At 39.9% G+C, this 72,089-nt stretch overlaps 1 protein-coding gene across 1 annotated transcript; it reads right to left on the bottom strand.

Moving 5' to 3' along the window:
• Positions 1 to 11,687: 11,687 nt before the first annotated feature.
• Positions 11,688 to 70,717, bottom strand: RXFP2 (relaxin family peptide receptor 2). Its single transcript, XM_047074690.1, has 19 exons — positions 70,641 to 70,717; positions 69,606 to 69,742; positions 51,444 to 51,590; positions 48,895 to 48,972; positions 45,953 to 46,058; positions 45,042 to 45,113; positions 37,459 to 37,530; positions 36,807 to 36,878; positions 35,164 to 35,235; positions 34,051 to 34,122; positions 30,342 to 30,413; positions 28,820 to 28,891; positions 25,681 to 25,752; positions 25,498 to 25,569; positions 23,525 to 23,596; positions 20,679 to 20,908; positions 19,639 to 20,049; positions 16,411 to 16,629; positions 11,688 to 11,947 (listed from the first exon to the last, which is right to left on the bottom strand). Exons 1-19 carry the CDS (start codon positions 70,715 to 70,717, stop codon positions 11,688 to 11,690), a joined length of 2,385 nt encoding a protein of 794 aa, XP_046930646.1.
• Positions 70,718 to 72,089: the final 1,372 nt, after the last annotated feature.

Below are 72,089 nucleotides of genomic sequence, written 5' to 3'. Positions count from 1 at the left end.
GTTTACTTTTATTAATTTCACCGCGTAAACCAGTATTTCACTTTTGTGTTAAGTTGCATTTAGCTGATTAATAATGTAAGTTTATATTTGTTTGTTTGTTTTTCATATTTGTTGACCACTTGGTTTTCTTCTTCTGTGAATTGTTGATTCAAATCCTTGGTCCATTAAAAATTTTTTTGGTCTGTTTATCTTATTCCTATTAATTTCCAAATAATATATATTTATAATTTACATGATTTACAAAGACGTTCTCCAGGTCTATAAACTCATTTTTTTATTATTATCTTTTTAGGGGTGCCTGGGTGGCTCAGTCAGTTGAGCGTCTGAGTTCAGGTCAGGTCATGATCTCGCGGTCTGTGAGTTCGAGCCCCGGGTTGGTCTCTGTGCTGACAGCTCAGAGCCTGGAGCCTGCTTCTGATTCTGTGTCTCCTTCTCTCTCTGCCCCTCCCCCGCTCATGCTCTGTCTCTCTCTCTCTCTCTCTCTCTGTCTCTGTCTCTGTCAAAAATAAATAAACATTAAAAAATTATTATCTTTTTAGATTAAGTCTTTATTTATTTTTAGAACAGTTTAGGGTCCATAGGAAAGTTGAATGGAAATTACACAGGTTTCTCATATACTTCCTGATCCCACATATGAATTGTCCCCCCAGTAACATCCCCCCAGAGTAGTACATTTATTATAGTTGATGAACCTACAGTGACATATCATGATCACCCAATGTTCACAGAATACATTATGGCTCACTCTTGGTGCTGTATATTCTATGAGTTTAGACAAATGAATAATGACATATATTTATCAATGCAATATTATACAGAGTATTTTTACTGCTGTAAAAATCCTCTGGACTCCACCTATTCATCTCTCTTGCTCCCTGCCCCTGTACCCCTGATCTTTTCACTACCTTCATGGTTTTGTCTTTTCCAGAATGTCAAATAGTTGAAATCCTACTGTGTGTAACTTTTTCACATTGGCTTCTTTCACCTAGCGATATGCATTTAAGTTTCCTCCATGTCTTTTCACGGCTCTATAGCTCATTTCTCTTTAGTGCTGAACAATATTCCATTGTCTGGATGTACTACAGTTTATTTATCCTTTCACCTACAAAAGGACATTTTAGTTGCTCCCAAGCTCTGGCAATTATGAATAAATCTGCTGTAGACATCCATGTGGATGTGTGGGTGTATGTTTTCAGTTTCTTTGGGTAAATACCAAGGAGCACAATGGCTGGATCATGTGGAAAGAGTATGTTTGGTTTTGTAAGAAATCACTGAACCATCTTCCAAAGTGGCTGTACCATTCTGCATTCCCATCAGTAATGAATGGGGGTTCCTGTTGCTCACATCGTTGCCTGCATTTGATGTTGTCAGTAGTCCAGATTTGGGCCATCCTAACAGGCGTGTATTGATATTTCATTGTTGCTTTAATTTCATTTCCCTGATGATATATGATGCGGAGCATCTTTGCATATGTTGTTTGCTATCTGAGCCATCATCTGTTGGAACAGTGCTTCTTTTCCATCCTTCCTGTTCTTTCTAGCTGGGACTCCTTTATTTTATTTAAAAATTTTTCCTCCAGGTTTATTGAGGTATAATTTACAAATAAAATAGTATGTTTTAAAAAATATATGATGTGGTGATTTTCTATTGCTTACATTGTAAAATGATCACTGCAATCAAATTAATGAACACATCCATCACCTCACTTAGTTACTTTTTTACAGTTATTTGGGTGGTGAAAACACTTAAGATCTAGTCTCTTAACAAATTTCATGTTATAGAGTACAGTATTAAGTAGAATGACCATGCTGTACATTAGATCCCCAGAACCTGGGACTCCTTTTTAACTTTTTTTTTTTTTTTGAGAGAGAATGAGAGCACATGAACTGGAGAGAGGGGCAGAGGGAGAGAGAGAGACAATCTTAAGCAGACCCTATGCTCAGCATGGAGCCTGATGCAAGGCTTGATCCCATCACCCTGCGATCATGACCTGAGCTGAAATCAAAAGTTGGATGCTTAGCCAACTGAGCCACCCAGGCACCCCTCTGGGACTCCTTTTAAATGTGCATTTGACCTTCTTATACTATCCTCTGTAACTCCTAAATCTTGATCATAATTTACACATTTTTAAAATCTCTCTCCAATTTCTGCACTTTCCTCAGTCCTAACTTCTAGTTCAATAGTTTTCTCTTCAGCTGTACAGAATCTGATCTTGAAACTATCCATGGACATTTAGGCTCTTTCCATAATTTGGCTATTGTTGAAAGTGCTGCTTATAAACATTGGGGTACAAATGCCCCTATGCATCAGCACTCCTGTATCCCTTGGGTAAATTCCTAGCAGTGCTACTGCTGGGTCATAGGGTAGATCTATTTTTAGTTTTTGAGGAACCTCCACACTGTTTTCCATCACCTGACGAATGGATAAAGAAATTGTGGTTTATATACACAATGGAATACTACGTGGCAATGAGAAAGAATGAAATATGGCCTTTTGAGGCAACGTGGATGGAACTGGAGAGTGTTATGCTAAGTGAAATAAGTCATACGGAGAAAGACAGATACCATATGGTTTCACTCTTAGGTGGATCCTGAGAAACTTGACAGAAGACCATGGGGGAGGGGAAGGGGGAAAAAAAGAGAGAGGGAGGGAGGCAAACCATAAGAGAGTCTTAAAAACTGAGAACAAACTGAGGGTTGGTGGGAGGTGGGGGGGGAGGGGGGGTGATGGGTATTGAGGAGGGCACCTGTTGGGATGAGCACTGGGTGTTGTCTGGAAACCAATTTGACAATAAATTTCATATTTTAAAAATAAATAAATAAATAAAGCAGATAGATAAAAGAAAAAAAAATAAACTCTCCATGGAGTTTCTAATTTTAATGCATACATTTTAATTCAAAAAGTTCTGTTTTTAAAGGTACCTTTCAGGGGTGCCTGGGTGACTCAGTCAATTGAGTGTCCAGCACTTGATTTCTACTCAGGTCATGATCCAAGGGTTGTGGGATCAAGCCCTACATCAGGCTCCACCTTGAGCATGGAGCCTGCTTAAGGTTCTCTCTCTCTCTCTCTCTCTCTCTCTCTCTCTGTCTCTCTCCCCTTCTTTCTCTCCCTCTGTCCATCTCCCCTGCTAGCACTCTTTCTCTCTCTAAAAAAATTTAAAATTAAAAAAGATACTTTTCATAGGGTCTTACACATTTTATAGTGTCAATTTCTTTACTTCTTGAATAATTTTTAAAAATGTGCTTTATAGATTTTGTCATATAATTCTATTACCTGAAATTTTGTTGTTGTTTAGTTTTGTGGCTTCGTTGGTTCCCCATTTCTGGTGTATTGTTTCCTTGTGGTTTATTAATTTGGGATTATGAGCTCACCATTTATGAGACGTTACCTGTAGAACTTCTATAAAGGCTTGTATGAGAATCTGCCATTTTGGAGATGTTTGTGAGGACTGAGTTAGGATAGGTGTTTTAGAGAAGTTTATTTTTGGCACTTCCTGTTATCTCAGGGTTATTTATTATCCTCTTAGAATTAATTTTTGGCTAAATTTATTGGCTTTGGGGTTCATAGATCTTAGGAAGTCTAAATTTGTAATGGAAATCCACATGAATATCCAAGACACGCACATACACACACTCATACACACCCATATATACATACACGTATATACATACATACAATCTTCTCTGAGTTTAGAAATAAGAAAATATATCCTGCTAAAATTATATGTGAATTATAGGAAAATGTATTCTGAACATATAAAGCTCTCCGAGATGAGTGAAATTTTGAGAGTAAGATGAATCTACTGCTTGTTGAGTAATTAACACATTTCAGGCTATGTGCTAGAATATGTATCTGTTCATTTAAAGCTTTCAGTAATTTTGTGAGATAGTCATTATTTTTCCTATTTTAAAGATAAGTAAACTGAGGAGAAATAGTGGCAGGCTATTTTACTCAAATGTCACCTTTTATGAGGACTTTCATTGCCATTTTCTCTCCTCTGGCAATAAGTTATCCACTTCCCTTATTTATTCATTTTTCCTGCAGAATTTCTCACCCTCTAGCACACTATAGATTCTGCTCATTTTCCTCTATTAGTGTTTCTCCTGCCAACCCCCAAGAATGTAAGCTCCATTAAGACGGGCACAACTTTCTGGTCCATGTGTTCACTGCTGACTTCTGTTACCTAGAATTGCCTGGCATAATGGCACCCAATTTATATTTGTGAATGAATGAACAACTCAAATGAGATGCTGGGTGCTTTTGCCTATGCCCCATTCTACTTTTGTGCTTTAATTTATGAATCTGTAGCAACTGTTTTATCTTGGGTTTCTTAAAGGCCTTTAAAAATTAATGGGTTTATTCTTTTAACTTAGTTGTTCCAAGGAGGTGAGGTTGTCAAATGAATTAATTCCAACATAACAAGGTGTTTATGTGTATGTACATGTCTGCAAAAGCATGCACTTATGAATAAATAATGCTTGACCTCTAACAAAGCCTATCTGAAAGCATTTGGCAGTCTGAAAAGAACTGTTCAGTTATGTTTCTAGTATGATTTGTTGCTGTAGGATCGTGGCCAGATGATTAGACCTCCTACCATTGACTTAGGGTACTTACAGCTGGCTGAGAGCATAAAAGTGAACTTAGTCTGCTTCCTGATGTGCTCAACAGAAGAGCCCATCTCACTTTGGGCCTCACTCTGGCCTTATATCCCCTCTCCAAATACTGCCTACCCCAGGAGAGAGAGAGAGAAAGACAGACAGACATAAAGCCAGGAATATTAAGAGTAAGGATGGAAATGAGGAGGCAAAGAAGCAGATTTTGAGAGAGGTAAGGAGGGATGTGTGTGTGTGGGTGTAGTGAGTGAGAGAGCAAGAGAAAAAGAACAATGAATGTCAGCAAAAAGTTTGACAGAGGAAAAAAGGAAGAGAAGTAGAAAGAAAAAGATATTGTGGTAAAAAGGAGTGTCCTGTGGATAAAAGTGATAAGACCGATGCATCCATGGGACTTAATCTCTGACAACTCTAAAGCAGTCCCCCGGTTGTCTGGCCAAGCATATTTTATTGGAATGTGAATTACCTGTTCTTGAAGATGACCTTGTCAGACAGCATTGTGGCAGCTTCAGGTAGCTGCACAAGGCCTATTTGCTGACTGAATAAATGAATGGCAATAGAAATTTAGATGTATATTTCCTAAAGTGATTCACTTCCTTAAAAAAACTATTATTTTAGAAGCATACATTATGTCCAACTGTTTTCTTATTAGCTGACAAAGAGCATGGCAGGACTCCAAAGATGGCCATGATCCACAGTGAACGAGCAAAGGGCAGGGCTAATGGCTGGAGAGACATGGTTGTGAATCTAAATCAAACTCCGTGCATGGTGGGTTTAGACTTAGTCCCTATGCAGGACAAAAGTTTGAGGCTTTTCTTTATTTTAAACAATAATATAAAAAGAGGTGGAAATGAAAAATTCAAATCAAGGGAGGAATGAAGCATTTTTTTAAAATTTCATTTTTAAGTAATCTCTACACCCAATGTGGGGCTCAAACCTACAACCCCAAGATCAAGAGTTACACACTCTACCAACTGAGCCATCTAGGTGCCCCAGGAACCAAGCATTTTTAAGGGAAAATATAAACCACTGAAGAGTGGAAAACTAAGACAAAAAGGATTTGCTGTTTACAAAGCAGCAAAAGGATACAACCCTTGATCTCTAAGGCTACTGCCAGCTACATAAAAACAGGAAAGGTAAATCAATTAATATCACTGGTTCAGTCTCTATGATGGTTATCCTGTGATCTGAGGTTTCCACCCTACCCCATCCAATGCCTCTTCAGTGATGTGCATAAAACTTTTCCTTAAGATCCCTTTCTCGATTCCATACTTTCAGTGGACATGTCTGCACATTCTGATCCTGTCCAATAAAAATAAAGAAAAAGAAAGAAGTTTATGTAAGCATAGGTCCTGGACTGAAAATAGAGGAATTGAGCAGAAATTTATATAGGGAGCCACTAGAATCGTCCTCTCCCCTCTCTAGCCTGGGCCACTTATGGAGTTTAAGTTTATGGGATTTTCTCTTAAAAATCTTCCAAACAAATGATTTTGGTGGGTTTCAAACCCATTTGCTAAACGTGTAAAAATGCATCACTTTTGGATGAGCCTGAGAGAATAGCTGATTCTCATTAGGGAGGTTAGAAATTTCAACAAAAGTTGTATGGTGGAGAAGATTAAAAAGTGTCAAGATATGATAAGAACTATCAAAATAAGCCCCTTCTATATTTAGTTATTTATGTATTTAGATTTGTTTTTATATTTTATTTTTTTAGAGAGAGCGCGAGCAGGGGAAGCGTAGGGGGTGGGGGCAGAGGATCTGAAGTGGGCTCTGACAGCACAGAGCCCGATGCGGGGCTCAAACTCACGAACCGTGAGATGATGACCTGAGCCAAACTTGGATGGTCAACCTGCTGAACCACCCAGGCACCCCTCTTTATGTTTATTTTTACGTGAGCTTTAAAAATTAATTTATTTATCTATGACAGCCATGGAGAGATTGAAGCCTGGGAGGGATTTAAGGAGGACAAAGAACAGGAAGCCAAGAATAAACCCCCAGAAACTTATTTATAAGTTTATGGGGGCAGGTGGAGGAAGAGGAAACTCATAAAGATGTGAGAAGGGGGGCGCCTGGGTGGCGCAGTTGGTTAAGCGTCCGACTTCAGCCAGGTCACGATCTCGCGGTCCGTGAGTTCGAGCCCCGCGTCGGGCTCTGGGCTGATGGCTCAGAGCCTGGAGCCTGTTTCCGATTCTGTGTCTCCCTCTCTCTCTGCCCCTCCCCCGTTCATGCTCTGTCTCTCTCTGTCCCAAAAATAAATAAAAATTTTTAAAAAATATAAAAAAAAAAAAAAAAAAAAAAAAAAAAAAAAAAAAGATGTGAGAAGGGAGAGCCAGCGGAGTAGTGTAGAATAGGAAAGAATGATGTCCTTCCTTCTAAGAAAGGAATTTGGAGGAGGAAGTGGTTGTCAGTGACAAATTCTTCAGAGAGATGAAATAGTTAAAGAAAGGAAACTGTCCATTGGGCTGTTATCATTAAGACCTCAAGGAGCAGTGCCTTCACGGTGTGGTGAGGGTAGAGGCATTCTGTTGTTGAGAAGTCAAAGCACCGGTGACAAAGAGTTTACCATCCTTTCTAAATGTTTAGTCATAAAGAGAAGGCAAAAACAGACAGATGCTAGTGTCGGTCTTAGATATGAGAAATTGGAGCATTGTGAGCTGAACAGAAAGGGCCAGTGGAGAAGAGAGGTTGATGATAAAGGGAGGGAGTTCAAGGCTGATGGTGCACGGTTTGAGGCAGAGATCAATCCTGGGTCAAGAACCACGTGTTGTATTTTGGTTCTGTGGGGAAATTGGGTATGTTGTTATGTCTTTACCCTAACAACACTTTACCCCCAGTATATGGGGTAAAATCCCAGTCATAAGTGCTTGACATACCTGTGCATTTATGTGTTTTCCAGAATAATGTAGGGGATAGTAGACCCATTTATACACTTACATGAAGAGACCAGCTTATGACTTGTAGTCAATTAAAATGGTTACTTGTTAATTACATCACTGTCTGCATTCCTAGATTTTTCTAGCATTAGGTCACCTAATTTTTAAGTTGTACTCACTGCTACACTGTTGTACTCTTCCACGTCTTAGGAAAGAGTCACTGTCTGAGGCTTTGCCTCAGTGTTCTTTCCATAAGAGAATGGGGGCCCTGTAAGCTTTCGCCAGAAGAGGATTTCTGAACATCGCACTGACCCACGCATTGATTCTTTCTGAGACCTTGTAATATCCCAGGGAAACTGAGAATTGGATAATCCTTGAGTTTTATGTAAACTTTTGGATTTTTAATCCACATGGACCTTCAGGAAGAGGTTTAATCCACATTATAGATCTTCCCCAAAATGGGATAGGCCATCAGTTTGTGTGATGGTCCTAAGGAAGCCCAGTTATAGAGAATGGAAGAGATTTAAAGGCATTTGTCTGAGAACTTATAAGTAGTTGATGACTGAATTGGAACTATGGCACCAGCTTTCTGGTTTTGACTCTGTATTTCTTTGTCCTAAATATATACTGTCTGTAGCAGGAAAGTATATAATAGCTTCCATTGCAAATCGTTACTGAATCAAATACTCTAACGTCATGAATTCAGAAAATCAGGAAACAGGTGAAAGTTTTATGGGGTCCCAGGCAGTCCAGAAATAATTTCTTTTTGTATCCAAACTAGTTGTGAGTTTATGACTCAAAACAGTTATGCTTTTTTCAGGTCCTAGCGATAAGCAGTGTCACCATGGACTGGGGCCAGACCGTTGAGATGGCATGAGATACCCATCCCTGGATCCGCAATTTTGTCAGGTGGCCTTATTGTTTTTTATTTATTTGTAATTGATTTCTTCCATATGTGTCACGTGGAGAGTATCCTGAAGACTATTCTAAATGAAATACATTTCGTATAGGTTTCAATCAGCTTATAGGGCTTTAGGAAGTGTACCTCAAGGACTTTAAGGTCTCCTACTGAAAAACCATTTAAAAGAATACTCAAAACAACAACAACAACAACAACAATAGCAACAACAACAACAAAGAATATTCTGATTACATTTTATGTTTCTGGTTCAGAAATAAACATTATCTTTATTAGAAATGCGACATATAAACAGATTAATATAAGGAGAAATCTTTACAATCACTCTTTCTTTTTCTTTTTCAGGAAATAAGAAAATACAAATATTTATCTTCCATGCTTTGTTTCTTGAGTAAAGTTACCTAAGGCTATTTATTAAATAGAACCATACGCCCATTTATGCTACATTGAAAAAACTAAAAAGAAATATGTCTTACGTGTATCCCTTGTTACTTTTGGAAGATCCATTTACTTCAGACCTCCCTTGGGGGCATATGTAAAATTATAGGGAGCATATGATTGGTGACACTTCACCAGTTTTCATTTCTGTCATGTACATTCTCTGGATCTTTGCATTGCTTGCCAACTCGAGAATGGTAAAGCAGAGTGAAGAATCATATTGGGTGAGATAAATTCTTGAAGATGTAGCATGAGTATCTGCATAGCAAGTTACCAAATACTCATTTGATCTGGCACTGAGGTCACCCTTAAGAGAAAAACATTGGGGTGATGGCTCTGCTTTTGTGGCTCTCTGATGCTGTACAGACCAGGCCGGATGGAGCTGAGGATTTGAGGCACATGGTGAGGTGTGAAACTACTACCTGTGAGCTAAAGCTCAGCTATGTGTAACCCCACTTAGAGCTCCTGGTCACCAGGGTCTATTTCAGCAACCGCAGTGGGCATAAACTATTTTAATTTTGATTACAAATAAACCTTAAGAATGAAACAAAGTGATGTAAGTAAGCTTAGCTATGTCTAACGCAGATAAACCACGTACCCCCTTTTGGTACGCTCATCTGAGGTTCCATATTCATTTCTTAGAATATATTTTTTTTAAGTTTCAATACCAGATGTCAGTAATACACAGGCACGATGGAGATGGGGATTGGGTAATTTGCCCTCATTCTCTCTTACTCAAAGATGGCACAGTCTATGGCCTCTTATGTTCTCAAGTCATGTTTATTTGCTGTTTATGTTGTCATGGGAAGCGGTTAAAGAACAGAAGTAGTATTTCCATATCCACACAGAAGCATCGGGTTTAGAAAACAAGTCTAACAACGCCAAAGACCTCACTCAATCCAGATAAAAGACTGTTATTTGCTAAAATTAAACATTTCTTACAGGTTTCTATTTATGTAGCAGTGCAGAATAAGGCCGTAAATCACTAAGCTATTAGAATTCAATTCTATACTATCCATTAGCATGCTGCTAACCAATATATAGCTTCCATTTTTTCTGTGAAAACTTCCCTGATGCACCTGACCTTGTGTTTCTCATGTGTACTACTTAACAGTAAGAGCTCATTCACAAACACAGTTCCCAGATGCTTGGTTCATGGCCCACCCCTCATGCTTTTCAAGAGAGGGAGACACATATTTGTGCTAAGATTGCAATACCCTGGGCTCAGGGTCTAGTCCTTATCTATGTTCCTGATGTTGGGAAATGTATTAGGAAATAAATCATCTGATGATCAAGGACTGGCAGAGGGCGTTTAATAAAATGTCAGCAAATTCAGGAAACATGTCAGGAAGTAACTCATCATACTGAGGAGACAAGATGGAGAAAAGTTTGAAACCATAAGGAAAAGGGCAGCCTACTTAATGGGGAGGAACATTATCTGCAGAATCCTCAGAAAGATTTCACTGATGCAAAAGATATTTCACTTGGTTGAAACGATGGTTTTAGTCACTATTAAGCAATAACAAGTAAATTACCAGAACTTCCGTGACACATGAACTCTGGGATTCTTTCCTGGATGCTATTAGATGATAGGAGGTAATCTGGAGTTCTTGGTCAGCTGCTTAGATTCTGCTCATTAAAGGAACTCAGAATGAAGAGAGCAGTAAAGACATTCAGTTATTGCCTCATGCTTTGGAAAAAGGGGTAAGAGAAAAACGTAAGATGTGCTTGTTGACTGAGGTGCTGTGTTTCCTGGCTATACTCTCTCTCAGGAGAAACATGGTAATAGTCAATAAACAGGCTCTGTAGTCTCTTTCAAACATAAAATAAACTATGGACAAATGCAAAATATAACTTTATTTACCTGATTGTTTTTCACATATGAGCTTTCATGGTAACGACACATCCAGGCCTTCACAAGTAAGTACTTTACATTTTCAAAACTCAAGTCCAAACTTACTGGCCTTTTTGAGTGAAATCTCTGAGTAAGCAAACGGACCCAATCAAACCACTATTCTTAAACCCCTTTAACACGTCTCATCTGTGTGTTTTATGAAGACAGAACTTCCTAGCCGTAGGGATGCTACTTTAAAGAAATTACCCATGAAAGAGATTAAAATGTAGTTTTGGCCGCTGGGGTGTCCAATTTTTCTTCGTGGCCTGGGCAATCTCGAGAAAAATAATCTTGTTTGCGATCTCAACTCTGCTGACACTAAATAGCAGCCAAGAGGGTGAATGGTACTAGGCTTAGTCTCTGTCTCTCCGCCGTTTTGTTGGCTGCAACAACCTCGTGTAAAGATGTGCTTTCTAAGTTTCTAGGCCACCGGCGTAGAGGGCGAGGCTGGAGGCGGGCGAACATCTCAGAAATCCCTTGCCCTCAGTTCAGCAGGACGCCGATGATTTCCTTTGACGTGGAAAAAGCAAAGAGAGAGATGTGAGGTTTACGTGACGATGGCCACCCTGGAATGAGGTGTCATGAATGTTTTCATTTTATGGACGGTGCAATTCAACTCAGAAGCAGACATGCAGTGCCAGCGTGCGGGGCGTTCCCTTGCAGGGGGGTAGTGTCGACCAGCTGCGGATCAACGGCCCATCAGCCTACTATGTGTGGTTTCGCTAGTGCATTTCCGAAATGCCGAGAGCGAGCAGAACCCACAGGTACAGTTCTTCGCACGGCTAAGTAGAACAACTGCCATCGGAACGCAGTGCCAGAAGTCACTCTGCTGTGCTCTCTGTGCAGAAAGGTTTGCTGTTGGGAGAGATGAAAAGCACTGCAGGTGGCATGTTCCGAACGCTGTCCTTTTCTTACAGGTAGTCCCCTGGAAGTCCGGGGGTCCAAAACCATTGCTAGGAAATTGGCTTCACTATACCATCCCCGAGGGTTATCTTGTTCAAAACGCCAAGTTTAAGTGCGGAGGAGTCATCCGTCCACACAATGGATGTCGAGAGACTTTCTTTCTTCGTTTTGAAAATGGATTTCCTCCGATGTTTGTGCAGCAGCTGTTTCAGCTTGTCTTTGAAAAAGCTGGTTGTGAGAGTGTAGAGGATGGGGTTCAAGGCACTGTTTACTGGAAGGAAGAAAATGACTATCCAGGAGGTGATTGTGCCTGGAGAGGGAAAGGAAATGTGGGAAATGTCATGAAGCGGAAATTTTAAACAGACGCAAATAGCACATAACGGTTTGTAGTCAATGTTCCTTTGGGGAGGGCTTCCTATGACAGTTTTCTTTCACCGTATTGAGATCCTCTCTGCTGGAGGAGCAGAGGACCTATGAATTCAAGGTCCTACCATTCAGAAATTTTTGAATTTCAGTAACTACTTGGTAGGTTGTTGGGAGGCCAACTGAGAGGAAATATATTAAAAAAAAAAACACTTCATAGATGTAAGTGTATATATGTGTGTGTGTGTATATATATATATATATGATGTATTTTTCTTGTCGTTATTGCTTTTCTTTATAGATATGTAAGAAAATGACAAAATACTTCTTAATCAATAGATCAGTGTTCAGGAAATATCTGGTCCGGTCTCAGATGGGACCTCGGTCTTAACTTCGCTCCTCAAGGCCTAACTGTCCCGCCCTCGTATTCCAACCATCCTTTTCAGAGTGGAGGCTGAAGATGTGACGAGCAAAGGAGAATACATCTTCCAACTCAATCAGTCCTTCTGTGTGAAGCCTTACAGACGCTCATTAGAATACGGAGGGAAAGACGCCACAAAACTTCCTTGTGAGTAGACGTTTGTGATGATTGTGCCCTTTCCGAATACATCACGCACTTGGTGAGGATGAAGTGTGTTTTCCCCCTTGCACACAGCCTGCTCTCAGGGTCATTGAGCTACGGGACCGTGGGCAAATCACCTAAGCTCCCTGGACCTCAACTACCCTACCTGTGAAAGGGGCTGATGATAACTTACTTGATCGAAGTCGGGGGCTGGGTGGGCCATGGTCGGCAGCTCTGCTGACGACCCTCTTCAGCACTAACACCTGCAATTCTGCGACCCCACCACACTAGGCTGCCTCCTCGTACACCTTCAAAAGTGTAAAGAACTCCCAGCTCGGGTGAAGAGCCGAGGGTAAGGCCAAGGATACATTCCCTGTCACTCTCCCTTGTCTCCTTCTCTTCCCTCCCCATCTCACAATTTTCTTATCCTTTAGACATTGTTCTTTGTTCTTCTTTGCCCTGCTTTGTCCCTTCCATCCTTTCTGTCCTTCTTCTCTTTCTTTTCCATTTCTTCTGACTGCTTATCTGACCTCCCCTCCTGTTTTTCCTGCTTTCCTGTTATCTCCTCCCTTCTCTTTTTTTTTCTGTATTTGCCTTCCTCTTTTCCTATCCCATCTTCTCTTTCTTGTCCTTATTTATTTTTTTGAACTGGAAAGAATATGGAAGAAAAATAGCTATATTTAGCATAACTCGGATTTATTAAGGTTTCATAATACTACATTACGTGTCTTGAATTTTTTAAAATTAGATAGTATGGACAGTGCATGATTGAAATCAAAACAAAACCAAAAAAAAAAAAACAAAACAAGTGGCTTTTTGTCTGTTGTGTTCCCAGAGGAAATTGTGACCAGGAATGAGACTTCCCATTCAGTCTCAGGGTGACTCACTAATGTAAGGTCAGCAGGTGACTTCTGAGAAAGGAGGGCTAAAACTGGCTTATCTTTTGGGCTGACCGCATGTACTGTCAGTGACATGCCATGGTGGGGCACACCCCAGAGTTCTTGGAGGAAGAGGACAGGATGGGTTTAAGTCAATGAGTCCAGCATTTCCTACAACACTTGGGGAGTCACACAAGCAAGAAGGGGCTTAGTCAAATGCGGTCAAGACTACTCTGTTAGGTCCAACCAGGTGTTCAAGACAGACCTCAAAGGATTGAGCTATAAATGTAGAGAAAGACTGATGTGTGGGCAAATAAGTTTGTCACAAAACATTTTTTTTTCCCATTCTAGTTTCCTATCATGATCTGGAATGTTGTAGGCTCTCCAAGGATGATGGCTACTCCTGTAGCTCTCAGATACCAAAGCATCTTGATCACCAGACCTCCCCTGACTCTAAATCAGACAGTGTTATGGGCTGAATTGTGTGCTCCAAAATTCATGTATTGGACCTCAGAATGTGACTGCATTTGGAGACGGCCTTCTAAAGTTGCCATTAAGTTAAAATAATTTAGATTGGTCCTCATTCCAATCTAACAGATGTTCCTAGAAGAGGGAAACTTTCATACACATAGAGATACTATGGGTGCATGCACAGAGGAAAGACCACATGAGGATAGGGTGAGAAGGCAGGAGGGCCAAGGAGGGAGGCTGCAGCGGAAATCTGCTGACACTTTATTCTGGACTTCCAGCTCTCCAGAACTGTGAAAAAATAAATTTCTATTGCTTAAGCCACCCAGTTTGTGTTACTCTGTTATGGCAGTCCAAGCAGAGTAATACAGAGGAAAAGCCTCAAGGAGTTGACAGGCTCACAGAATATGAAAACTGGAAAGAATTTGAGAGGCCATATGAAAACAATCTCGGTGAGGTGAGGTGATCTGCCGCCAGTTCCTCAACTGGTCAGCGGCGGGATCAGGACAGAAACCCAGGACTCCTGCCCCACTTGGTCCTTCTATCACCACACAAGGCTGCCTCCTCCCACATCAAAAACAAGCAAGTGCCTGGGGTGGGCGAGGGCATCAAAAGGCGTGGAAAGAGAAGTTTGGGAGGTTGATGAGACAGTCCCCTCCCACCCTGTTCCACCACTCTCGGACCAGCTCAGCATCTTTAATTAAAGAAACATTTATTAAATAACATTATGCAAAAAAAAAAAACACTTGTGGAAAGATAAACAACATATGGTCCCTATCGTCCTGAAGCTTATAATCTGAAGGGAGCAATGAACACATAAAAAAAAAAAATAACACCGGTGGGAGGCAGCTCGGATGAGGTTAATAAGTGAAGTGCAAACAAAATGTCACAGACATTTAAGCAGTTGGGTTAGATGGGTGTGGGTTGGAGAGAGACCTAGAATGGTACCATGGGAGAGGGAGTATTTGGATTGAATCTTGAAGGATGAGCAGAGGTATTTAGGAAGCTAGAGTCCTACAGGTTGAGAATATAATCCAGGTGGAGGAAACATCTTCAGCAATGTCAAGACATCAAAAAGGTACAGAAGGGAAAAAATCCCAATAATTCGAATGGATTATTAAGTCCCAGGAAGGAGTTCACATAAAATCCTACCTAATGAAAGTGTTTTTTCTCTGGTTGAACTAGGGGTGTGGGTGGGAGACCCCATTCCAACAAACATCTAACACTCTAGAGTGGAGCCTGGATGACAGAATTACACGAGGACGGGGTAGGAGGTGATTTTTAATGCCGATCCCAGCACTTGGATTTTATTCCATGAGCAACGGAGGCCCACGGACACTTTAGTCCTGTTGAATTCGGAATGCAAGGATGTAAAAATAGAACTGTCCAGGACGCTGTCGCATACTGGATGGTTCATCAAGTTCCTCAGCGGTGACCATTAATATTTAAGTAATTCTGCTCCTCACTCACATGCAGCTGAGTCTCGCCAAGCAATGGCACATGCATTCTTAAAGCATCTGCTCTCGCCACTCAGTGAAAGTTCCCAAGTAGTCAGCCGTGATGTCTCTCTCGATCTGCACTTTCACACCTAGCGTCTGCCTTGTGATCAGTCTAAACTGACAGGTTAAGCGGAAGCTGTGGGTGTTGTGTGCCGTTTCGCAGTGAGGCACTTGACAAGACCTCCCGTGACTGCCATGCACACGCCAGAGGGACAGAAATCATTACAGCTTCTTGTTTCCTGGACATTCCTCACTCTTTTTAAGCGCTTCCGAAGCGTCCACCCCATGCTTGACCCTGGGGTGCCAAGAGGAACAGATACAATTCTGCCCCGGATGAGCACCCCCCCCCCCAAGTAGAAACCCCGTGTCCCTGGGAGTCAGGCCAAAGCTCAGGTGGCCCCTCGATGACTGTGATTTCTAAGTCCCGGAAAGGGGTTCGCATAAAAACCTAACTAATGAAAGGTTTTTTTTTCCCTCTGGTTGAACTAGGGTGTGGGTGGGAGACCCCATTCCACCAAACATCTAACACCCTAGAGCGGAGCCTAGAGTGACAACCATACGGCAAGGACCGTGAAATAAACTGGTGGTTCTTAAGGAGGGGTGTGTGCCTCAGAATCACGTGGGCACATGGAGAACTTTTCCAAAATACCTGCGTGTAGCTCTTTGTCCCTGTAGATGAAATCCAGAAGCCCAGAGTGGAACCTGGCCTTTTTGTGTATATTTTGATTTGGTATGTGTACTCTTGGTTAAGAGCCACTGTCCAGCTCAGATAGAAACGAGACGCTGTTCGTTTTTTTTCTCAGTCCCGTTTCCTTATCATCCTTGTCTGGATTGCACCACTACCCAGTTACTGTCTTAGAATACAGACTATAAAATATTAAGGAAAATAATAGTTGTTTGTAGGTGTTTACAGAGAATTTGCTATATGTAAGGCACTGTATTCTGGTCTTGCCAAGGGGCTAAAGAAAGCACAATGTACTTGGGAATAATAGAAGGGACTGACCTGGTATTTCCACCCGGAAGAGGGAGAGAATTTTAATTACAAATACAGGAATCCAGCAGATGGCATCAGAGAACACTATAAAAAAGAAACGATTTGCAACAGCCACCTCTCTTCCAACATGATTCCTCACTTCCGAAGTCTGCAAGGCAGTTTTTTTAATGGAACAGAACATAATAATATAGGAAAACACAATGATGAGAAAAGCCAGCAAGTTCACACCTGTTGGGAAAAGCACAGCTCTTAACATCTCAGGTGTATAAATCAACAGTAAAAGTGTTGTGTTACATAGATGTTCATTATGGCGCCTCCTTAGGCTGTACTTCCAAGGATATTTTTGTATAGGTCCAGTGGCGATCAGCTAAAAACCCCGAATCCAAGGCTCTCAGCTGCAACAAGCTAAAAGAATGGGGTTTGTCAGATCAAAAAGATACTGGAAACACACAAACCCTTTATAAAGAGTTTCAGGCCTCTGAAATTCAGATCTAGGTGTAGCATGAGGTGAATTTTAGCTTTTTGAAAGCCAGAATAAAGCTATTCTCATTTTTCAGTCCCCGCACATTCAGATCTGAAGGGATTATTGTAATCATCTGATTATCTCAAAAAATAAACATGACCCCATTTCTTTATCTTATAAATAGGAACAAGATGACTTGGAGTATCAAGGAGATAATAGCCTCAAAAACATTATCTCCCATGGTTTTTGGTCTTAAGTAAAAATATTACATAGAACAAGAATGCATTTTTGGGTTTTTTTTTTTTCCAGAGAGCTTACAGTAATTTAAACTAAAATTCAGAACCCTTTAGGCTTGTTTTAGAAGAAAAAAGAGAAGAAAAAATAAAAAAAAATCAACTGTACGAATGATTTTTTAGGGTCAAATATATTCTCACTATAGGGTCAACTTCTCACTTAACATCACTATCTTATAATGCTGACTTCTTAGTCACTTTGTTATATTCTTGTTGGAATAAAAATACTAAGAGTAATTATCACATTCCTCACTGTGAGCATAAAACATGCATACGATTTCGAAGTTGTTTAAAAAATGTTCATCTGAATCTAGACTATGTGTAAGATGGGTGAAGTCTAGGGGAGAATTGTATAAATTCCCAGTGTTCTGTTGTTTTCATCCAAAACATTTCACATTCCATAGAATCTCATAACAAAGCCATTCAATAGAATTTTATAAAATTGGTTTATCTTAGGCCTCTTGTCAGAAACTTTAGTTAAGAATAACAGGTAATGACTTTTAACGATGATCCTATAATACAAATTGTGAAAACAGACTTACAGGAAGGATTAAAATCGTGTGTTCTGAAAGCACCATAGGGATGTGAGATGTTAGCAATAGGGGAGACCAGGTGAGGGGTAAATGGAAGCTACTGTCCTTGCAACGTCTCTCTAAATCTTATTCCATTCTAAAATAAAGAATTGATTTCAAAACTGTGTATTTGTATATTCTTTAAAGAGAAAAAAAGGCTCTAGCACTCTTCTCACAGGTAAGCCAAGTGTATATAGGTGATGATGATGATGAGTGTGTGTGTGTGTGTGTGTGTGTGTGTATGCGTGTGCGTCTCTTGATCTACCTGGAATACATCACAGGTGCTATCTTACCCCACTCTCCTTAACTATAAGATCCAGCTACACCTAACTTCTTGGCCTTTCATCTGGGCCTGTTCCCTGGCTTTGGAGTTCTACCTCCACTATGTTTTTTCCTGGAATAGACTTCACTTGGTTAATCCTTCCTTATCCTTTGGGCCTAAGGATTTGGATTCATTCCTACTGGAAAGCTTTCCCCGGTGCTCAGATTTGGGGCCTCCTAGAACATCCAGTTCTCCTCCTTCGTGGCATTTGTCAGTTTGTGACATAAGAATGTGTTTACTTGTCTTCATCCTCCTTTCTGGTGGTAGGTCTGTGAGGGCTGATCTGTTGTGTCTCCAGTGTCCAAAAGAGTGCCTGGCCTATAGCAGGTGCTTAATAAATCATTGATGAATCAGTGAATGGAATGGAGCGGAATGCGTGTGTGTGTTAGGAGGGGTCTCTATGAAGTGTATCTATGCTAGGAACAGCTTACAACGTCCATGAAAAAATAGCTGTAGAACGGGGTCGTATGCGAAGAGTATTATTAAAATGGTGCTAAGAAGGTATATTTCTCAGAAGAAGAAAAGGAATCCATGAAGAAGAGCTGGACCGGTGGTTAGAGTGATTTTGTGAAGTATCTTAAGTGACTAATGTACACTTGACCTTGGCAGTAGCAGGGAGTCATTGAAGGTCTCAGAGCTGAGGCCTTTTTGATACTCAGGGAGTGAACAGGTTAATAGAAGAGAGAAAGCCCCTGAGGCCAAAGACTAGTAAGGGCTAATGTATGTAATAAGCCCTTATGTATAAGCCCTTCAGGGTTGAGGTAGTGAGGTTTCACATGAAGGTGATGGTAGGTAGAGACTGGAAGAAATAGAAAGCAGTGGTATATTTTGATGAAAAAAACATTTGATGAGAAAGAAAGGATGATAGAGCTTATCGACCACTTAGGGGAAAAGATGAGAAGGGGGAATTAAGATGAGAACACTGCTCTAAAGAAATGATATGGAAATCGTCTTAATTTTAAACAGCAGGGATACCTATTAGACAAAAACAAATGTTTTTTTTTTTTAACCTTAAAGAGCTCCACTTCTCATTAACTTTTGTTCCAGAGAAGGTAAGATCTTCTTTTCTTAAAAATTAGAGGGAATTAAGAAAAACTGAAAGCAGTTTTATTAAGCACTCTTCCAGTTTTGATTTTAGAGCTGCATTTACCAAAGGCAATAAACCTTCTTGGTATTTCCATTCCAATAATCTCCTGTCAGTGAGTTTCCAGAATTTTATTATTATTATTTACTTAACTCATATCTAGATTGTAAAAAAAAAAATGAGTTCAGATAACTTGATGGGGTCACAGGTCAAGGTACTAACCTAGACTTCCTCCAGCTCATAGTCACAATGTGAAAATCAAAGGGTCTTACAGATAATAAAAAATCATCCAGAGATCCTGACAGTATGTTTTTGTTTCCCATACTAAATCTCTGTATAAAAAGTTTAATAAAAACTATACTCAGTAAGAATTTTTCTTTAAAAAAGGACACAGTCTTGAGTATATTCATTTACTTTCTGAAAAGGACAAAAACACTGTTGATGAAATATATGATATTTCTATCAAAATTATGTTGGCCCAGAAAGTGAAAAATATAATTTACCTAGGAAAATTCCAAGAGAATAACCTTTGCTTCCGATATCTTCTGTTTGGTCATAATAAAGTGGGAAACACACGCCATTTTTTCCATAAAAGTTTCCAAAATAATCCTCATTCCAAAACGGAATCACAGCTATTAAAAATCCCATAATCCAGATGCAAATGAGGATGACCGAGGTCTGCCATTTTCCAGGACGAATATTACTGAAGGGAAAGACAATGACCAGAAACTTCTCCAAAGTCAAGTACGTCAGCAGCAGGACGGAGACTTCGGTGGACAGCATGGCCAGGAACCCCATGAGGCGGCACTGTAAACTCTCCATCCACAGTAACGCATACTTCTGATACTGCCCACGGTATTTTATATCAAAAAAGCCAATGAAGAACAAATAAACACCCATCAGGCAATCTGCACCTGTTAAGGAATCAATACATTGTATGTTGATAGTTCCCAACATTTCAGTTTCGGTTTCCTAACTGGGTCTACTTCCTTCATCCTGTATTAAATGAACTAATAAAAACACCTACACTACAGCAGTCTCTAAAAGCCAATGGACTTCACAAAAAATGTCCAATTCTAAAATACTCTACTGGGTCTTTGTTTTATAATTTTTAAAAATGGTGGTGTGTGTGAGGGGCTAAGTTTTGTGGGGGAAGCTAGTTTTCAAACAGTAGATAAGTATTACTCGCCTAGTTAACAGAGAGAATAATTTTCTGGGCTCGAGGAGCATGGGTGCTGTTGTAATTGAAGGCAAACTGAGCTTAGTTTGTAACCCACAACCTGCCCTCCATAATCTTCCTGTTGATTCATTAGCTCCCTGTTACCCCATTTCCAAGATATAACCCCCAGCGGTGAATGCTGGATCACTGCAAACTCATGCAATCTAAAACAGAAAGCCAAAGAGAACAGTAGTTCATACTTAGAGAAAAAAAATGCCTAGCTCATCCAATCCGTACTAAGTGCCTTTGTTGAAGGCCAGTATGTATCTAGTGCTCAGGTCACAGAAGACATCCTAAATCCATTTAGGTAGGAAACATACTTACAACAAAGGATTTTGATGGACGTAGCGTGGGTCGTATTTTCAGCTTTAATGAAAGATCTCATGCCAATGACAAAAAGATTTCCAAAGCAGGTTATGAAAGCTATAACCCAGACAAATATTCTGAGGATATTGTTAGCCAAGAGGTCCTCAAATGAAGAAATGCCGTCAGTCAAGGGCATACATATGCGGACATGGGGAGCATAGGAGCAGTATCGAAAGTTTTTGAAATAACTAAATTCAAAGGGAAAAAAAGAGTCACTTTACAGCAATGACAGAGAAACTACAGTTGCCATCCTAGCAGAGCTGCTGCTCTCTCAGGGAGGCAACTTCACTAGGTGTGTTTATCTTTGTTTAGTAATGATTATGCAATTAGAGTGTTTCCTCATTACATATTACGTTACTCTGGGCAGTGTTCTTCTTGGAAAGACAAAGAGCCTAAAGGGCATAGAAATTCTGTGGCTTGACCGAGATGTGTCGGGTGAGGACATGAGAATGTGAAGTCTCCAGGACTCTATTTCTTCCTAATTTCCTGGATTATTCTCTAGGGTATGGTAAAAAGCAAATTGTCATTGTTACATTGATCTGTAGCAAACATTCAGGGGCTTGGGTCGGGGATGTAAAGGACCTCGCCGAATGCATTCCTGCCTGGTACTCAGTTTAAGTACACTCACTTACCCAGCCTCCTTTCCCCTGACACTGGCAGGAAGGGAGAGTCTCTGAGACTCGGAAACCTCAGACTCACGGGAGCTAGGAGAGGAAGCAGATTTCTCACCAGAGCCTGAAAGGGCTTAAGCAGTTTCTAGAGAAAAATACAGGCTTGTTTGTGATCAAGGTATTTGTGACCTAGGTGTGTGGAAGCTTCACGTGATTGAATTGGGAGGTCACTTGGCTTACTGCTGCTCCCTAAACCTGTGTATTTAGACTTTTTTCCCCCCTTACAACTTCTTTTAGTTCATTTCTCTTTGTCTGAGCCTTTTTTTTTTTTTTTTTTTTTAACCATCTCTCCATTCAGTTTTGAGACTACAGAGTTAAAGGAAGCTTTCCTTTGCCGCGGCCTCAAGGCCCCTCAAGACTGGATGCCCGGATCCACTCACCTCCTTCCCTTCATTGCTAGTTCCACCCGGGCACCCTGTCTTTCTTCCCAAACTCAAACAAGCCAGGCTCACCCCCTTATCACTGCAGTGCTTTTGCTGTTCCCCCTGCCTGGAAGATTCTTCCCCCAGATATCGCCAGGCCTGCTCCCTCCCTTCATTCTGGTCTGCTCAGATGTCCCAGCTCTCTGACTTCTACGTGAACCATCTACATCCTCCCTCTGACCCTCCATCTTGCTCTGCTTTTCTTCACAGTTTGTGTTAACTATTTGTTCGCTTTCTGGGTCCCAAAGCTAAACGGAAGCTCCGTGAGGCAGACACTTCTCTCTGCTGTTCATCCCTGTGTTCTCAGATCTAGAACAGGGCCTGACACATGGGAAGCCCTCCTCTAGCCACTTCCTAGATGAGCAAGTGAATGATGGATAATTCAGTGCTGGGCTTGTCAGGTAGAGAAATAGGGGACAATCACTGCCCCCAAGTAGCTCACAGCCTAGCTTCCTGACATCATCTATCCGATTCAAGGAGCTTGATGTATAAATTCTCTTTTTATCTTCTCCCTGCCTGGAGTCCCTGGCACACACCTGGCTTGACCTCTTAGTCTTAAAGGAGATTCTTAAAGGAGATTCCATCATGTCTGCTGCCTTCAGATAGAGCCAGCTAGGGTCTTGGTCATTCAATCTCTCCTCCTGCTGTGACCAAGGCACTGGCTGGCAGAAAGTGTTGGGGGCTATGAGGTGGACGTGTTTCAATAAATGGTGGACGAGGAAGGTGAAAGAAGAATAGATCACTCAGTAGAGAAGCAACTAACTTAATACATTTTCTGTTCATTGTTGGGCCCTTCTTGACCTCAACCCGAAGTTCATAGCTTAAGCAGCACCTTCTCCATCATGTTCTATTAAGGGTGAATTTCTCTGTTCTAAAAGGACCTCACATTCTGCCTGCGACAAGAAAATAATCGCCTCGTTAAATGTGTATCTACTGGTGCCACAGAAAGGGAAATTAGGAAAGCCATGTGGATACACATCAAATATTTGTCTTTTAGTAGTCACACCTACTGCAGAGACATAAACATGTTGTTCTCCCAAAAGAGCACTTTCACACCAACCATTCCATCCATTTGCTGCACCCAACTTGTAATCTTACATCGAATCCTCCCTACTGTTGTGGATAACAAGGGTTAATTTTTGAAATCATGAACACAGAGATTATACAGCTGGTAAAGAAATGATCATGTCATAAACACATATATTAACACAACTTACACAGTGCACTTTAGCCAAATATATTAAAGTGACTTATCAAAAACTACTATAAAGATTAATTACCTCCATTTTGTAGTGCACTTAGTAACAGTAACAACACCTGGAATTTATATAGCACCTTTCTTCCTAAGGGCTCAAATCTTAGAGCAGCCGACTGCTCATTCATGTGAGGTGCATTAATGTTTCCAGGTCTCCTGAGTACCATTTAGCCAGTGGCTTCATCTTGTGTAATGTGTGGCATTCTGGTACCCTGATCTCTTATTGGACCTCAATTGGATAAACAGCGTGTTTCCAGGGAGAAGTGTCATTCATGTCGGCACATCATAATATTGAACTCTATTTGACAGGGACCAAAGGTGACAAAATTAAAAAGTTCTCAATAAAAAGACTTTTCTTGCATACAAACACATTGCAGTGATACATTAGACAGTTTACACTAGAACATTGGCAAGATTTCACCATGCTTACTTCTCCACTCTTTCATACATACATACATGTGAGAAAGATTCGTCATGGGTTGAAACATCCGCGTATTTATATTTGGAATCTCTATCCTTTCCAGGTCTCTGGAAAACATGCACAATAGGTTTCATGTTTTTAGGGCTTAACTTTTTAATAATCGCATTTCGTCCTATCCTAAATGCCATGCTTCAAAGTCTTGTTACCAGTTCAAATCAGGATGGAAATTTTAGAGTAAACTCTCTTAGAAGATTGCTATTTCTATTTATGCCTTCTGTAAGTTGGAGCTGATTTTGTCACTTGAAGTGCAGAATTAATTCTAATAAGACATTTTCATGCGTTTCTTTGATTTAAAAATGGCAGTGGTGATTAGTGTGATCATGAAATTGGCTGCACAGTTTGGTTTTATGGACCACGACATGCGAGTTGTGGAGGGTTTGACAGGAGCTGGTAGTTCCAATCACTGAAGTGACTTTTGTGGGGGCCTGGATTCAAATGCAGTTGTTTCTTCCAGGCCTATGGGTCTTTTGGGTGGAAAACCAGGGAAGCGGTAAGCAGGGCTCCAACTCTGAACAAGCGTTCCTAAGATAGTAGTGGGAAGTATAATGCCTTTCCTTCCCAGACCCCATGAGATGTCCTCAGAGGGCTGCAGTGGGAACTCCTATACTCCTCACTTATCCAGAAGCTTCTTCAAATACGGATTCTTTGAAGACTCTTTAGGGTGGCATGAATTAAGGGAACCTGCCATGTTCTCAGGAAACAGATGGAGAGAGGAAAATCTAAAAAGACAGAAGCCTCTTACTTTTCATGGTTATTTTCGAAAGCTGTCTGATTCTCACTCAGTTTCTTTTTGCTTGATCTGAGGAGGGATTTCTTGACATGGTTCTGAGGTTTCCTTGTCCGTTGACTCCTTCATAGCACTGCCTTTTCTTTGGCAGTCAGAAATGAAACCTAGCGGAACAATTATACTCCAGAATCATCACAGGGCCCCGTGCTGCAGGAAACTCGAGTCCTTTTTAGAGGGTTTGTTTCCCTCTTCTTTCTTTTCTCTCTGGCTTTCTCCTGGACTTACCGCAGTTTTAGCTCTACATGGATTATTTGATCATTTGGTTCATAGCCGATAGTTTCCAAAAGGGCAGAGGTCATTATATCTTGGATGCCTAAGACAGCGCTACAGGTAAGCTGATGGCTGGCAAATGTTTGTGGAATCAACATGTCAATGAATCTTCAAACAAAATGAGGAAAGTCTTTTTTCATCGGTGGATGCTTACTAATGAGAGAGAGCATGTTGAAAGAGAACCTAAATCTGGCATTAATTGCCAAAAGAAAATTATTTAGCAAGAAGAAAAAGTGATATTAAGAATTAGACTTTAGAATTAAATGTGCAAAGGCTTTAGGCTGAGATCAGGTAATGCATATGTTCTCTGTGTAAAAACAAATTTGAACCAACAATGGCTGTTCATAGAAAAGGGATGAGGAAGTTCAAAGGAGAACTGGCAGAGTTCTTGACACTAATATGTTTGAAATTTTAAAATACAAAGCAACATTAAGTGTCTGAATGTTCATGTTGCTAGGATATTTTTTTCTTTACTGGTAGAAATAGAAAAAGCATGCACTGTAGACCAATGTCAAGTAGACTGTCGTAGCAAATGGGAAAGGAAAAAGCAGGCAAGTCTTATATAATTTGCTTTTTACCAACAGTTCAGTAACCAGCCTACTGAAAATGTAATTCTTCGGGAAAATTGTAGGATGAGATTTTTCCATACAAACCCGGTACATGTAGCTTCGGACACAGAAATGGTCTTTGCAACAGATTAAATGGTAAAACAGGTGGCTTTGTTGTCATTTCAGCACATACGTGATGGTAACAATGATATTCACAATTGTCTGATGGCATGGGCTCAGATTAAGAGCTCTCTGCATAAAGTACCCATTTAAAAATAAACGTGGTTCTAAGTAAATTATATCCACTCAAATGATAATCAATATACCGTTATATTTCACTTACAGAGACTGAAGCTGTTTAAGACTTTCAAACTGGTTCTTGTGGAGATACAAAAGAGGATTGGACGACAGATTCCTTTTGTACCATTAGAAAGAGGAAGGAAAGAAGCATCAGGATGTTATTATTTTGGAAGCTCAAGATGTTGCCATTTAAATCTGATGATGGTGGGTGGGAAGAAGAACTTACAGTTTCTGTAGAAGCTTCAGGTCTTGAAAAAGGTGGGCTGGTAGCTCCATTATCATATTGCTAGACAGGTCCCTGTTGATGACAGCGAAAACCCAAAGCAATTACATTGGAAATAAATGACATGGATATTACTCTTCACAATTATCACCATCCCATTTGACGTAACAGAAAATAGGATCCAATTTAACCATCCTGATAACTTGTTACAGAACAGGGCTGTGTGAGTCAGCCAAATGGATATGTTTTCCATCATTTCAGACGTGTGACATTTTGCTCATCCAGTTCCTGTCTGGAATTTCCTCTCAGTCGCTCTCCAACACATTCCCAACCTGGCTTCAATATCTACTTTGATTAATTTCCTCTGTTTCAGGTACTCTTTGTACACTTCGATCATTCATTTGTTTTTGTGATTCCTCCTGGGTTCAAGTATGTGATATCTTATTCATCCAACTCTATCAGAAGCTTTCTGAGGCCAAGACCTTTGCCTTTACTTACTTTGCATTCCAACTAAGACGGTATTGGCCACATATTATCTTCCCAGATAGTCTTGAATGGGTAAGTTCATGCATTTTAAATCTATTTTGTTATAGTACTATTTTTTAAGGGAATTAAAATTTTAGAACAAAGTATCACAGTACCGTCCAATCCATGAAGAATCATGGCAAAGTGTTTCTAGAGAATGTAGAAAAGGATTATCTAGGATCAGAAGGAATCAGGAATCTTTAAGAGTCCAAAATATGCTTCTGAACCAGGGAAGGTATTGAGAAGTGAAACAGACATTCAATTGCTTAAGAGTCAAACAAAAGATTTTATCTATTTTTGATGCTTTGGAGCTGTTGATGGTTGGATAGGTGGGAGCTACAAATAACTTAAGACTTAGATATCTTTCTAAAGAAGCTTACAATTAGAATAAGCAACTAGATTATAAAACAAGGACGGAATGAAGCAGGTGCTATTACAGACCTACTGACAAAAGAAAACAGAGGAACGAGTTGGAAATTAGGAAATGTGTAAACAAAGCTTTATGATTTTCATAGGCGGAATAGAAGAACAGCTTTTCAGGTGAGGGTTAACCAGGCTCAGAGAAACAGAAACTTGGAATTCGATGACATCCTCTCTAGTTGGTAAATAGCCCAGCGTGGGTGAAGGATGGAAAGTATGGGGAGATGTAGGAGAAGTGAGCCTGGAAATAAGCACGGAGACAAAATGGAAGGGCCCTGAACAGATTCCAAGGTGGTACTTCCCAGAGCATAGCCCAGGCATCAGAACCAAGGAAGATGCTTATAAATCCTGGGTGCCCACTCAAAGAACTATCTTGGTGCCCACTCCAGCAGGACTAACACTTCATAATCTCTGAGTGGGGGGAGCTTGGTAACGTGCATTTAAAGCCAGTATCCCTTGTGATTCTTCTGAACATTAACATTGAGAGCTAGCAACAAGGAGTGAGAATATGGAGAAGGACAGGGGCAAACTATGCTCTGCATTATGGGAAGACAGTTCTGTCAGAAGCATGGAAAGTCAAGGAGTAAAAGGATGCTTTTGAGGAGCTGTCCTGATACCCAAGTGTAGACATCCCGCCAGCTGGAAAATTCTGATCTGAGGAGCTGTAAGTGAGCAGAGAACCCCAGGGTTGTAGCGCAGAAGGACAGCCACAGGCACACATGGGTCAGCGAGAGCGTGACCACACAGCGAGACGATGATGTCTTGTACAGCTAGAAAACATCCTGCTAAGGGTCACGTTGAAAAACAAAGTACAGTCTCGTAGGGGAAAGGGCTTTAGTGGCCTCCCCTAAGTCTGTTTGATTCCTCTCCAGGCAGCGTTTGTGGTCACAATGGCTCAGGAAAATTATCTAACGCTGTTGTAAACTGAGGAGTTAAAAATACCTTGTTCAAGTTAATTCTGTAAACTTCTGAATTTCTTTCCACTTACTGGGGACTAGTGGATTGGAATGAATTATTGGTGGTCTTTCACAAAGCAAGCTAATGGCTCTTTTGAGGGGCCGGGGTGTGTGGAGCTCTGCCAAAGTGTAGGATAAAAGGAGGATTTGAATAGTTTTCAAAATACGAACTCCGTACCACCATCTCCTTAAGTTTGTACCGAAAACATCACTCCTGTTCGTCCTGGGCTGTTCACCTGCCCCACCCTGTAACCCAAATCCCTAGCAAACCCCTAAAGCCTCATGAGGAAGAATGAGCAATTCTAAGGGAGCTGCCTTTCACTTTGTGCCATAGAATGACAATATTTGTAGTTCTAATCCGTGTCTTTCACATACTAGGCACTTAGTAAATATATACGCGTTTGGTTTGTGATACTTATACATGAGATTGAATTATCTTAATTATTCATGAATTCGTTTTCAAGTGACTCTTACTGAGTTATTTTCCCCAGGCCTTTCTGTATTTCAAAGCAAGGTATAAAGAAGGGGGGAGAGATTAAGAAATTCATTTCCATTTTTTAGGCTTCAGATCAGGAGGAGGAGTTCTGTATCCTAATCACCACTAATTATAATGTAACAGACTGAGTTTTAACTTCCAATGACACACAATTATGTGGGTAGCAGTGAATTAATCGCAAGGCAGATGCTTTTAAAAGTTTTAGCTCTACAAAACATATATTTGAACAGAAAAAGCTCCATGATCTCTCTGCACATTTTTCAATAAGCCTGATCATTCTAGACATTAGTATTTGTTTCATCTGCTCTAGAAGTCATAATTTCTCAAGGGATAATAAGCATCTTTGTTCCTTTGTTCAGTCATGATTAATATTATTGCAGTCATTCATTCAGCAAGCATTTACTGAGAGTTAACTATATGCCAGCCATTAGAGATAATGATCCTTGAGTTTAAGGAGTTACAGAAAGCCCATTTGCTCCAAAACACACACACACACACACACACACACACACACACACACGAAATCACCCAGAGAAATTAGCGTAGGCTAAATCCGTATTAAGCCCACTGTTTAATTTTAATTTGCTTTTGGCTTTAGGATAATGTTGGTTTTCTTAATTGATTTGGAATATCCGGGAGTCTGCAGGATTTGATTGCCACTAGTGAAAAAGAAGCCTCACTAGTCATTTAAATTTATAATCTTGGAAGAAGCAATCCTATTTTCCTAGTAGACAATGCTACTTACAGTTCTCCTAAATTTTTTAATGAAGAAAATGTCTTCTCTGGAACAAAATCAATTTGATTTCTAGGCAGAAACCTGTAAGACATGGTGAGAGTCAGCACTGTTGGTTTGTGTCTGCGGTAAGAATCAGTCCTCATTGGGAGATGCCAGTGATCCGCGTGTGATTTCTCAAGGCCTCCTGTGAAGTCTCAAAGTGAGGCGTGATCTGGTGTGGAGCACAAGGCAGGAGTTTCTCGCCGAGGATATCTACGTGTTCTCTCCAGGAAACGCTAGCCATAGGTAATGTGAGGGGCTGAGTGTGGTCTCTAAGGCTGCATTTGGTTTCCATTCTGATGGCTTCAGAAAGTGTTTACTTCCCAACACACATGTAATGTCAGATTTCGACCCCGTTAATACTTAGAGCGGGGTTTGCCTTGTGTAAGGCATATTCCTTAGGAGAAGGCCAGAAAGAACAGAGTTTGAACCCATGGGGCCACAGATGGATTTTAAATGTGGTGGTGGTGAGGGCACTGGTTTTACATTTCCTTTGTCTAGAAATGGAATTCTTCAAGACCTACGGTAAAAAGAGGGGGTTGGCAGCTACCTGCCCTACAGAGGAGAGCTCGTGAGTATGACAGTGATTCAAAAGCTACACGGGGCTGTAAAATAGAAAGTGTCAAGGTAATTTGTTGAGTTTACCAGTGTTTTCTCTCATTACCCACGAGAAAAAAAGTCAACTATTTGCATCTTCTGAGTGGGATAGCCCCTCTTTTCTCATTCAATATGCTGGTCTGTAATCTGACTGATAAATATGTAGCCTGGCAATAACCTCGTCTCTTAGTTTGGTGAAAAAAAAAAAAACAGTGGTTAGACTACTACAAATGAATATACTCCAATTTTTCTTTTCCAACCACCTGTGCCACCACCAGACATTACTAACTGCTTACTACACGTGGAAAACTATTGGTTAAAACGAAAGCAAAATTCTTGTGTTTTTTTCACCAGTGCAAATGTGGCGTAACCAACCCATGGGCAACGCCCCCGCCCAATAAAAAAAAAAAAACACAATCAGCAATCCCAATCACCAATCAGAATCTTTGGCAGATCAGAATACACTAGATATTCTTCCTTAAAGAGTAAAATTATCATTTTTTTTTTCTTTAGAGAGAGCGACAGACATCAAGGGATAAGTGCCCCTGGCAGTAAGCACTCATTATTGTAGAGCTAAGCATTTTCTCACACATGATCTCATTTCCTTGGTTATCACGGGGTTAGACACCAGCTCGGCTCAGCTGAGAGGATGCAGTGAAATAACAATTGCCCTCAGCAAGAAGGGGGACAGCTGGAGACCTAGCTGCTGGGCAGCTCAACTGAAGGCTAGGCCCACCGTCAAAATCCATCAACCCGTGGGTATGTTTTCTAGGAGTGTAGTTCCAGACCGAGGCTGTAAATAAAAGACTATTTTAAAATTCCTTGTCAGTGTTTTCTTTTGACTTGCAAATCTATCAAGTTTCCCCTTGTTCACTAATTTTCATTGTATACTTACAGCACTGTGAGTGAATTGCATGACAGAAAGGTGGAATTCGTAAGACATTTTATTCCATTGCCTTCCAAATCCCTAAAATGCACGGGGGAAAGATATGTTTAATGTTTTTGCACGAATCACATGTCTGGAGGCGCTTTTCGTGGCCATAACAGTTCTGAACTTTATTTACAGAAATTTTTTTTAACGGTTATTCATTTTTGAGAGACGGAGAGCGACAGAGCATGAGTGGAGGAGGGGCAGAGAGAGAGAGGAAGACACAGCATCCGAAGCAGGCTCCAGGCTCTGAGCTATCAGCATGGAGCCCGACGTGGGGCCCGAACCCATGAACTACGAGATCGTGACCTGAGCTGACGTCAGACACTTAACCGACTGAGCCACCCAGGCGTCCCTGAACTTTATTCTTTACTTCATTTCAGTGTTTATGCTTTCTTCCCAATTATTACAAGGTTAATATAATTAATATTGTGCTTCTTTTCCCCTTCCAATTAATGTTAGAGCTTAATAAAATTGAGGAAAAGGGCAGCTCAACATTTAGTGAGTGTTTCTCTCTGTGCCGGATACCATGCTATTAATTATAATATTGCCACCATAATAGCGGCAACTACATTTACTAGACTTTTATGGTGTCAGATATTGTTCTGAGTGCATAATCGCGCTCTTGCTAAATTGGTATTATCCCTCCCCCCGACATATAAGGAAAGTGAGGCCGTTGGGAATTCACTTAATTTCTGGCCGCGCAGCTGGTAAGCAGTAGAATTGACCTTCTCACTCAGATGTCTCTCTGTCTAAAGTCTGGACACTAAACCATGCGTCATAGATCCTTCCACTCTCACTTTCCCCTGGCCGCAGGTAGATACTTTTGTCTCTATTTTGGATTAAGGAGACACTCAGGCACAATCATCTTCCAGATACTAAATCCCAGAGTCCGGCATCTGTATCCCTCTGCCCGATGACCGCAACCGCTCTTTCTGCTCTGCCTCTGAGACCCCGATGCTGAGTGTTAGCGCTGCTCCAAGGTGGCTGGGACAGCCCTCAGCGTCACCTGGGAACTGCTGAGAAATGCAGACTCTTGGACTCCGTCCCGTTGCTACTCTAGGGCTGAGGCCTTTTCATCCGAGTATAGTTAACATACAGTGTTATATTAGTTTCAGGTGTGCAACATTTCAGGTGCTTCAGGGCTCCCGTACAACACCTGGTGCTCATCACAAAGTTCCCCCCCCCCAATTGGTCCTCTTGGCCTATTTAACCCCTCCCCCCACCCGCCTTTCTGGTAACCATCAGTTTGGTCCCTGTAGGTAAGAGTCTGTTTCTTGTCGCTCTCTCTTGTTTTTTTTTTTCTTTGCTCATTTGTTTTGTGTCTTAAATCCCACATATGAGTGAGATCGTATCGTATGTGTCTTTCTCTGACTTATTTCACTCAGCATCATACCCTCTAGCTCCATCCACGTCGTTGCAAAAAAAGGAAAACAAAACAAAACAAAAGGACTGAGGTCCTAACAAGGCCTCGTGTTGTTTGAGGAGCGCGGGAGCTGTGACATTCTGCCGGCGATCCTTTGTGACAGCGGCATCCTACGTGATCAGGGACCCTCCCAGGAGCCCTCTGACATTACGGCTTCCCCCCGGTGCCGAGGAATGAGGAAGAGGAGACTTTCCTGCCAAGTCTCCTAACCCCTTTTTATAGTCCGCTTCTTACAATCTTCCCCATATATGACAATAGCTGTTTTGCCGCCTGTGAACATTTCTCACGTTAACACTAAAATCGCCAGTCGTGTGTCATTTCCTTTTAAATCTTGTTTTATACCCATCCAGATGGTCTGGTAGGAACTTGATAGTTTTTTTCCCTCTGAAAATACTGTGGCTAAAGTAGTAAACACTGTACTCTCTTAAAAGCCCAAATATTGCTCGGTGGGATGGGAACAAGTGTTTTTCACACTTCACAAGTATAGCAGCAAGGACTTGCGAGCGATCGCCCTGCCGATGGCAAGTGAGGGAGTGGGAGCCTGGCCAGGGTATGGGTTTTCCTTCCTGTAAGGGTTTTTTTGGGTCTGACCTCTCAGTTCTGTCCTCTTGGTTTCAAGGCCCTTTCTCATGTGTGATGGGACAATCTGACTAATGATATTTTCACTGGGTGTCTATTTTTCCCCTCGTGTTTGAGGGAGCCTCACATCACGACTATACCAGAACCCGGGGCTCTGATGCTGGTTCCTGCTCTCCTCCCGGTTGCTGATGCTCATTGGAGGAGAGGCAGGCTCGGGCCCTGATCTTTTTCTGCTACCTTCACTCTTTCCTGTTTGCTTCCATGGTGCAGCTATGCTCTTGTCTTTTCTAAGTGTTTTTTTTTCCCCCACCTATTCTTAACAAGTATGATTCTCATGTTTTTCAGATCATTATTTCCACTTCAGGAATGGCACACTTACATGAGACCTCTATGGCTTTAGAAGTCTTTGATAACAGGTATGTAAATAAATAAAAGTCCATATAAACATAAGGACCCCTAAGAGTTGTAGAAAGTAATTGTGAGGCTAGCTCAGAAAGGACCAGAGGCTGAGGTGCTATAATTTTATCATCCTAGGAGTATCGAGTCTCCTGGTTTGACAGTGAGAAGAGTTCTGCGGGACAGTACAACCAGCATTTTACAGGGCAAGAAATCACTGTGGGTGCCCAAACTGCCTGTCTCAGGAGACCTTGAAGATGAAGGTGACAGGGAGGGGTGAGTAGTGGTGGTGAAGCCATGAATTAACTTAAGTAGACGTTTTAAACAAGTATTGGTTGAAAGCTAACAAGGAGTGGACATGGTTTAGCACTTTGGCCTAACAAAGGTTTGTTGAGCAGTTATTATGTGCTGGTTGGTGTACAAACGCTGGGGTATACATCACAAGGTGGGTCTCTGCCCTCACAGAATTTACAGAATGGGGGGGGGGGACAGGCAAGATGGTGACAGTAGAACCGAGATAGGTGTGTAGGGAATGGGTGCCGTGGTGGAAGCCGGTCCATGGTACAAAGGAGTCACAGAGGCAGTCACTGTAATTGGTTGGTGTGAGAGCTTCCTAGAGTGGATGTTTACGCTGACTTTTGGAGTTAACCGAAATTTTGGAGTTGACCGAAAGAATAAAGGAGAAAGACTTTTCTAATTGAAGGAACAATATGTGCTCAGGGAACTGATTATAGCAGTTTGGTGCATCTGGAAGGAAGGCACATAGGAGGAGCCGGGTAGTAGTCTAGATGGAGGAAGGGATACAAATGGGGGGTCTCGGGTGCTCAAGGGGCAAGTCTGAAGTTAACTTGCACACCCATGGGAATTCTCAAAAGATTTTTCTTTTTAAATTAATTTAATTAATTTTTTTAACGTTTATTTATTCTTGAGAGCGAGAGCAAGAGAGAGAGAGAGAGAGAACAAACATGAACGGGGGAAGGGCAGAGAGAGAGGGAGACACAGAATCCGAAGCAGGCTCCAGGCTCTGGGCTGTCAGCACAGAGCCCGACATGAGGCTCGAACCCACAAACCGTGAGATCATGACCTGAGCCAAAGTCGGACGTTTAATCACCTGAGCCACCCAGGCACCCCTCAAAAGATTTTTAAACCAGGAAATAACATAATCAGATTTCAGTTTTGGAAAGATGGGCTTTTTTATGGGCTTTTTATGTAATCATGAATTAACTTCAGGGCTGGTTTCCTTAAGAACAAATTAGCTCCTAAATGCATACTCACATCCAGTTGAGTTGAGGCATTTGGGCACACATCTGTTTGGGAAGGGCCTCTAAGTAGTTATTAACCATAGACCTTTGCACAAAGAAGATGTTAGTTAGAAACAAAAGGATATGCCCCTTTAAGCACAGCACTTTTACTGTTTCCACAATTTGGAAACTTGCATGCTACAATCAGTATAGCAGGATAAAAAATAAAAACATAACTACTTCTTCAAAATGGTCTCTAGATATATGTATAGCACAGATAAGAAAGCACATGTCAAAGAGGCTGAGCGCAAAAGTATGATATATAACCTGGGAATAAATATTATGCGCTTTAATTTTACGAGATCAAACAAAAGTATGTATTGAGTAATAATTTTGAAGTTCATGGTAATTTTCCTTGTAAACTTCAAACTTGTAATCATTTCCACATCCTACATCCAAAGTTTTTTCTTAAGGGAAACACAAATCATTTACAGTATTAAGGGGCCACACTGGAAACTGCATTAAATCTAAGAAGCGATCGCAGGGGGCACTGGGGGAAAGAAAACAACCCATCAGCATGTTAAGTTGCACGATTAATTTATGATATTGTGGTCCCTTTTGACAAATGGAAAAATAATGATGCCATGCGATGAACTATAAAGGAACATAATAATCCCCTGCTGATAAATCATTTCAGTGTATTAATAAACAGTGAGAATGTAATTATGAGAACAGCTCTGTCAGTGGGACAAAGGTTTTGGAATGTTTAGAGACTCTTGCTGGGCAAAGGCACATTTCCCTCTGTTAAAAATGTAGTCGGAGCTGAACTCCCAGGAGATTCTGATAGATTTAAATGTAGTTAGGAGATAAAAGTGAATACTATCTTTGGTCAACCACTGCAAGTAAAACGTGCCTTAAGATTAAAGGAAAGTAAAGGAGATCGAAAATTAATCAACCAGTAGGTTTAAAATATACCACGAGCCAAGGCTAGGAAGTCACAACAGTAGCTGTGGCTGGAGGTACAGGAAAGGTTTTGACTAATAAAAATGTTAACGGGCTTGAGGTTTTTAAAACTCATTTTGCAAGCTAGTGTTAGATGTCGCTGCAATTTATAGACAGATGTATTGAAGGGTAGATGAACACTTACAGGAAAAACAAGGACTTTAGTCCAGTAAACAACCGCTGGGAAATTCTGGTTATTGGATTGTCATCTAGAATTCTGAAAACCAAAAAAAAACCATATCAAAAATATTTCCACCATTAGAGACATCTGTGAAATGAAACCAGGAAACAATACAAAGCCCGTGACAATCCTGCCTCCCAACACCTGCTCTCCTCTTTCCTGCCCGTCCACACTTGGCTCCCCGTCCTCTTCCCTAAGAGTCCTTCCTAGCTCTTTCCTCCAAATTTCCACCACCCCCTGTCCCAGCCCTTACGAGGGGTTCGTCCTGATTGTTTTCTCTGGCTGCATCCGCCTCCCATTGGACTTAAAGACCAGAGACAGACCCTTCACCTCTGGATACCTGAATCCAGCTTAAGCTGAATTATTAACTGGCTGAATACAGGCTCCACAAATGCTTTGACCTACTGATTGACTGAATGAAGAGTGGATGAAAAAAAATTCATAGGAAATCACAAATGGGTCTTTGGTCTCGTGGTGTTTAAATGATGCATTTATAAGGTCTGTTCCAACCAGCTCATTAGGAGCTTTGAGGATGAGAGCGTGAAAATACTCATATATTCAAATAACCATTTCTAACCATATACGGTATTTTCCTAGAAAGAAATAGACGAAGGGGGAAATATGCCTTCTTTCCTCCTGTTGCCTTTGAAGCCAGGTACCATTTCCTCTTACTCTCAGCGGTTCCTGAGAGTAGGATTTGGAGAAGGAAGTGACATTAGACACCTGCGATGTGCCAGGTGCTCTGCATGTGGCAGTTTATATCTGCCTTGTGATTTAATCCTCACGCCATCACTCTTAAAAAGGAGCTGTGCTTCTAGTTTACAGATGAGAAATAAAGCAGCCCAGGAAGATTAAGAAAGTTGCCTGGAACATTAACAGAGGCCCACAGCATATGCAGGATCTGGATAAAGTTGAAGTTCTGGCTTTTTCCACCAGACCAATCTGACCTACAGAAGTGCCAGACTGAAACATCGAGCCTTCTAACGGGCCAGTGTTCATTTTCCTGGCGAAAATACAAATATCTGATGTGAGACTCCTCAGAAGGGAGCTGGTGGCTCAGCCAGGAAAGTGATGAAACACCACAAGCTACCATATCTTCGGACTTTTCTATGAATGCTCTGGAACTCTAAAAGGTCCCTAACTTGCTTACTTTCTAGGTCAGTGGGTTTCAACAGAGGTCCGTTGAAATGAATGTCTGGAGACATCTTTGGTTGTCACACCTCTGGGAACCAGTACCACTGGCATCTAGTGAGATAGAGACCGCAGATAATGCTAAACATCCCCAAGTATGAGAGAACACCCCCTTCATCAAAGATTTCTCTAGATGAAATGCCAATAGAGCTGAGGTTGAGAAATGCTGGAATAGATCAACACTGGATGGACACATGGCTCAGAAAGCCACGTGGAAAAAGCACGGCACAGGTTCCTTTGCACACAACTACCATTTGGCATGCCATTATCTGAATTGCTTGGGTAATGTGCCCCAGATGATGTGACAATCAGAAAAATGAGTGTAATAAACAAGATACATAAATAGATGGAGACTATAAGCATATATAGTCTATCTGATCTATCCGATCTTCTGAAGGAAAAGCTAGGATACTTACAGCCAAGTTAGCTGATGTAAGTCTTTGAATACTCCGGGTCTGAGAGTTGTAATACAGTTGTGGCTGAGATACCTATAAATAGCATGAGCGAGTCAATTAGGCAAACTCAATACTTCATTTTAGTCACATATAATCAGAATATGAGCCGCTGATGATGATTATGGAGTAGGGACATCTGTTTCTGAAAGCATTCAGCTGGATAAGAAGATACAGATAACCACGAGCCTGGTGTGTATGACACTGGGGCCAGGACCAGCAAACTGGCCACAAATAACGTGTTGGGATATTATATTCTGTTAAGAGTATAAGAGTAGGTGATTTTTGCTTCTGTCACTTTTGGTCACATCCTTAGTAGACTAGCATTTTAAGAAAACAGATAGGTAAGTTAGCAAGGGTTAGAAAAAAAATGCTAAAATAGTGTGGAAATGACCCAAACTTCAGAAGACAAGGTTCAGGAGAGCCTTTGTTTCTGTCTTCTGGTAAAACTAGGAATCTTGTAATAATTCCGTTAGGTTAATAACTCATCTAAGTACTTTCTGGTAACCTATTTCTCCCATTTTGCTATAGCCAAGTCCAGCCTTTAAAAAGTGCCATTTCTACTCTTTTAATCTTTGCTTAAAATTGTACTCATAGTTGTAAAGAAGTTACTCACAATATTTGCAGATTATGTAATCCAAAAAATGCTCTCCGTGATATGTGCGTAATACAATTATGCTGAAGAAATCTGGTGGGAACGAGACAGAAGAGCCATGTGATTAGGGTGTAGGTACTTTATCGAGTTGTGGCACATGGTCTCCACTTGATTCATCTAAAGACAATTGGCGAAACTGGCTTATGAAGTCCCAAGTCCTACTCTTATGTCGGGTGGTGGTGGTGTCGCCCACGAGATGGCTGTGAAACTAACCAACGCTTGTCTCCCACTGGCAACCATGCAGTGAGATTTGGGCGTCTCTGGTCTGCCCCGCTGAGCTCCCGGGTGACGAGTTTGAGGAGGGACGTGGGCTTGTGTTGCGGTTTTCTTATTCTGACTTGCAGATGATGCTCCCCATGTGAGATGGGCCCGGGCCCGTGTCTCACTGCTGAGCTTTTTATTCTTTCAGCACAGAGTTCCACCTTTGATTCCCCATTTCTCTTCATTCTATTCCCATGAAAAAAGGAGAGGGCAAGTCTCATTTGTTTCTATCGCGAGATGCTGAGCGGGAAGCACAAAGGGAGTTAGTGAGGTACTCAAGGTCACAGCTGCATCCGTAGTGGAGCTGAGGTTAGTATCTCGACTTCAGCTCACAGGGTCACGATTTACTTACCCCCTGAAGCAATTTACCAATATAGCATTGATTCAATAATAGCACTGTTGGGAGTATCTAAGTAAAATAATTTCCATTCCCTGTGCTTCTGATACAATGGGAGTTTAGCCTTGAATCCGTATTTTCTCAAGGTATTTAGGAGCAGGAAATATCCACACTAATAATAGTGACTAATGACTACATAGTGTTTTGAATGGCTTCCCTAGCTCTTATTTTGATCTGGTTCAGTTCCTAAAATCTCACACAACACTTCCTTAATTGTTAGGAGACTTCAGTGCAAAACCATTAGTAGAACACGTGCTCCTTTGGCAGCTGGCTGTACTTTGAATTTTGTTATACTATAACTATTCTCTAGCAAAGCTTCCCAGCCTTTGAATTATGAAGCCATTATAGGAGTGCCAGGATATTGAAGCCCTCAGCCCTCAAGGTAGCGAGGTAAAGCCGATATCAGCTCCCAGTTATCAGCAAACCCATCCATCCCAAGTTCAAACCCAAGTGTTGAACGGATATTGTCATTTTCTCTGTGTTCCACCAAGTGGCAGAGGTTGGTACTACAGCACACGCATTACATCCATAAGATACACAGAGCGTCAATTTCAATCTCACCAAGTAAACTGGAAACCCATTGAGACCTCGTGTCATTCCACCCCTTCTCTCCCCCCGCCCCGCCCCACGTCTATGAGGAGACGCTTCCCATTACAGCATACGTTGTCATTTGGTTTTAAAGTTCTGCTATGAATAGAATGAATCCGTACGGATTAATATCTGTTTTGGCATTTCAAAGCCCTTGGAGTGATGTAATGAAAATGAACGTAATGAATTATGTTACAATAGTAAGTGAAAATAGAAAAATAATACAATGCTATAATATACGTAGGTTGAAGTTCCTCTTAAACATAAAATTTACTACCTAACTAGTGTTAGTTATATTTTATTCCAGATAATGAATGCAAGGGGCACCTGGGTGGCTCAGTAGGTTGAGTGTCTGACTCTTGACTTCAGCTCAGGTCATGATCTCACCATCCGGGAGATGGAGCCTTGTGTGGGGCTCTGGGCTGACAGGGCGGGGCCGCTAGGGATTCTGTCTCCCTGGCTTTCTGCCCCTCCCCCACTCGTGTGCACCTGTGCACGTGCTTTCTCTCTCTCTCTCTCTCTCTCCCAAAATAAATACATAAACGTTAAAAAATATAATGAATTCAAAATTGCCATGCGCATTTTACCTACATGTTGTCAATCTTGAAGAGATGGGCTCAGTCTATAAATTGTGCATTTGGCTCCGTGCTTTCCACCTGCATGACTCACTGGATGTGTGCAGCCTGTCTGCCTTCCCTGACATGAATTGAGACCCCAACACTTTATTTACTTATTTTTTTAACGTTTATTTATTTTTGAGACAGAGAGAGACAGAGCGTGAACGGGGGAGGGGCAGAGAGAGGGAGACACAGAATCGGAAACAGGCTCCAGGCTCCGAGCCATCAGCACAGAGCCCGACGCGGGGCTCAAACTCACGGACGGCGAGATCACGACCTGAGCTGAAGTCGGTCGCTCAACCGATGGAGCCACGCGGGTGCCCCAAGACCCCAACACTTTAAATAAGGAAGAGCCTCTAGTCACCTGCTGGGCTTCACCTTGCTGGCATCTCCCAGAGAACTGGAGCTCCAAGTCCCCTGTCTCAGACTTAGGCTACTGAATTTTAACTTCATCCTGTAGCGTCCCCTTGCTTCTTTGTAGAATAGTAGCTTGGTGACTACGAGGGGAAATTGGGAACCGTAACAGTTTGGCAAGTGGTGTCCTCTTTTTATTCAGAGCCGAGATGTGAGCCCATTTAATATACTTTCCACTGAATGGCTTTTCTAAGAATAACTTACTGGTTCATGAATTCCTGCTGTTTCAGCTGTCAGGACTTTTCAAGCAGAAACGCCAGGAATTTATGTACCTGAAACTAAAGCAAATAAATGCTTTAATGACATGCATGTTTATAGGCTATTTTTTAATGCAACATTTTGTATTCATGAGCCAGGCAGACTCCTTGAATTATATTTTGTCGCCAGTGAATGTTTTGAACTAGAACCATGTTGAAGAAGAAATTCCTAATTTATGGAAGGTTTATGGCACAATGAGGAGGAAGGCTGCTGCTGGTTTCCATGGTAGTGGTGATAGAGTAATATAGTCACTGTTAAAGTCTATTTTATTTCTTTGAAAGGTCATCTTAAATCTCTTCCCTCCCCCCCAACATTAGAAAGGCTTGATATTTTTAAAAGATTATTAAAATGAATAATCTGACCAATAGTAAAAACATTCAGGTAAGTTCAACAACATTTATTCATTTGGCAATTAAAATTTCATTTTGATTTATGAACTTATTCTTCTGGTTGCCTAAATGACCTCAACCCACTGACTATTTAGAACATTCTAGACCACAGAGTCACTCAACGTTAGAGTCAATGATCTCTTAGGATATATTCCAATTTGTATAGTAAGATGTGCTTGATGTGGGTTCTGGGCAAAATCACAAAACAAGCTATTTAGGAAACCGCCTGTGAATACCTCAAGAAGAAAATGAACAGGGCACTTCATGAGAAACAAGTCATGTCAGACTAACTTTATTTTCTTTTTTTGAAAAACTGATCAGTCCAACACCAACGGTGGCTGACACTGCTTCTATGTCTAGCATGCATTGATCAAGTGGCTTTATGATGCATTTGTGGCCAAAATAAAGAATAATACACATTGTTTGAAGGACATGATGAAGGGCTCTGGAAAGAGTATTTGGCACTGTCCTCTTCAATATTTTACTCCACGATTTGGGTAAAGATGGTTCATCCAATTTTCAGGTGACAGAATGCGGACCTCTCAGCAGTCATATTCATATTTATATGAATATTCAGCATAGTCATAGTGAATATGTTGAATTTTCCAAAAAGTCCATTACAGTCTGATAAGAAAAGCTGAATCTAACAGGTTGAAACTGAACAGGGTTACATTTATGGACCTACAACTAGCTCTCAAATGCCAAGTGCACAGATGCGGGATGGAGACGCCATCACTTTGCAGAAACACCTATGGCACGGGATGGGGAATTTTAGAAGCATAACCGCTAAGAGTTACAAGTATGAAATAGCCACCAAAATATCAAATGTAAGCTTGGAGCATATAGAGTTTAGAAAAGAAGTCTTGCTAGCTTTCGTCTGTCCGTCCCCGCCCGTGTCACAGTGACAATATTACATTTATCCTAGATACTACGTGGAAGGCAAGTGTAGGTGAACATATACAGATTAATGTGACCACATCCTTTGGGGGGAGATTTCAAACCACATCCTTTGGGGGAGAAGTCTGCTGGAAGAGACTCGTGGAATATGCAGGGTGATAAGAGCCAGCTTTAACTATTACGGTTAAGTAGAGGACTGATTGGGTGTGTTTTGAACAGTTTCATGGCGTAAGTCTAAGAAAGATGGGGAGCTTTAAAGACACCCTTGGCAGTAGTAGATTTACATGACAGGCCAAAATTTATTGGTGTATTCTTTGAAGTTTCTTCTGCTCAGCGCACCCTCATGACCTTCCTGGCTTATTTTACTCCATGGCTCTCATCGGTATCTAACAAACTATGTATTTTCTATTTTATTGCCTATCCTCCTCCGCTGCACCTTTAACTCCATGAAGAGAGGGCTTTTCACATGTGTTGTTCACTGCTGTATCCTCAGTACTTGGAGCCCGGCAGGTATCAACAAATGTTTGTTGAAAGAAGGAATGAATATGTGGTTTTGTCAGCTTTTACCCTCCTGCGGGATGTTTCCAAGGATCCTGGGAGTCGTTCATTTCTTTCTTCCCCAGACACCTTTTCCTGGGGATGGTTTTGGTTTTGCCACATTGGCTATTTGGGATATTGTAATGCAGAATAGGGAAGGAGAAGGTAAGAATGGAAGGACAGGAGAGAGAAGGGCATGACTGAGGCTGGGCTGAGAAGGAGTGGCAGGGGCGACTGAGGAGTGGAGAAAAGGGGGTGGGGGTAGGAGGTTTAAGGACGGATGGCTGAGCTCATGAGCTGCTTTATGATACTTAAGTAATGGTTGTAAAGACGCTGTGTTATGTTCAAATCAAAGCTTGGTTAATGGACGTTTTCATCAATAGGAACAATATTCTGAGACTGGACCAAGCAGTGAAGCTTCCAAAAGATCACAGTCAGAGGTTTGGCTTTGAGGCCAAGATCTAATACTTGTCAGCTGACTGCCTTTGAACAAATAATCCCTCTTCTCTAGAATAGGTATCCTCATTCCTGAAAGAACCTTGTAATGCCCACCCCCACTTCGCAGATTATGGGGCTCAAAGTCCGAGTGAGAATTCCAAATGTTGGGATTCTTTGTGAACTTTAAAAGGTGATATATAAATATAAGGAACTGTGCTGTGCTCTGCCTAGGATAAACACTTAGTGAGTGTTTCCTGATGAGGGTCCCCTAATCTTTTTTCTCTGAGCCTCTGGGAGAGTCAGCTTGCCTCGTTGATTCAAATAGCATCAAATAGCACCTTGCATCAGGAGAGCTTCAGCTGGGTGATGATATGGCATCTAAGTTTTCTCAAAGTAGAAGTAAACATTTACTTGGAGAACTTTCCAGCTGACCTGGGCAATTAAGGTCAATCCCTATTTTATTTCACTAGGAGAAATTGGGGCCTGGATTATCAAAATTAGTGATTCCATATCCTTCCCCTACGTGGGCTAGCCGATACTATCAGAGATAAGTATTGACATAAATCAGTGGTCCACAAAAGGACTTGGTAGGAGAAGCTGAAATGTACCCCTCCTTTGCTTGATCCTCTGGTGGTCTCTCTGCCTTCCCAGAAGTCAGTTTGTCCCAAATTAGAGGGCACATGTAGAAAAGGGAGTTCTGCGTGGGGCAGGACAGTATGTGTTGGTAGAACATTCAGTCTGATGCTAGAACAACATCCATCTCTGGTTCCTGGCTATTGTAAAATAAACACTGCACTGAGCATCAGAATACGTGGGCTTTCACTCTGACTCTTCTGCTTACTAGTCGTAGATCTTAGTTAAATCATTTAACCATTGCAGACTTTAGTTACCTCGTGAACAATAAGAGCACTTAATTAGAAATTCATAAAACTTCTATGACTCTAGATAACGGAACTGAAACAGGTACTCTACAGCATGAATCTTTTTCCTTCCTTTCTGTTACTGCCATGTTTTCCCCCCTCCCTTGAGCATTATTCAGGCCGTGCAAGAACCGTATTGACTCACAGGATGAACATGTGGTGATTCCAAGAATTTCCAGGAAGAATAACAGCAGTATAGTTAGGGTTTGCTCTCTAGATTCGTCTGGAGACCCAGAGTCTGTGCATAGCTACTCCACTGCGGCAATGTGAACATGACAACACGCCCCACAATGGAGCAGAAGGTCGTGACTGCGGATGGCATTGACGGAGGCTGTGATCAAACCCAGGCATGATTATCTCTGTTCACATAAGATTCTACCTCACTAATGGACTTCCTTCAGCGACTTCTTTTCTTGTGCGAGAAAATCTGTACCTAAGTTCATGCACAGCATTGAATTTTGATGGCATTTTACGCCAAATCTGTTTGTCCGGTATCAGCAGAGGATCAGATTATTTTTATTCTTTTTAACATATTTTACATTTCTAGATATTAACATACTTTGCATGTCTAGAAACTTTCTATGCTGACTGTGAAGGATAAAACGGTATAATTGTGCTGCTAAGGAGCCTTACAACGTTACCTTGTTAATTTTTAAATCTGGTCTAATGACCATCTTGGCAGTTGTAGAAACTTGATCTCTTCGTTATCCCAGAATGACTGGGCTCGGAGGGGCTGCCATAGAGTAACAACTGACAAGAGGTTGAATATTCTCAATGTCTTTATTTAAATGGGAGGTATCCAATTCCACCAAAAGGAACATTCTAATACCCTATCCGAGGTAACTGTCCAAATACTTTGATATGAGTAATTTGGGAAGTTAATGCAGTCATCATAAGGTTGTTTGGTGAGCAGGGAATCAAATTAAAGGGAATTTCTATCAAAAGATAGATAGTTCATGCAAGTAATGAGACTCGTCTAGGGATTACATCGCCCAGATCCTGGTTTTCTTTCTTGGAAGGTGCTGGAAGCATCTTGATACTTTGTTTCTCTCTGACTACCATTTCTTCACTGCGGACTGTGCCCTATTTATTAACATTTTCTTTCCTCAGATATGCTAATATCGCTGATGTCACTAAGATTGCAGCGTTTGTTTCTATTATCCCGGGAGACAGTCTGTATCCTACCATTATGTGTTTTAAATGATCTGATCTTTCTTGGGGCGCCTGGGTGGCTCGGTCGGTTGAGCGTCCGACTTCCGCTCAGGTCATGATCTCACAGTTCGTGGGTTTGAGCCCCACATCAGGCTCTGTGCTGATGGCTTAGAGCCTGGAGTCTGCTTCAGATTCTATGTCTCCCTCTCTCTCTGCTCCTCCCCCGCTCATGCTCTGTCTCTCTCTCCTTCAAAAGTAAATAAAAACATTGGAAAAAATTAAAAAAAAAAGATCTGATCTTTCTTATCTATACTAACATTCCCCTTTAAAGTTAAGAAGTATATCTATCTAGTGCCTCTGAATCTACCGTGTCATTTTCCAAATGATCTTGGAAAACAGCATGGAATGGAACTATGTGTTTTCTTATGAGATGCCTGATCTCAACTTCAATTTAATCCTCTAAAAATAATTTAAGTAAAATTAATTCAGCTACTTTCAATTATGAAATGGAAAGATAATATACTAGTTTTCAAAGTTTTATTTCCTAATCTTACATTTGAAAAATAAATTTAATGATAAAGATTATTAAGTTTATGTTCCATTTTACTTAAAGATAAAAGGCATCTTAAAACATCACAAGGATTTCTTCATAAAAACACCATTAATAGCTACTTACATCTGTTTAAGTGCTGTGTATTTGATGAAAACTTTATCTGGAAGACTGTGAATTTTGTTTTCCTTAAGAGACCTAAAATAACAGGTAAAGCAGACTTCATTAGGGGTTTTATGACCAAGAAAACTTTTCCCTAGAAAGTGCATGACTGAAAACAGGATATTTATGGATACTCCTTGCTACTTCCCGCACATTTGAAAATGACCCTAGTAACTGAAAACTTTCTCGTGTGAGAATGAGAAGTGCATAAGGCAAAATGAAAGCGGTTTGCAAGTATCTGATAAGTTTGGCCATTTAGTATCATAGATTAGAATGTCTATGAATATTTAACATCTTTACTCTCCGGGTGATTTAATAAAACACGACCAACAAACAAAAGAAAACCAAAAATTCCTAACCAACTCACACATGCTCAAATCATAATATGACTGCAAATTCTGGAGGCTCTCAAAACATTTTTACAAAGTACAGGCAAACTTACAGTGACGACATAGCCAGCTTCATGGATTTTTTATATCTTTGTTATATCTTTGCAGTCTTGGACAATTGCCACCATTTACAGTGAGGTAGAATAAGCTAGTGCTCTCCTTTTTTATTTTCATTTTTAGTTGTATGGTACTCGCATTTTAGTAAAAACAATGAATCAGAAAGTAACTGAAAATCAGCACTGCAGACCAGAGACGTTTGTGAGCTCCACGATAACCAGGCTAATCTAACACACAGCATTTAAAAACTTGCCTTCCCTGGAGAAGAAACATGTGGGATTCTCTGATTTCTGGTAGTTCTAAGGGGAACGTCTATGATTTTGCTCATATATAAGTAACACAAAACACAACAAGGGGAGGTTAGATTAGACTACATGGTTTTCATACGGTTTCAGGGGCAAATATCATCAAGACATGAATTCTACTCACAGTAATGTCGCATTGCTGGAAATCACTGGCACAGACTTTAAGCCCATATTTACACATTCCAATTCAGTTCCTTTGCAGTCACAGGGTTGTGGATACTGGTTTAGAGCTAGGGGGCAAAAGAGTAGTATTTCACTGGGAAAAAAATACTTTTCTTTAATTATGACCTCATCTCTAATAACTGACAGGGTTCTCTCTTCATTGAATGTATAACATTTACATCTTTAGTAGCCTAATTTGGGTCCATACTAAAAGCAAAGAATTGTCTCCTAGTCCATCATAGACTAATGTGGCATTTCATTTCGGTTCTAGCTTCCAGTGGTCATTTCAGAGGCACTTAATAAGTGATTAGAAAGAAACCACAGAAAGATCTAAGTAGCACAAAAGTGTATAGCGAAACAGGATTAAGTTCTCCTCAACGAAAAATATTAATACAACAGAGTAAATCTGCAATGGGTGTAATTGAGTCGATTTAATTTAGTTGAATGGCACAAAGAGGTTGCTCAGTAAATCCTTGTTGGTTAAAATTCAATTCAATTTTTTCCCCCTTCAAACTTCTCCTAGGGCTGTGAGAAGAGACAGATGCAGTAGCCTCCACTGTGCCTTATTGAAATAAGGCAAGTTGAATACCATCTTATTTTGGTTCTTTGTTTTTCGTTACTTTAAAGTTATAGTGGAAGATAAAAATGGTAGAGAAGCTATAAAGCTGAGAAAACCAAAGATCCATCTATCTGAAACATTCAGAAGAAAAAAAATTCGGGATTTACTGTGAAGAAACTTACATAATTATTAAGATAATGGCATATAAAGGGGTGATAAATCTATGGAGAAAACAGGCCAACTTGTCCCATGAGACAATCACTCTGTGTGTGTGTGTGTGTGTGTGTGTGTGTGTGTGTGTGTATGAGACTAAGGGGTGTGATATTTATGGAGCACTTGATTTTGCCTCTGATCCTGTGGGTATTTGTTTTGATGGAGCTAAGAAAATGAGGATTCTTTTCCAATTTTTGTATTATTTAGTTAGATCTTTACACATCCTTTCTAATTGCTCTGTTTCTTTTAAATTCCTTTAACCAAACTTTCTAAAATCAATTTTATGGAATTTTAGTAAATTCAGCAAACTTTTATTGAGTACCTGCTTAATTCAAAAGATGCATAAAGTTTTGGAAGTATCTAGTGTATAAAATTTTTGAAAATATTCTATGTTGTTTACAAAGTTTTTTATAGAGTTTTTGAAAATATTCTATGTTATAGGTTTATGCTAATTAGCTCAACTCCTTAAAGCTCAGAATGTTCACTTCAACGTTTATTGACGGCAAAAATGGTGTTTACGTTATTAGATTGAAAGCCTGGGGATGGAAACTCATATTTACCAATAAAAGAATTCCATGTAGTCCAAGCTGGGCCTACTGCCTAAACCAGCGACGTGAGCATAGCTCCCTCACCTGCACATCAGTCATACCCACACACTCTGGATTCTTCTTCAGAAATGCTTCTGCATCTCTGTGTCTCTCACTCTTCCCACTGGCATTTTCTGGGATCAGATTCTTAGTATTACTCCGGAGTATTGCAGGAAACATAATGATCAGTATCTCACTGTTCTTTGTTCTCAACCTTGGGAAGGTTGACACTTGGGTTGGCTCATTCTCTGTTTTGGGGGGGGGGTGCTGTCCTGTGCATTGTAGGATGCTAAACAGCATCCTTGTCCTCTGCATACTAGATGCCGGGAGCCATCCCCCAGTTGGGACAACCCAAATGTCTTTTGACATTGACAAGTGTTCTCTGGGGACAAAAGTTGTCCGGGGTTGAGAACCACCGTTCTGATCCATTCTCTATGATTCTGATGGAAGAATCATTCTTACAAACCCTTCTTTTCATGTGCTTCTTCCTCCTCATTAAAAGAAAATAAGCCCACAGTGTCAGTAGTTGCCGACCATGCACAGCAGTGATCTCCACAATGGGATGTGTACAAGATGACCCATTATGGCTCAGGAAGAAAATACGAGAACTTACAGTTGTGTTTATTTTTAATCTTTTTAAGTTCTAATTTTTATATATGATGTACCTGTGCACAGTAAAGTATATAATAAGTGGTAATTATAAACTGATATTATAAAGTGCATAATATAAGGTTAATATAGTGTTTAATATATATGTATATTACTATTGTATATACATACTAATATATGTATATAATTGTATATAATTGTATATGTACCTGCATAATTATGTCTAGGTATACATTATACACATGTACGTAATACAGGTGTATATAAAGACACGATTCTATCTACAGGGTAGAGGCCAAAGTCCAAAGTGTGCACCCAGAATCCTCCATGGGCTGGTGCCGTCCTTCTAGGTCCGTGTCAGTGTCATTGTCTCTGTGGATCTTTTTCCACCCTTGGCACAACCACCATTTCTTCCAGTGGGCTTCCACATTCCTTTGTGCAAACATCGTCCTTCTAGTTTATTGTATATATTGTATATTGTATATACAATATACTTCACTATATTGTATCATCTCTGTCTCCATGAGGTTTTGCCTTTCCTGCTACAATGTGAAGTATTTGTGACTTGGGGCCACATCTTACTTATCCTTGTACTCTCAGTCCTTAACATAGGGGCTGAGAAGTAGTTGGTGTTCAATATCTCTACTGAAGAAAGTAGTTAAAGGGAAAAATATCTTTATTATTTATCATAATTATTTAATATCTATATATTCTCACAATCGTAGGCTACTACATAAAATGAGCATGAATGGAATATGTTGTTTCCTTCCATGTCTTCAATCCCATGGCAGACAACGGAGCAGTTGACCACTGAAAGACATTGACCTGAAACTGAAATTCTAAAGGGAATTGACCACACTACCCATATAAATCCATGCACCACAAATCATGTTGCTCGCAAAGCTGAGACTGAGTCTTTGAATCAATACCACTTACAGCACTCCTGTGTTAATGCCACATAATTAGCATTTCCATGGACTGTGCCAAATATGGTCGCCCATCCACTAGTGTCTCCTGTGAAATGGTGATGAATATGTGTCAGTTATTCTATAAATCAAATATCAAATTACAAAACAAAAGTATAAAAATTTGATAATTAAATCAATTAAAAATTTGTTTCAGTAGTTGAATGATAACATCAATGGTAAGGGACAAAAAGCTAGGCAAACATCTGGAGCCTTTCCCTTTTGGAAAATTACAAATATTTCAAATGTATGTTTCATAAAATATATAATGGAAATAGAGAATTATTTTACCTACCTATATCCATCTTGAAAAATACTACTTGTTTCTAGTGCTGACAGCTGAAATGTTTGATCTTAATTTTAAGGCCCTCGGAAGAAAATACAATCTGAATTGTTTTGGCATACGCATACTGCTGCATATGTATATGTAGATACATGCTTGATAGATGTAATGACTAATAATAAAATATGTGTCACCTGACCTTTTTAATGAAGCAAAAACAAAGTTCCTTTTCATCAAGGATACCTAGTCCTATTGAGTGGAAAAATATTTTCTCAATTTGTCAGAAATTGCCAAGTTTCTGCTTATTTGCCAAGTTTCCTTCTCCTTTCCTGCAAGAAAATTATCTTCTTTTTTAAAAGGAAACCTGATTTTGAAGTATCATCACTTTAGCACGTGCCATTAAAATGGTAAGATACGTATTATCACGTAGTACACTGAAGCTCATACAAATAGAAAAGTAAATTTAAATAGTTGCCCACAGTTTCCTTCTGATGCCTACAACCTATAACTGATTCCTATTTCTTATTAATACCCACAATGGTTTTTTAAATGATTCTATTTGATGCCTTTACATGAATTATTTAACTTGTGTTCAGAACATCCTCACGAGGTAGATAAATATGCCAGGTCTCTGATTCCCAAGCAGTGAAGAGGGAACACTGAGGATTCGATTGACTTGCCCATTGGCATCCAGACAGCTGCCCCCATCACTGAGAAGTGATTGGGCACCTACTATGTACCCTACTATTATAGGCTCTGATGACAACAAAAGAAATAAGACACAAATAAGAACTCTTCTCAAGAAGTTCATGTCTATAATGAGAAGAGCAGTGAAAAGACAAGGCAGCCCTTAGTACAACCATATGGGTACAGCCAGGATGCTATGGCAACAGGGAGAAAAGGTGCTTATCCTAGACTGCTGGCAGAGCTTCAGGGTGGGGAGTGAGGCCAGGGAAGCCAAGCTTCTGAGGTGAGAAGGGCCCCTGAACTCATCCTAAATGGTAAGTATGAACGATCCACCGGAGGTGAGGGCGTAAGGTTCCGTGAGAGGGGAGCATACGTGAATACTCAAGGGCAGGAAAGCAGATTCTAGAGACAGATGCCTGGCATTCCTGGACTTTGTGGTCTCACTGGGATTGCTAGTTAGGTGCTATCAAAGAATGGCTGTTCTGTGCGATAGGAAACACACAAGATTCTTTCAGATTCAAGAGATCTGGGTTCTAGTTGTCTACTCTCTCACTAACTAGACATGTCAATTTGGCATCCGTTTATTCGAGTAAAAACAAACAGGTTATATTAGACAATATACATGGTCCCTGCATACAGACCTCAAACGGCCTGTAAGACTTTTGGTGATCTGGTATCTGCTTACCTCCTCACCCTCTGTATCTTTGTTCACTCTGCTCAAACCACACTGGCCTTTTGGCCTCACAAACACACTGTCTTACTTCGTGGAGCCTCAGGATCTTTTCCAGTTGCTGTTTCCTTTGCCTGCAACTCGGTTCGTCCACAATTTTTCATGGTTTAGTTTTCAGTTCAAACATTATAATCTCAGGGAGGTTTTCTCTGGTTGCCTTTTTAAAATAGGCTTCACTTCAGGTCACTTTCTACCCCATCATCTTTTTTTTTTTTTCAATATTTTATGGCACTTATCATGCTCTAAAATATTTAACGTTTAAATAAATATTAATATTTGAATACATTTAATATTTAACTTCGTTCCATACAGGGTTATTGTCCTCCTTGTTCACAAGGTCCACGTGAACTCCATGAGGGCAAGACCTTATCTCTCTTGAGCCTGCTGTGTCTGGGTGAGTGAGACAGCACCTGGCACATAGTGGGTACTCACTGTAGGTTTAACTCAGTGAATTAATTCTCTAGGCAGGAAACATTCACGCTTTATCGGTATTCGTGTAACTGCACCAAATTACCAAGCCAAAAGAAGAGGTAGTCTATAGGAAGACATTTAAAATTAGAATATGAGCATTCAAGTAGCTTTCAAAATATGATTCCAGTTTTTATCACATTTGTATTTCTGATTTAAGCAACCTCTACCTGTGAAAAATTCTGGTCAACATCGCAAACAAATCGGGGAAAAATTATTTGTGTTACAGTAGGATTTCCTATAGAATATCAAATCATCTCTTCCCTTTCGTGACAGTTATCATTTGGTCCACGCACAGTTTGGGGGCATTCACAAGAGGAAGTGTATGTCTGGAGCTGAGCGGAGGACTCACCACAGCTATCCTCGTCAGCCTGGTTCCCGCAGTCGTCCACACCATCACAGTGAAAAGCACGGGGTAAGCACTTGGTAAGATTTCCACAGGGAAAGTATCCTTTTGGGCACAGAGAAGTGATTGTACTGCCCTTGGTCAGTGCAAAATCTATGTGAAAGAGGGGAAAGTAGCCTCATGTAATAGAATGAAAGTGTTAATATGGCCAAAATTCTTTTCATGGCATTCCCTTTAATTTTCAAAAGGACCCTTTGAATTGAGTTTGTCTAATTCTATCCATAGTGTACAATATCTTTGAATAATATTCTTAATTATAACATTCTAAACAATCATTGTCATATCGAACATCAGCTATACCAAGAATCAAGGTTCATTTTTGAACTAATTTCAGGAAGGCAATAGTAAGAAAAACCAAAGCAATCATCCTACTTTTGTATGGAAGCAAAGAGTTGTCCACTCTTGGAAACAGAAAGGTAAAGCCACGAGCTAACAGAATTAAACAGATGGATTTATTTACTTATTAATCCTTTCTGAGAAGGATTTGAAGTGACATAATATATATATGCAAAAGGACAGTTTTAAGTGTGAATTAGAAATTGGGAACCACATTTGAATTAGGAGGGATAAATAGTAAGTAATAATATCTAGCCCTCATTGAGCTTACTGTGTCCCAGGCCATTTGCACAAGTGGTTTATCTCAGGTATTCATTCAACCAATCTATGTATGGGTGATATTTTCCTTTATGTTTCAGAGATAAGGAAGTTAAATGCAGACATCCATCTGGAAAGTCACAGAAGGTTTGTTCTCTATCCCTCTGCTATATTAAAATACATCATACCTCCAACCCAAGGAAAGTCCTGGCCATGATGCCAAACATCAGTGGATGGTTAGGAGCACCTTTCCAACACCGCTCACTCCCTTCAATTAGTGATAATGAACTGTGGTCATGCCTGAATGTATAGTCTCCCCCAGTCAATTTCTGTGAAGTTTTGACTGGCACTCCTTTAAAACAATACATGACTTCTACAATTGTGCTAGAGTATTTATGAAGAACATCTCTTGTTTTCTGGAAAGTACTCTTTCAAAATTGACAGATGTCTCTTACATCTAAATTCCTAGAATGTTTTTGATCATTTTACCCACAGAGTAATTTTGTCAAAGTTAATTATATTCCTTTCTTCATTTTCTCATTCAACCTAGCCACAATTCAGCTGTTGTCTTCCCTTATGTTTCCTTCTCTTATGTTTTGCATCCGTCCTCACAGAGGACTTATGCCCCCCTTGAAATTCAGGTTCCCGATTCAACTGGTATCTTCATAACACAGTAGTTAACAGTGGTCCTCTGGGGTCAGGGGATGATTCAAATACGTGTATAGGGGAGGGAGGATATGAGCAATAAAACATCTTTTACAGGTAGGAAGTTCATAGAAAAATAGTTTAACACCTATTATATCGAAAACACATTATATTTTGTATTGTCTATATTCACTTTGTCTAATTTTCCCTTCCCTTTAATAAATACAACACTACTAAAAAAAAAAAAAAAAAAGGTTAAGAGCCTGGCCCTGTCTTGGAGACAACTGGACATGGCAACACACACTCGACCCCAGAAGCTGCTGCTGTTGCATCTGCTACACCTTCTGTAGATGGGGAGGGTGGCCTTTGGATGCTTTTCTATCCATTGGATGTTTGCTCTTAGCAAAGCAAAAAATATTTTTCTTTGCTATTGTTGCAGTGGTAGATGAATGATTTACTATTAGCAACTTGGCGTAAGACCAGTGAAGGCTGGCGATTTTAGGAAAACTCTGCTGCATGGCTCTGGGAGTTGGCTTGTTAAGCCTATTCACACAGGGAGAGGCATACTGAGTCATGGATTTTTAAATCTCTTCTTTCTTGTAAAGATTTCTGTAGAGGGCAGGTTTATAAAAAACTAGTTGTCCCCCTGTGTTTGGAATATGAATGAGTGAGAGTCAGTATATCCTAGTGTAGCAGCCTTGAAATTTTTTATGATAGTAACTCACAGACATATATCTTGTATCACAATTCAGCATACAAACAGGCACACACTGAAAACAAAATTTCTTGAATTATAACTTGCCTTTTACTGTGTGGGATGTGCTCTGATCATTGCTATTCTATCTTATTCCCTCGGAACGGGATCACAATCCACTAAATTGATCTCACGATCCACTAACGGCATATGACCCATTCATTATTCATAAGTATTCACTAGTGATGAAGTACTCTGGATGCCATCAGACCTGCCTGGGTTGACATTCTTTCTGCCACTCACTAGATTTCAAGAAAGCTACTTAATCTACAAATTTAGTTTTCTCACATTTAAAATAAAGTTCATGTAATATGGATGTGTTTCAGGAGCTGCACAAGCTAATGTTATGAAATACCGGAGACTTCCTGGCCCACGTTAAGCCCTCAGTTAATGTTGGTGTGCAGGTAATTTCAACACAAGGTAAGAAAATAGGACTTTAAGAAGGAAACTCGAATGTAGAATGAAAGCTTGCTGTGCCTTAGCGGTGCAGAATTTTTTACGTGACTTCTAAGAAAGGAATAACAGAGACTATAATAAAAATTCCCCTACCTATTCATGTTTTTCTATTTGAAACACCATATGACATTTAGGGTTTCTATTTTAAGCAGCCTCAAATCGCTTTGAAAGCTAAGGGGGGGGGGATGTTGTAAATGATAAATAAGCAATGAAAATGTCCTCACCATCTAATAATAATATTTTATTAATGATTTAGAAGAGGTGATTAAACATTTGATTAAAGACAATTTTGAAATAGAAAGCTGAGCCTGCATAAGATATTTTGAAGGCAATACATTGTGTTCCTTTGTGGAGTTTACCATGAAGATAACCTTGAGTTCCTTGAGGACTGGACCCAACTAAATGCCCATCTCAGAGAAGCCGATTCAAAGCAAGACAAGTAATCAATTGTCACAGACAAGACAGACCAAGATTATTTCCTTGCATCTGGAAGAAAAGTGGAATACATCTAGCAAGTTAGAGTGAGGGAAGGGGAATGGAAAGACTGACCATGTGTAAAGAGAACTTATCAGTTGCATTTCTCATAATTCCCCGGTTTGCATTCAAGAATGGCAGCTTCCTGAAGATATCCTCGGGGTATAAATTTTATGTGGAAGGAAAAGAAATAAATGAAATCTACTCCCTACCCCTTGCCCTCGGTATCCTAAATCCCTGTTATCCAAGTGCCTGGCACTTACTTCATGCTCAATAATTTTTTTAATGAAGAAATGAATTAATAGGTCACTTGGGAATAAAAAGAATTGTAAGAAGAGCCCCTTTCAAGATTTAAACTTCTCAAAGTTGCAAGCTTATGTTTTTATTTTAATAACAAAAATAGCGTTCAATCTTCCAAGCACTCCATCTATTATTTTTTCTGCCATATATAATTTAAAAAATAATTAAGAATCCCCGCTATATTTGGCACATACTGAAAAAGAATCAATAGCCGTCTGGAGAAAGTGTATTCTGCCGTCTAGTCTTCCTGCCATCTGTGGAAGTGGAAAGAGATCGTTTTTACTGAAACTTAGGGATTACTAAAATGGAGGATGCCTACATAAAAGCTATGTTGATAGCTTCTGCAGCAATTTCTGTGGGACTCCTGCCAAACACACAGCTGAGGGGAGGTTCGAACATGTGAGAGAAAATTGCTCAGTGAGTGCTTCTTCTTTTCTCTTCTGGTCGATATTCTGGACATGTCTGTGCAAAGAGCTTTTTAAATGACTCCTTGATAGCCTTTCGAAGCCAACTGGACTGCTGTCCAAGGACATTTTTTTGCTGCCTGCCAACACCATCGTTGTGTTATTGGGAAACGACAGGTGAACATGCTTTTGTAGGTCCTCAGTTTAAGAATCCATGGAGGTGTGCAAGCCCCTCTTTGCTTTTTCTGATTTTTTGCCAACAGTAGTCCTGCATGAAGCTAAAGAAAGCCCTTATCCCCTCAGCCTAGTGTTCTGGCTGAGATTCTCTCCACACTAATGCCAGAGATGACAGCTCTACGATCCCCCGGGGGGGGGGGGGGTTGGGGCGGGGACACAGAGGATCCTGGCCAATGGGACCATTTCCCAGAATGCACCACTCCTAGTGGATCTCAGTTCAGATGCAGATGAAGCCTCTGCCATTGACTAAAGAGCCAACTAGTCTTTAGCGTAAAGAGCAGCACCAGAAGAAACATTTATTTAATGTGCAAAAAATGTAGGGGCGCCTGGGTGGCGCAGTCGGTTAAGCGTCCGACTTCAGCCAGGTCACGATCTCGCGGTCCGTGAGTTCGAGCCCCGCGTCGGGCTCTGGGCTGATGGCTCAGAGCCTGGAGCCTGTTTCCGATTCTGTGTCTCCCTCTCTCTCTGGCCCTCCCCCGTTCATGCTCTGTCTCTCTCTGTCCCAAAAATAATAAATAAAGGTTGAAAAAAAAATTAAAAAAAAAAATGTTAACTGGTTGCCTGCTATATGCTAGGGCAACAGGTTAGACAATGCCCACTGCTACCTGGAGCTCGGGTGCCAGGATGTCTAAGAGGAGCAGCCGCGACATTTACAAGGCAGAGCAAAGGTGAATCCAGCCCATTCACTGAATCCACCTTTTAGAAGCTCTATTTCTGGGAAGAGTATGAGCATCACTAACAGCTCACCTTTGTGGGATGATTTATTGTTTGTTTGCAAGTAACTAGTAAAGTCTTTCTAAAAAACTTTTATGTTAAGGTGAGTGGAGAGGAATTGGCCTCTTGTGTGGTGTTTTTTAAACTTAGAAATCTTATGCTGTTGTGCTTCTGTTTGGTCTCCCCCTGCCCCAACAGGATTGTGTGGCCGTATCAATCAGTGTGTGTAGGATTCAGATCCAATTTCATTCATGCATTTACCCACCTCCTTGTCATTTCAAAGATTGCTGCCTCAGCTGAATTTCTGTAGGGCCCTATTCTCTCTCATGTTCTTCTGGGACAAACCAACCATCTAAGGCCCTCAGGCCTGAGACGAATGTCCCTCAGGATCCCTCTCACAAATTTTCTGCAGAAACCATCACCCTATCTCCCTCTTCAGATGAGTGTCCGATGTTTGAACAAACAGATTTGAGGAAACAATGCCAAACTAGCTGGAACAAGTATAGACTCAATACATGTTGATTTAAATTAGAAAACAAGAACTTCAAATTGTCGATATCATCATCAACAGGCATGGATTTCAGCCCCACGTTTCCCTTTGCTGGGTGCATTTAGGTGGATCAAAAACTGAATGCTGTGGCCCTTGATGGGTTATAAGGGATATAAGGGCACAAGGAACACTTCTACCCCCAAAACAACCGTGCTACCCACCAATAAACTGCCTAAATTTCACCTTTAGAGAGGAATTCCTTTAGGTTAAAATATTGTCTTTTACTATTTAAACAGCCACCTTGTTCTGTATGAGTTTGAGAGGCTATCTTCTTCCTAAAGAAACCTGCCTAGGCACAACGAACTCACAGAATGACCACCGTGGTGGGTAAAGGGAAGAGGAACATGGAAAAGGTGCTTGTGAAGGTGACACCTGTTGGGAACTTGGCACAGGAAACGTAGAGAGGAGAGAAAACTCTCCATTTTCCCTTGTCCCCTCTCTCTTCTAATTCGTCCCCAATTTGCTGACTACTCTGTGTCAAGGGACTTTCACCGGCTGTTCTTCCTCTTGGTGGCAATTCTCCCAAATTCTAGTTCCATCAACTTATAGATTTACCTACAGACAAGACCGCTGCATGTGCGTAGCTGGGATGTGTTTCACACGACCATGGGACACCATTCAGCAGACTGTTGGTGTTGAGCCACATAAAAGCCACACCATCCTAGACTGAGGCCCTGGGTGCTTTTTCATGATGCACGAAGGATAAAAGTCTCTTTTCCTGTCCATAGTGAAACTGTCCATCTGTGTTCTATATTCCATTTAATCTCATCTTCTCAGAATCTCTCCCGGTTAATTATTATCTCTGTCTCCTATATTTTAATATACTGTCTCTCCACTGGTTTTTATTTTATTTTTTTAACAATATTTCTAATGTTCATTTGTCCATTTGTTTTATTTTGGAGAGAGAGTGTGTATAAACAGGGGGGAAAGGCAGAAGGAGCGAGAGAGAGAGAGAGAAAATCTTAAGCAGGTTCCATGCTCAGCACAGAGCCTGATGTGGGCTCGCTCTCACGACCTGGGGTTCATGACCTGAGCCAAAATCAAGAGTCCAATGCTTAATCAACTGAGTCACCCAGGTGCCCCTCCACTGGTTTTTAAATTGATGTTAATTTTATTCAGTCATCTCTCATGTTCAAAACAAACAAAGAAACAAACCAATCAAGCAAGCAAGCAACCAACAAACCCATCAACCCAAATCCTACTCTATCCACAGTGGAACTGAAATCCACTTCTCTCTTCAAAATTAAATTCCCAAGAAAAATCAAATAAGGCAATGTCTCCACCAGCCTTCCTTCAATCCACAGCGTTTGGTTTTGGCCTTGCTGCTCTGCTGAAAGTCTCCCATCAGCACCATTAATGTCTTCTTTGTTACTAAATGCAGTAGGTATTTTATAGTCTTCATCTTACTTAATCTTTTTGTAGCATTTGACACAGCTTAACCACAGCCACCAAGTTGAAACCATTTTTCCCATGGCTTTGTGATGTCTCACTGCTCTGGTTTACTTCCCCTTCCATATTCTCTAAAGGTCCTCCCCCACCCCCCTCCCAATGCACTGGCTCCTTTTTGCTTTTTGTCAACACCCTAAAGATTACTGATAAACATTTGGTCAGAGATTCCTTGGACCATCAAATCAATTAAAGAATGTAGACGAACCTACAACAAGTTACTGATATTTTAGTTTGTCAAATAAGAAAAAATTTAAAAACCCTAAATTACTATGTATTATAATATTGATTTATTAGAAAAATACTATTTTACCATTAAAAACTACAGAAAACATATCACAGGAAAAAAGAAAGTCCTTTAAAAGGAATATACTTAGCTTTATGAAAAATACTTATTTATGCTCCTGGACTGGTGAAACTTTCATTCCTGACAGCAGTGGCCCGGAACACAGTGTTTGGAACTGTGTGTGAGAAAATCAAATCTGGCAATGTTACCGGAATTCTTTAGAGAGCTTAGCCCTCTGGTCTATAACTCACAAATATTTTCTCCTGGTCTGCCATTCGTCATTAACTTTGCTTATGACAGGGACTCCAGAGATGGATCTATCAGGTTCTGACTTTAAAATGACTATGCAAACTAAAAATAGAAGGTAACTTGCTTGATTTAATAAAGGATATCTATAAAAGCCAACAGTATAGAATATGCTTGATGGTGGATTTTTGAAGGCTTTCCCTTTGAGATTGGGAACAGGATAGCAATGTCCACTATACCACATCTATTCAACATTGTACTGGGAGACTTAGCAAATGTAGTGAGACAAGGCAAGTAAATCAATGGTTTAAATATTGAAGGAGAAGAAATAAAACTGTCATCGTTTATGAATAATATGAATGTGAACGTAAAAATCCAAGATAATTAATTGTTAGGACTAGTAAATCTAGCAAGCTTTCTGAAAATCAAAGTCATTTCTGTATGTCAGCAACAAATGATTAGACAATAAAATTTAAAAAATGCCTTTTACTATAGCATCAACAGTGTCACATATTTGGGAATAAATTTAACAACAATCTGCAAGACATTTATGCAAAGTATATAAAATTACTGAGTGACATTAAAAACTTAAATAAATGGAGACAATATTTTAAAGATGTTAATTCTTTCGCCCAATTGATCTACAGTTTCAAAGCAATTACAATAGAAATCCAGGAATGTGCATGTACAGTGTGTAGAAATGAATAAGTTGTTTCTAAAATGAGTAATATATTTCTAGGAGGACAAGAAGAGTCAGGTCAGTTTGGAAGAAGGAGAACAAAGCAAGAGAACTTATCTATAAACTAAGACCTATTATGATGGTACAATAATTTGGGCAAAGAGTGAATATTGGGGCAAAGGGTGAACAATAGACCAGCCGAATGGAATAGAAACTTCAGAAAAAGACAGACAGATGTGAACATTAATTTACGAACAAGTAGCACTACAGAACAGTGGTTGGGGATGGGTACTTCTAGGTGAATTATATTTAAATACCCAAGGTAAAACAATAGAGTTTCTGGATGATAATATAGAAAAAAGTCTTTATGACTTTGGGGTAGAGATTTTAAAGACAATACAAAAAATAGAGAACAAAAACATTAATCATATAGGAAAGAGCTAAATTAGGTTATATTAAAATTAATAAGTTCTATTGAAAAAAAAAGAAAAAAGAAACCATTAAGAAAGTGTAAAGGCAAGCTACAGAGTAGAAGATGTCTCAGAAACAACAGAAGTTGGCAAAGATGTGGAGACAAGGGAACACTTTTGCACTGCTGGTGGGAATGCAAACTGGTGCAGCCACCCTATGACCCAGCAATTGCACTACTAGGTATTTATCCAAAGGATACAAAAATGCTGATTCAAAGAGGCACATGCACGCCAATGTTTATAGCAGCACCATCAACGATAGTCAAATTATGGAAAGAGCCCAAATGTCCATGGATAAAGAAGGATATGGTATATATACACACACACAATGGAATATTACTCAGCAATCAAATAGAATGAAATCTTGCCATTGGAAACAACGTATTATTCTAAGGGAAATAAGTCATCAGAGAAAGATAAATTTCATATGATTTCATTCCTATGTGGAATTTAAGAAGCAAAACAAATGAACATAGGGAAAGGGAAGGAAAAATGAGATAAAAACAGGGAGACTTTTAAATGTAGAGAACATACCATAAGAGACTTTTAAATGTAGAGAACAAACTGAGGGGTTGCTGGCAGGGTGTTGGGTGGGTATGGGCTAAATGGGTGATGGAGATTAAGGAGTACACTCGTTGGGATGAGCACTGAGTGTTATATATAAGTGATTAATCACTAAATTCCACTCCTGAAACAATTACTGCACTATATGTTAACTAGCTTGGATTTAAATAAACCTTAAAAGACATTTTTTAATTAAGAAAAAAGAAAGTTTAAAGGCAAGCTCCAGAGTAGAAGATGTTTCAGAAAGTTTATAATTAGAATATGTGTGTGAGTGCATGCATGTGTGCGTGAGAGTGTGTGTGTGTGTGTGTGTGTGTGTGGAGGGGAGCGGGGGGAGAGAGGTCCTACAAAATAATGAGGACAATATGAACAATAAATAGAAAATGAACAAGAGACTGAACAGACACATAGCAAAAGCAGATATACCAATGGCCAAAAACACATTTGAAAAGATATTCAATCTAATTAGTTAGCAGGGAAATGCAAATTAAAACTACAAGTAATATTACTACAGGTTACCAGTATGGCTACAATTAAAAAAAAAAAAAACTACTGGGGCACCTGGGTGGCTCAGTTGGATAAGCATGGGACTCTTGTTTTTGGCTCAGTTCATGATCTTGAGGTTGTGAGATCAAGCCCCGTATGGGGCTCTGCACTACGCATGGAGCCTGCTTGGGATTCTCTCTTTCTCTCTCTCTCTCTCTCTCTCTGATCCTCCCTCCCCCAAATAAATAAATAAACCTAAAAAATAAAAAACACCATCATAAACTATTTGGTGAGGATGTGAGGCTGTGCAAACTCTCACACACTAGTAGGGTGCTCCTTGGAGCGACTGCTTTGGGAAGCCATTTGGCATTGTCTGGTAAAGTCGAAGCCTTAAAAACCTGATGAGTCTGCAGTTTTACTTGTAGGCTTGTGCCCACAGAAATGCACGCACATGTGCACCAAGAGACTCAGACAAGAATATTCACGGAAGCATTCTTCGTAACAGCCCCAAACTGGAAACCACCCAACCATCCTTGACAAATAAGATAGATAAAAAGTATGGCGTATTTATCGGCGGCATACAATAGAGTTCTGCAAATGAGCGAACTAAATCATTCAAAGCGGTTTCAGATCAAGCACAGGCAGAGAACGCTTCTCCTTTACTTTTTAGAATGGCTGTCTACTCTGTCAGGAACACGCTCCTGGCGGCCCTGACTTCTGAGGTAATAAGACACGGAGGCCTCTTCCTTCAGCCTGTGCTGTTCTCTGCCTCTGAAATGCCATTTCTCTCCTGGTTCACTTCCTCACTCTTCACACCCGTTACAAAAGTCATTTCTGTGAGAACTTTCAGGATCCCCTCCAAAGTTGTTCCGAAGTATGAGCCTTCCCAAAGCATCTTACGCATATCCCTATTGTAGTATTTATGACATTTTAGGATTATAAAATATAACACATATTTTTATATCTATATTATATATCTCTAATAAAGTGTATATATATACATATGTATACACACTTTATTCTAGATATCTTCCTTTATCCCGTAGTATGTTGTGCCCCTCTTATGGAGAGGAACTTTACCAGTTTTGATTCTCTCACTGCCTAACAAAGTTTTCAGTTTTTAGCACATACTATATGCCTCAAAATTGCTTTGCAAACTGAATTATCATTTTCAGGGGCGGCCATGTTGTTTCCATAACTGGACTACATATCCCTAAATTCCTGTATGTGGGGTGGGGGGCACATAGCTACTTCATGTCAGAAGTGTAGGCCAAACTTGAGTGTGCGTGTTCATATGCCATCCATGTGGGTTAGGCGCATGTAGAAGATTTATGTTCATTTCTCTTTTCTCATTTATCTAATATCAGTACTTCAGGGGGTTTTTCATGTTGGCATTTTTGCTTAAAGTTACCTACCATGGAAGAGGAGACATGGTCCGGTGTCTCCTAATTTCCAGGTAGATTCTATGTATGTTGGGGTAAGGTGGTCCACATTGGCTTATTACAGCATATGCTCTACGTCTGGGAATCAGGTTATAGTACGAGTAATTTCCTCATGCTTTGTTCTTTACAAAACTCTTGCAATTCACTCAGACAATGGACAAAAATCACACTGCATTTGCAAAACCCTGTGCTCTTAGCGAGGGCAACTTACTTTTCCAAGTAGATCATTTTAGCATTAATTAGAGTAAGAGCGGCATTTGTAAGTGGGGAATGGGAAACAGCCATAAAGGAATGGTTTCTGAATGAGGAAACAGAGTTTTTCACTAACACTCAGCATGGATTATCCTTTTCTTAACTGTAAGTGAGTTTACCTAAAGACTCTCTCATCTCACTCCCACACAGAAGTTAAGACTTTTGAGGGAATATCTTTGCAGTGGCCCTCAAAAGAAGAATGGAAGTGAATCCATATCTTTTGAATTTCTTATATTTCATGAATTTACATGAAAGAAAATTAAGAGTACAAATATCTACAATAATAAATATACTATTTTTAGCCTATCTGGTTGAGAAAGAAAGTCTCAGGCAAACGTGTGACTAAGACAGAAGTGTGCCTGGGTGGCTCAGTCAGTTGAGCGTGCATCTTCAGCTCAGGTCATGATCTTACAGTTCAGGAGTTCGAGCCCCACATCGGGCTCGCTGCTGTCAGCGTGGAACCCGCTTCAGATCTTCCGTCTCCCTTTCCCTGCCCTGCTCCTGCTTGTGCGCGCTCTCTCTCTCTTTCAAAAATAAATAAACACAAAAAACCCGGAGAGGTGGGTGAAACGAGGGGAGGGAGGGAGTGAGGAGAGGTCCCTAAAATAGCACTCTTGTCCTCCTACAGGCAAATGACTAGCCCAGTGTCCACTGGCTGGACGTGGATAATGAAAGCCAGGTGACGAATGAAAAAGAGGATCTTACTCTAAATCAGAAGAGACGTCTCCCTAGCCACTTGTATCATAGGTTTAGGGTTTCTTTCAAAAAAAAAAAAAAAAAAGGAGTGGTAACATTGACTACTTTACAGCTAAACTTGCATATTAATTATACTTTCTTGAATCATACTATCCATTAAGAGGCTGTGTATTGATAATTAGATAACATATGTTCAGCTATTCCCTTGCCAAATATTTAATTGGTTCTTATCATCCTCAAAATGAAAAAAAAATTCAAGTTGAATTAATATGTAAAATAATGCAGGTAAGCCCAATGAACATCCTGATATGAACAAAGAATTAGCAAGGAATGAGCATATCTTATAGGAGAAAAGCCTACTTATATTTTGATGTGCTAATGTAATATCAGTGTTCCCAGAGATGCGATCCATAGGGCAGGTTTATCAGAACACCTGGGTTGCTTCTATACTGCGCAGAGCCCTGTGGCCCAGCCTAGATCTGTTGAATCTACTGGGGGTGGCACCATAGAATCTAGTTCTTTAACGTCATCACAAATGGGTCTTAGACACCAACAATCACACCAATATGGCTGAGGCTAAGGGGTTATTTGGTATGTTGAGGGTCAAAGGCCAGTGAGGATAAGGCAGTGACTTGAACACAGTTCCGCTGATCCTAAATCTAGCATCCTTGCCACACTGTGCTGCCTCCCCTCCCCGAATCCCTTACACCTGTATGGCACTTCCCTTCGCGACTCCAAATCGGTGTGTGGCCACTAGGGTCCAACGTCTGATAAAGCGAAATCTAAAGAATGAAACTACCTTCTTTTCTGAGCTTCTGCATCAAGGTTGTGAGCAAGTTCCGAATATGCTCCCCACAACACACTCTTCTCCATAGACACAAAAAAGGTGGGTATCATGTTTCTTCATGAAAACGTCAAGCTCATAGCAGAGAGAACTCTCCACAGTGCGTGAAGAGAGAAAAAGTCACTGGAGTGAGAGGAGCTAGCCCCCCAAGGTGGGCAGGGAGCTGGGACTGGTTGAGCATGAGGATTGGGCACCAAGCCCATCTGTGAAAGCCCAGCCAGCAGCTGTGTGAACCTGCAGACTCGTGTGCTGGGACTGAGCCCCGGACGATGAGTGTAAAGGGCTCCGTCTGACCCCCCAAGGTTGTGGACCGAATATCACCCTGCCCATGTCAGCAGTGACAGCGGCAGTGATGCCTTGCAAACCAGACATGAGATTTGGAACTGGGTCACCCACGAGGTAAAAATCGCTGAAACCTGAACATAAACTCCAGCTCAGACCTGAACACTTCCATGGGCTATATTGCCACAATTCTGAGATCCCTCAAAGGCAGAGGTGTGCAGGGGAAAAAAATCCCTCTGACTTTATGAAAGTGTGCAGGGCTCCAAAAAAAAGGGAGAATTCATACCTGGGGAATTAGATGATAGTGCTTTAAAAAGCGGTTTAAATCTGTATTTATTTTCCAAAGAAATAATGGGAGGAATAATTTCGTGAAGTAAGAAGGGAAGTTTATAAAACCAGAACAGACAGATTTAAATACAGCCGGAATTATTGGAATGGAAAATATAGTCACCAACATTTAAAAAATATCTGAACGAATTGAATAAAAAATGAACCAGAACCACAGAAAGGGAGAATTCGTTAAAATAATCTCTCTTTCTCTCTCATAGAACACTTATTTTGGTAATACAGAACTTCCCTGAGCAAAGAAAATAGTCAGATACCACTGGTGAGAAAAATGTTGGACAGACAGCTGGTAATCTGAATAGGGTGATGGCTAGTATAGATCTATAACGCCTTAACAGAAACCGTTTGGAGAAATGTATTCCAGAATTTATCATTTGTTGTGGTTTAGAAAGTTAAATGATACTTAGGCTATCAATGACATAACATTCTCTGCTGGGTCTAGGGCAAAATCACATGAGCAAACACATTAATATCTATGTATATATCACAACGTATGACATTTTGCAGTAAATTTATAAGTGAAGACCTTAAATAGTTTCTGGTAAATTCTAACCACATTTTTTTTGGCAAAAGAGTTCAAACTCTCAGTTTTTGGAGCTCTCTGCATTTCAGAATTGTGGAGAAATCACCATGGACCTCCAAAACGAGTGCAAGGTGGGGTTGAAGTTATAACAAGATATAGTACATGTTTGCTTGTGTTTGAACACATGTTCTAGCAATCTGAGCAACAGAAATGATGACTGCTGGCCAGGCCGGGAGATGCTGGGGCTAGACACAAATAACAGAAAGGGGACCAGGGTCTCAAGAGGAACAAGACAGATACAAGAAGACCTGGAGAGGAAGCTCAAGAATGACAAGAGGCCATCAAAGGTGAGGAATACCTGGGAAAGGAGGAAACCGAGGGGCGGTTGGATTCCAAGGGGAAATGACAAGGCAGATGCTAACGGTCAAAGTGGAGCAGATATGGGAATTAGGGAGCATGAAATGGGAAAAGCATGAAGCTTGAGCTGGAGAAGGTAAGCACTCAAAGAGTAAGAGAGTTGAAAAGTGGAGGCAGGAAGACAAGACAGAAGAGGTCTCAGAGGCCAGGAAACCTGGAAAAGACCACAGTGAGGAGGTAAGAGGGAGAAACAGCAGCCAGAGAGGCCAGGAGGGCGTCTGAGACAGATGTGTGCAAAGGGGAGGAGAAGAAGGAGTTAAGTGTGTCAGGAGATGAATCTAAGAAAGGAGCGCCGGTGGGGGTGGGTGGGCGGGGGACTCAGGGGGAAGAGAGAGGCCTAAAGAGGAAAAGAGGTGAGGATGGAAGACAGAAGAGTGCAAAGGAAGAGTAACCTAAGACAAGTGGTCTACCATGTTATCAATCTCACTGAATTTATTTAAAGGCTTTTTACTTGGTAATAAAGTTAATTCTTCTACTGCAATTCCTTTCTAATCTTACAACATTCAAAAGTTTATCGAACCACGCGAGCATTAAAGCAACCATTTCATTTTGATTTGGGAGCACGTTCCGAGGTATTTAACACAGTTGAAATTACTGCAAGCTTAATTTTAAAAGGATTTTTTCATGTTTATTTATTTTTGAGAGAGGGAGAGAGAGAGCACACAAGACAGGGAGGGGCAGAGAGAGAGAGGGGAACAGAGGATCCGAAGCAAGTTCAGCTGTCAGCTTGGGGCCTGAACTCACGAACCATGAGATCATGACCTGAGCCCAAGACAGATGCTTAAGTGACTGAGCAACCCAGGCACCCAGAAAACTTAGTTTTTATCCAGATGTACTCAATGATTGGAAGTGTGGGGTGAGAAATTGATGTGCGTGAATAAAGCAGAGAAGACAGGTGTATTTTTTGTTTTCAGATAATTCCCTACTATTTCTCATGTAAAACAAGCACATTAATTTTTTCTGATAAACATTAAGTTATATGTTTACCAAACAAGTAATAGGTTCTTAAACGTATGCATTTAAGATATACATACGTTCCTAAAAATGCTGTGCGTTTATCATTATATAATTATGGACACAAAAACTATTCTAATTAGTTGAATTTTTTCAGGCTACAATTTCCTAGGACAAAAGTGTGGCATTTTTCAAAACTAACTGATTTGAAGGCAAACCAATTTTGTCTCTAAAATTCAGGCGACAGCCAATTTTGTTAGTTCAAGTAAGAGTCCTTAAAACTCTTGATATACCTGGTCATATTTATTTACAATAAGATAAACAAATGAATAAACATCTGTTGCAAGATGTATTTGGTTAGTGCCTTTAGAGAGAACACATCTCAAATAGCTTTCGCTTCTGGTTTTCTGATATTTTCTGTCTTCCTCACAGAGGGCTCCATTCAGGGAAGTTTCTTTTTCATTAGTGGTGCCCATGTAGCCTCTCTGTATGACTGGCCTGCAATATAATAGATTTTCACAGCTACCAGCAGCATGATGTAATTGTGTGAAATTAAAATTTAGTTGGAAAACCTTTTCTCAAGTGACAGCAACCAATTAGAAGCGACATTTCTTAGAAAAAGGAGCATCCAACGCGAGCTTTGAACTTGTCCATTAGGGGGCAGTCAAATACTGCTCACTTCAAAATGTTAGGCCCCTGTTTTCAATGACTTCATTTTTTGAAGGTTAGCAAATTTTTTGAGTAGCTAGCAACCTAGAGTTACCCAGTAGCATTGTGGGCACTTTATGCTTTTAATTTCCCAGATAAGCCCATGTTTTCGGTTTGTAATATTATCCGTAATTAATCCACAAAAAACTTGTTGGGGAGGAGGTGGCTTGAGTCTGATTAACAAGGATACCCAGTGAATAAATTGATGATAAAATACATGTACAAAGTTATAATAAGATATGTTATCTTTACTCATCAGTTAATGTCTGTAGCTTGTTAGCCAATATCACTAATCCCTTAGACACTCAAGGGTGATGATGGCCAGAAGAGAAAAGGTAAAACATAATGTCTGCCTTTTCCTTTTGTTTAGGTCTGACCTAAAAAATTATGACAAATATTTATGTAAATGTAAGAAGCAATCTGTGCTCTTACATAATTCCGGATGACTTTTCTTTATTCTAGCCGAACTACTTTAACTGTCTATAATTTTATTGTGAAAAACTTCCACTAATTATATAGCAAATGATTATTATCTTTATAAATAAGAATAAGATATCAAAGGATTAACATGTCTAGCTTTGAAAATAATGTTAAAAAGAAAGGGTTAAATTAGCAATTGAAGTGAAAGGTCAATTGGAAAATAAAAATTTCCAAGGAATTACAATGAAAATATTTATCAGGTTGGACTGTGGATCTGAAACATGGCATTTGCTTAGAAATAAACCAAAATCATCTGTTTAAAATTTCTTTCCTTTCTTTTTTAGTTTAAAGAACACCATTACGTTATGGTAAATCTTAAAACACTATTTCAGTAATAGATGTTTTTCATCTCATAAAAATTTTGTTCACAAAGTCAATTAAATGTATTACCACAAGCAATACTATACTTTATATTTTATACATATCCTTTATACCATATATATTTTATACCATATATTTTATTAAAACTGGTTAACTATATTGCAATTCCTGTACAGTAAGGAATTAAGGGTACAGATTACCTCTACAAAGTGTATTGGATCCAAGAACCTTCTTTTTAACTTTTATTCTTAAAAATCATGTAAAATTTAATATTACAGATATGCATAGGATATAAATTGAAGGAAGACCCTAAATCAAAGAAATAGACTGCTCTCCACAAACGTATTTCATGTCAAGTGAGTTCATATATTCCTTGTCTTTAAGAAACACATAAGGCAACACTTAAATGATAACTTAAATTTTTATGTAAAGGAGATTAAAATGCAAAATAAAAATCATGCTAACTGTATTAGGATAATACTTTAAAATAGTCTGAAGAAAATTTTAGTATTTCAAATTCAAACTAAAACTGAAATACTTTAAAAATCTTCTATTTGTTAGAAGTTTGTAAATAATTGTTCATAAATAACTGCATTTTATTTCAAGATTAAAAATACTCAATTGAGTTCATTTAATGAAAACTGAGTATTTTAGAAACCTAAAACCAATTTCTCAGAAAACAAAAATAATTTCAAATTCTAACTCTTATTCTCAGAAGTTTATCAAAATTCTTTAAGAAAGACTAGGAACTTAGACACATTTTGAATAATAATAAACCCAACATGCTTTGGATATAATAAATAGATACAAGTGTACAAGCTCACAATAAAGCAAGGGTATATTTTTCTTTAAAACCAGGTGAATATTAATTTTTTTCCTAAGAAAAATGCCAAGTTATAAATATGGATGAAATAAAAATGTTTAAAAATCAAAACCAGTAAGGAGAGTCCTTTTGTACATTTTTAATGATTTTATTTTACATAGGTTTGCTCTAAGGGAGAGATTCTGACTTTTAGATTTGTGGCTTTTTCTTTTCCTTCTTTCTTTCTTTGTTTTTTTTTTTTCTTTTTTCTTTTTTTTGGGGGGGCAGTTCCCAGTTCAGCTATGTTAACAACAAAACATAGCAACTAACAATTACATACATTTTATGAAGATATTTCAACAGGTTGAAATTTCATAAGGCAAAATTTTAATTTTTTAATTTGTCATGCTTGTTTTTTTTTTTTTTTTTTTTACAAATACTAAGAACTATTTTCGCCATTATAATTGATATATTCCACATTGGTTTTAAAAAAATGTCTTACCTACAATTTTAATAACATACAAAAGCAAATTCCCATGAAAAATTTGTTGCTGCTAGAAATTGCTAGGATGGGACTACAAGCAATTAGTGGTGATGACAATGACAACGTAAACTGGATGTCTGTTTCTCAAACGCTGCAATGAGTCTATTATAAATATGCTAGAACTAAATAGAAATAGTCTATTTTCTATTCTTTTGGAATTGCACTCATTTAAGCGAGAAAGTAGCAGACTTACCTTTGACATCTATCAGGATGATGAAATGAAGTAGAAGGAACATTGCAATCAGTCTGAGGCTGAAGAGATGTTTAATACCAGAAAAGTAACAATAGGTTTTCAGCAATTGAAGTATTAGATGTATCCTCCTTATACCTCTGAAGGAGTTCTGACATAGTAACTTCGGTGCCTCCCATGTGTCTGAGCATGCTCAGAGCTAGAACCTTACTGGCATTGAGGGGAGAAGGTCTTGTCACTCTGCAGCCTATCTTTTTTGCTCTTTCTTTTTTGTTTCATATTATTTTAAATCTGCGGTTGTATTCTTGGTCGTTATTTCCTTATAGTATGGACAGAGAGACATAAATAAGACTTGGGCATTATTAGATAAGAAACATTGTTTTAAATCACTTAAAATTTGTTTCCCTTCAAAGCATGTAGTGCAATTTGCTCTTACTTAAAATCTAAACATACACAGTTCTTGCATATGAAGGGATATAGATTTACAGTGAAAAGGTGATGAAACTCTTTACAAGCATATTTTCAATGCAAGAAGCAAGTGACAAAAAGCTACTTACTGACAAATACATGAAGAACACCTATTCAAACGCTTTTCAATGTTTTCAAATAACATACAGAAAGATAGTAATAATGAAAATATATGGCCTTGGGTTTAATAGTTATTGTAAAACATTTACACAATGTTTTAAGCATTTACTTACTCTGTAACCATATTCCTTTTTTAAAGTGGATAATTTTAAAGTGGATAATTTTGCTTTCAATGCTGTGTTGCATGCCTATCAGAAAACATTAATTACAGTTTAGTTCTTACATCCTGAAAGTGGCTTCTAAGACAGCACAGTTAGTGCAAATGCAAGTATAGGAAGGGACTTTTGGTTGATCCTCGCATAATCAGAAAGATTTCTACAAAACTTCAGTGTAGAATTTTGTTGTCAGTGTTTCACTGACTAGGAAATGCCTATGTAGACATATATAAAACAGCTTGTAGTCCTAATTTGGATGGAGGATTTTGTAAGTGAATGATAGGGATTCTCTTACATGTCGTTATTAATCGTGTCGTTAACAACGCTGTTTGAAAAACTGTCCAGTGATGGCTGGCCATTGTGGTCACTCATCATAAGAGACAGAGTTTTCATTGTTCTTTCTTTCTTTCTTTCTTTCTTTCTTTCTTTCTTTCTTTCTTTCTTTCCAGGCTTTGATAGAATAAGGATTCAAAAGGGATTTGAAAGGGAAAATATTTTATCAATCACATGACGTGTTAGTTCTTTCTCTTTTAAGAAGTGAGCTAAATTCTCCAGATACGTTTAGATGTGTTTGTTCTCCTCTTATTTTTCAAACCAAGAAAGCAACAAAGAGAATCAAGCATTAGATGAGAAGAAAAATTTCAAAATCTTTCCTTACGTTTCAGGCACCTTTTTTTCTTCACTAACCTCGAGGACTTTTTAAATAAAAATTGCCTTACTTCACTTAAAAAAATCAGGGGGATCACTTTTTCTTCTATTTTGTGTTCTGCCATCAAGAGGATGGTTGATAGTTTCTGGTATTGAAACTTTGGGCATGAATTTTTAAGTGCAAGTAAATGCCATGGATTGCCCATCACAAATCTATTGGAAATTTAAATATATAATCCATGAAAATACAATTTTTAGAGCAAGAATTGTCAAGATTTCAAAGAAATTACCAGACTTACTCATGAAAGAAATAGAGTTTAATTGCTAAAGAGTTGAATCATCATCCCTTTGTGTTAGGCTTTTCAGAGTTAATCTTTGAAATATTAGCGTTCAACATACACAATTCAGAACCCAGTAACTATAAATAATAGTTAAGAATATCTTTGACTCATTATTGATTTCTAAAGGCAGAAAGTGCAAGTATTAAAATGTGTTTCAGTTAATATGTTTTAACTTTGATTTTGAACAGAAACTGAAATGGCTGATATGTGCACAAGGTATGATGTATGTGTTTAAATGAGGGTGAATGAATTTCCTCTTTCCTTGGAGACACCGCTGGGGAGGAAGTTCCAGACAGCGCTTCATGCAGAGCTGAGAAGACACTATGCAAGCCGATTCATCCCCAGATACTAACGTCAAATTTGCACAAATGTACTTCATTGATCCTTACCTAAATCAACTTATTCCTCCATTCCAGTCTCCTGTGTTAGTACCCATGCTCTCAGCAATAGTAGTAAAAGCTCATGTAAATATAGCATTCACTGTATAGCATGATTCAACGTAATTCTGGATAATTCGAAGGAGTTTATTTACTGTAAGTACTGATTACCTAGTTCTGTGGGGGTGGGTGGGTAGGGGCATTCTCTTAGTTTCCACTGTAACTCTTACTCATGTCTTAGACACGATTGTTACACGGAAAGCTCTGAAATCCGGAACGTAATTTATTTAAATATAGCCAGAAAACCCTGATTTTGACACATATTGAGAATGCTGTGATCATTTTTTATGTAGGCTATAATTCATTATCTCGCCAAAC

The sequence above is a fragment of the Lynx rufus genome, unplaced genomic scaffold (assembly GCF_022079265.1).
Source record: "Lynx rufus isolate CCGP_SWC_20201006 ecotype Redwood Valley unplaced genomic scaffold, mLynRuf1.p SCAF_1, whole genome shotgun sequence".
NCBI lineage: Eukaryota > Metazoa > Chordata > Mammalia > Carnivora > Felidae > Lynx > Lynx rufus.
Note: the sequence above shows the minus strand (reverse complement) of the source record. Positions and strands in the feature narration are given on the sequence as shown.

Bases quoted from the DNA above. Each gene is read 5' to 3' on its own strand.
- RXFP2 (XM_047074690.1), bottom strand. From the start codon at position 70,717: ATGAGTGACCACAATGGCCAGCCATCACTGGACAGTTTTTCAAACAGC. The intron at 28,892-30,341 runs GTAAGTATACAA...CATGTCTTACAG, and splicing joins TGCAATTCACTCACAGTGCT to GTTTCTGCCTAGAAATCAAA. The intron at 25,753-28,819 runs GTAAGTAGCATT...TGTCATCAACAG, and splicing joins TTAAAAAATTTAGGAGAACT to GGACCTGTCTAGCAATATGA.